This window comes from Lucilia sericata, unplaced genomic scaffold (assembly GCF_015586225.1).
Source record: "Lucilia sericata isolate MDLA Ls3-8-SP2 unplaced genomic scaffold, ASM1558622v1 Contig001727F_arrow, whole genome shotgun sequence".
NCBI classification, from domain to species: domain Eukaryota; kingdom Metazoa; phylum Arthropoda; class Insecta; order Diptera; family Calliphoridae; genus Lucilia; species Lucilia sericata.
Window position 1 is genome coordinate 2890 of NW_023995632.1, and position 72089 is coordinate 74978.

General features: G+C 31.4%; 1 protein-coding gene across 1 annotated transcript; it reads left to right on the top strand.

The window, feature by feature from the left end:
* Positions 1 to 1795: 1795 nt before the first annotated feature.
* On the top strand, positions 1796 to 54901 carry LOC119612529 (eye-specific diacylglycerol kinase-like; the record flags this gene model as incomplete). Its single annotated transcript, XM_037968337.1, has 3 exons — positions 1796 to 1830; positions 43753 to 44525; positions 53418 to 54901. Coding segments are annotated over exons 2-3 (1574 nt in total), but the record flags the coding sequence as incomplete, so codon positions are not given.
* Between the last annotated feature and the right edge of the window lie 17188 nt (positions 54902 to 72089).

Consider the following 72089-nt stretch of genomic DNA (forward strand, 5'->3'; position numbering starts at 1 on the left):
CTATAAAAACTATTTAAAAAGAAATAATTAAGAAGAAGAAATCCTATCGAAAACACCCAGAAAACTGTTTGGAAAAAACAATTTTCTTTAAAAAGTTCTTTCGTAGAAAACTGTATTGTTTTATGGAAAACTGTCTTAAGAACCCATTATTCTATAGGAAACTATATCAAAAAGATATTGTATTTTATAAAATTGTCTTGAGAAGCTACTGTTCTGTAAAAATGATCTTAAGAGAACACTATACTGAAATACTGTTCTATTATAAAACGTTGACCTATAGAAATTTGTCTTAACAAAGTTCTATAGAAAATTGTGTTAACAAAACACCGTTCTATAGAACAATGTCTTTAGAAGGTTCCAAAATATGCCATTTTCTAGAGATAAAGATTGTTCATGATAATACGACTCTATTCTTTAGAAAAGAATAGACTTTTCTACAGAAAGTCATTTAGGAAAGAACTCTTTCTATACAAAAATATTAGAATAAAACCCTCTCTTATAGAAAACTATCACGAGAATTCATTTGAATTTTATATTGACTTCAAAACTGAACACTTTATCCCAACTCTATGCTTTTTAGTTTAACTCTGCTGTTGTCATAATTATACACAAAAGTTACCCAAATCCTTTTTTTGGTAGCCTGTCTGCTGCCACTGTTATGACAACAATATGTTACAGAAGGATATTTTGTGGTTTTTCTATGATTATTTAAATTTTCTATGTGATTTACATATTCATTGAGTGAGTGTTGGTTTTGTTCTGTTGATTTAAATTCTCTTGAATTCAATTTTATTTCAACAAGTTCATTTTTTCCCAATGATGTTGGTGTTGTTGTTGTTGCTCATGTTTTAGTGTGTCAAAAATTTGTTTTTTGGTTGACCCAACAAATATTTACATTAACATTCAGGCAGAAAGACAGAAATAGAAGGATATAAATGTAGGAATAGAAAGGACATAGAGTAATATATTAGCTGGTATCTCTAAGGGTAGTTATCAGAGAGTATTTAAATATCAGAAATGAATAATTTTATAAGAGATTATGAATCACACATTACTAAACTACTTATAAGTAAGGAGGAATATAAGTAATAGTCGCTGCAAGGGATATTAAACGCTAATAAGAAGCCAATGGAAAGTTCGAAAGCTTTTTAGGCTTCATAAAGACAGAGTCTACCTAATGTTTATACCGGAGTAAACGATAACATGTGGTTACAAATGAATTCATTGTATAGTCATTTGGCATACACATATTTGCAAGTGTTCACTTTCACACACATACACACCAACATGCATATGTACATATGTAGTTAATAAACACATAAACATGTACAAATTTTACACATGGTCAAAAGTGGTTACAATTTACACATTTTCTTTTTACATATGGATATTTACACACATACCTACCCAGATTCTCGAAATGCAAATAAACTTGAACCCATTTTGTAAAATACATAAATATTTTTACAGATTTTTTTCTTTAGATTTATTTTTATTTTCTGTGGATTTTCTTCAGTTGTCTGTTATACATTTGATATGGGTTCTCGTTAACAGTAGTTTTAGTACAAGGAAAATTTTCTGTATTTTTAAGTGGAAAGTGGGTTTGGTTGTATGTTTTATTTACTTTATACAGATTAATTTTTACACTTGAAAAGTTTTTCTTTCTTTAGTTTTGTAACTTAAAAGTCTACTTGAAATGTTGTTTTATCAATCCTATCAATCAATCTAATTAAATATTATATAGAAAATACTTAAGAATTTTATTTTTTTTATCTCCTTTCAGGTAAAAATTTCTATGAATGATGATTAAACTTGGAAATACTATTAAAGGTATTTATATGAATACAGTGGAGCTTAAAATAGAGGTTAACGTTTTAAAGGATTTTTTCTGCCAAAGGATCTAAATAACACAATTATTTAATAAAGACAACTTTTAATCAAAACTTCTGAAATAAGATACAATGTTCAGATTAATCATTTCTACGGGAAACTGAGTTGAGAAAACTGTTAGAAAACTGCCTAGAACATAGAATCCAATAATTGTCGGAATTCGATTTGAAAGCTTTAAAAAACACGATCAGATTTAATAAAATCTAATATTATCAGTTTTGTGTTCGATCTAGAACACGATTCATAATCGAGCAAAAAAACGAAAATATAAGATTTCATGAAACTAACCAATGTATTTTTTTGGTCCTTTTTAAAACTAATTCCGACAATGATTGGATTCTATGACAACTCTGACCGTCTGGAACAAGTATTTCGAAGATCACGCTCTTGTTTAGAAAGTTTTCGGAGAAAGTTTCTGTTGTTCTAAACTGCGTATAATAGACAAACTTTTAAAGAAAGAAGTTCTTAAAAGGACCGCTCTTAAGATAATGTTTTATGGAAAACTATATTGAGAACCCACTGTTCTATAGAAAACTGTCTTAAGTTGTCTAAAAACTTTCTTTAGAGTTTTCTATAGATAATTGGCAGATAGTCACTATAGTAAAATGTCGTCTATAGACAGATTTCAATATAAAACATTTTTTTGGAAAGTTTTGAATAGAAAAAATTATTTTTTGGACAATTTTATACAGAAAAGTTTCTTGTATAGACAGTTTTCTATAAAGTAATTTCCTCTTTAGAAAGTTTTCTATATAAAATATTTTTTTCTTATTTAGACAATTCTATAAAATTGATTTAGACAATTTTCTATTGAAAAGTTTCTATGTTAGACAGTTTTCTATAGAAAATTCCATTTTCTATTTTATTTCTATGGAAATGTGCCTTTTGTAGACAATTCTCTATAAAAATGTTTATATTTTGAAGAATAACCTAGAGAAAAGTTACTTCTTTTGGGATAATAAAATGTTTGTCGTACAAAATCCATCAATAATAGACAAAGTTCTATAGAAAATTGAGCTTTTAAGATGATAATGTTTTATGAAAACATACACTGTTCTATAGAAAACTGTATTAAGAATGCATCTCTCCTTTAGAAAACTGCCTTAAGTACACAGAGGGAATTTCTTTTTCCCTCTGTGTACTTAACACGCCTGGTAGCAAATTGACACCAAAGATTTTATCATTTTTCAATAACATCCGTTGTCAAAGTATATACATACGTACAACAACACTATGTAATGTTGTCAACATTGCAACGATCCGTTGTCGAAATCTAAATTTTATACACATCCGTTGTCTAAATGTTAACAAACGTAGCAAGCTCACTATTGGCAACGGATTGTTTATCATGTTTGTCACATTACATAGTGTTGTCGTACGTATGTATATACTTTGACAACGGATGTTATTGAAAAATTATAAACAGTTTGGTGTGAATTTGGTACCAGGCGTGTATATTTCTTTTTCCCTCTCGTTTAATAACATAGGCTGACAAATTTTTAACCCAGAGACCCAGAAAGTAGACTTTTCTAAAGGATTGAGACCCTCTAAATTTTAGATATCGTATCTTTTTTGAGATGTTATAACTACCCGGAGTCAAATTTCTTTAAAAAATGTTGTATGCTATCTGAAAGTCTCTTCTGTCAACACAGGCCGACGAATTTTTAAAAAAAGTCAAAACTCTGAGACTTAGTCGTTTTTAAAGGATTGAGATTTTCTCCATCACATTTGGCATTAAAGATATCGTGCCCTGAAATTTGAAAAAACGGAATTTTTGGCCCTTATTGAGACGATGTATGATATCTGAAAGCCAGACTGACATATCTACAACTGACATATCTACATTCCTCTTCACCTAAAGCTAGATATGACAACAAAATTGACAAAAACTGTGTTTTTTCGTAAAATTTTATAATTTCGGTTTTATTTAACATAATTTTTTCTATGAAAATATTTTTTGAATTGTTTTAAATTCTGTTGTAGCTCCGTTGAAATTGACGGACGGACAGACATCGTTAAGTCGAATCAGAAGGTGATTTTAAGTCGACTGGAACATTGTCAGACAGGTTTGGATCCTATATTTTTGTTCGTTATAAACAATATTTTCAAAGCATAATACCATCCGCACTATAGTAGTTCAGGTTATAAAAACCATCAATATACCAAAAACCATAAATTTTTAAGCTTTTTGTGAAGATATCTCTAAGAAAACAGAAGATATGAAGATTTAAAACCTCTATTTTAAAATTAATAGAATGGACTTACAGATTTATAAATGAAGTTGTCTGGGCACTGTTATAATATCTTAAAAAGGGCCAACAGTGACGTTTTCTCAAATTTCAGGACACGATATCTCAAATCCCAGATGTGATGGAGAAAATCTCAATCCTTTAGAAACGACTAACTTGATCTCAGAGTTTTGACTTTTTTCAAATTTTGTCGCCACACTGTTCAATAGAAAACTGTCTAATTAAACTAATTATATAGTAAAATGTTTTGCGTAAGGAACTGTTCTATAGAAAATCATAATAAAAATTATTTATTCCATAAAGAACGGTCTAAAGAGGATCGATCCTATTATATAAAGCATTGTCTTGGAAAAATGGTTGTTCAGTAGCAATCTCTCCAAAGTTGTTCTATACAAATCTGCTTTAAGGAAACAGTGTTCAATAGAAAGAATACACTGTTCTATAGAAAACTGTATTGAGAAGACTAGTTTTTAAAGAAAATTATCTATGGGAAATATTGTTTTAAAGAAAACTGCTTTTTAAAAAGAGTATACAGAGAATTGTATTGAGAAGGCGATTGAAAATTGTTTCAAAGAAAAACTGCTTTAAAAAAGTGTCTCTCTCACTGCACTGAAGAAACTGTCTTTAAACGGACTTTGATATTAAGACATACATGCATATGTATGTTGAGGAGACAATTTGGGAAAAAAAAATAGTTGTTAATAAAACAGCTTCAAAGAAAACTGACTTCAAGGTACACTGCTTCAAAGAATATTGTTCATAAAAAACACTGTCTGATAGGTAAATGTCTTTAGAAAGCTATTCTATGAATATTTTTTAAAGAATACACTGTTCTGTAGAAAACTGCCTAACGAAAGCAACGTTCTAGAAAACTGCCTAAGGAAAGCATTGTTAGAAACGTCGTTAGGGAATACTTAATAAAGAAAAGCTTTTAAGATAACACTGTCTATAGAAATTTTCTTCTGATAGATAATTGAAAATAAATTGAATAAATCCCTTTTTTTGAAAAATTACTGTTTTTATTCAAAATTAGCACTTTTCTTTTAAACTTCACTGCTCCCTTCTTTATCTTATTTTCATTTGCCTAAAGATTCCCTGGTAATTGTTAAGATACATACATATAAAGTAATGAAATGAAAATAATACTACAGCAGCAACAAGTAAAAAGTCATTAGCTAATAAGCTATTAAAACTTCGCTTTTAACAACAAAAAAGTGAAAAAAAGAAAAACTTTTTTCAAATAATTTCTGATCAAAATAAAACTTTAACCCAAATTATCAATAAATGTTTGAGAAAAGCATCAAACCCTCGCAATTGTTTTGCACAACAATTCAAACTTTGCGCTTAAATACACCTTTGAGAGGAGGAGGATGGGGGTACTTTAAAAAATTTTTGACTTTTTGTTTAAATGAAGTCGTATTTAAAGTCATTTAAAGTTTTAGAATTTTTTTTTTTTTGAAAGAGAAAAGAAAGTATGAGAACTTTTAAATAAAAATGATTAAAAATGTATTTTTAACTTTGTTGTTGTATGTCAGCATGTAGCCTTTTAAAATTTCAAATTTCAAAGCCTGTATGAATAAAACATGTTTTAAAGTTAAAGGAAAAAAATACTAGTGACTGTATAAAAAGTAAAAAATTAAATTGAAATTTTAAAATGTAAGCACTTCCTTTTTAATGCTTCAATGCATTTATTTTTTAAGGGGTATACTTTGGTTGAAGTGAGTACAATATTAGTTAAGGGAAAAAGACATGTCCTATAGAAAACTGTAGTAAACATAATGGTTTATTTACACGAAAAGTATCATCATAAGACTGATTCCTTAGAATAACGCCTATCCAAAGATAGGCGTTACAATGCTTTTTGTTTAAAAAAGTTTTTTCTGTAGACAGTTTAAAAAAAAATTTAATTTTTAGAGAGTTCCAATAGAAAAGTAGATTCCTTTAGAGAATTTGTTTTCCTTTTTGAGCAGTTTTTTATATAGAAGTTTCTTTAGATGTTTTCTATAGAAAAGTGTCTTCTTTAGACAGTTTTCCAGAGAATAGTGTCTTATTTAAAGAGTTTTCAATAGAGAAATGTATTCTTTAAACAGGTTTCTATAGAAAGTGTCTTCTTAAGAAAGTTCTCTATAGAAAAGTGTCTTATTTAGAAAGTTTTCTATAGAGAAGTATATTCTTTAGACAGGATTATATAGAAAAGTGTCTTCTGTAAACAGTTTTCTATAGAAAAGTGTTTTCTTTAAACAGTTTTCTATAGAAAAACAGTTTTCTATAAGAAAAGTGTCTTTAAGCAGATTTCTATAGAAAAGTGACTTCTTTAAACAGTTTTCTATAAAAAAAAGAGTCTTCTTTATGCAGTTTTCTATAGAAAAGTGTTATCTTTATACAGTTTTCTATAGAAAAATGTTTTCCTTATACAGTTTTCTATAGAAAAGTGTCTTCTTTATACAGTTTACTATAGAAAGGCGTCTTCTTTATACAGTTTCAAATAAAAAAAGTGTCTTCTTTCAGTTTTCTATAGAAAAGAGACTTCTTTAAACAGTTTTCTATAGAAAAGTGTATTCTTTAGACAGTTTTATATACAAAAGTGCCTTTTTTAGACAGTTTTCTATAGAAAATCGTTTTTATACAGTTTTCTATACAAAAGTGTCTTAGGCAGTTTTCTATAGAAAAAATGTCTTCTTTAAACAGTTTTCTTTAGAAAATCGTTTTTTATACAGTTTCCTATAGAAAAGTGTCTTCTTTAGACAGTTTTCTATACAAATTGTCTTCTTTAGGCAGTTTTCTATAGAAAAATGTCTTCTTTAAACAGTATTCTATAGAAAAGTGTCTTCTTTAAACAGTTTTCTATAGAAAAGTGTCTTCTTTAGACAGTTTTCTATACAAAAGTGTCTTTTTAGGCAGTTCTCTATAGAAAATCGTTTGTATACCTTTTTTAAAGAAAAGTGTCTTCTTTAGACAGTTTTCTATAGAAAAGTGTCTTCTTTGGGCAGTTTTCTATAGAAAAATGTTTTCTTTACACGGTTTTCTATTGAAAAGTGTCTTCTTTACACAGATTTCTACAGAAAGTGTCTTCTTTACACAGTTTTCTATGGAAAATAGTTTTCTTTATACAGATTTCTACAGAAAAGTGTCTTTCAGACAGGTTTCTATAGAAAAGTGTCTTCTGTAGATAGTTTTCTACAGAAAAGTGTCTTCTTTATGCAGTTTTCTACAGAAAAGTGTCATCTTTATACATTTTTATATAGAAGAGTGTCTTATTTACACAGGTGTCTATAGAAAAGTATCTTCTTTACACAATTTTCTAAATAAACCCGTTTTCTTTATACAGAGTTCTATAGAAGAGTGCCTTTTTCAGATAGTTTTCTATAGAAAAGTATCTTTTTAAGACAGTTTTCTATAGTAAAGTGTCTTCTGTAGACAGTTCTCTACAGAAAAGTGTCTACTGTAGACATTTTTCTACAGAAAAGTGTCCTCTTTATGTAGTTTTCTACAGAAAAGTGTCTTCTTTACACAGTTTTCTATAGAAAATAGTTTTCTTTAAAAAGTTTTCTATAGAAAAGTGTTTTCTTTACAAAGTTTTCTATAGAAAAGTGTTTTCTGTACGCAGATTTCTATAAAATATTATACTAAGTAATAGAGAATGAAACTACCTTGTGCTCTCCACCAATATACGAATCATTCCCTTTGAAAATGCCTTTAAATCATATCTCTAGCAACAGTTGGTGTGTTGATTACTTTGATAAATTAAATACGCCAAATGTTTTTATACGCGTTTCCGGTGCTTAATCAAGTAAACACACACACACTCAAACAGCTGTAGCTACAAGACTCTTCTGGTAACCAATGGTGTTTCATCTTTGTTATATATTTTTATACATATATTTTTCTAAATAAATATTTATTATTTATAGGAATATTTATGTCGAGGTTAATGAGGATACAACAGCAGCCTCATACATACATTCATAAACAAAGTTAAGTCATTTTTATACAGTCATTGAACATTTGACTAAAAAAAAAAACTTTTATTTTCCTTCTTTTTCTACTTTTTGCTGTTCTACATTTCTTCAGTTTTCTTTAGAAAAAAGTTTAAACAAATATTTTGTTGTTGCTGCTGTTGCTGTTGTTTATGCTTGGCTAAATACAGGTGTGTTAGTTAAGGAAGTGCGACTGTTTGTGTGAACATTTTTTTCTAAACAATTTCGTATTTTATTTAAATGAATGGAGTCGTTACACAAAATGCAAAAAGTGTTCATATGTATTGAGGTGTATTTAAAATGGTTTTATAAAAAGAAATTTTCTTTAAAGAAATAAAATATTTAATTAAGAAATTTAAGAAAACATTTTTTTGCAAAAATGTATTTTAAAAGATATAAAAGTTTAAACTGTTTTTGTTAACAACTAAACAAAATTGCTTTTACTGGCACTATGTTGTTAACAAACAAATTTTTAAAAAACTGATGGCAGTAAATCTAGTTTATGTCAAAAATTTTAAACCACTTTCAAAACTAAAAGCTTTTATTTAACAAGATTGATCATATATAAAATACCACCATTTTGTTTTTGTCAACAAAATGAACAAACCCAACCAAAATGTCTGATTATCATAAATATTTTAACAAAACCATCATTTTAAATATTTAATTAACCGGTTATTTAAATTATGGTCAAAAGTCACACAAACCACCTCAAAAAAAAAGGTTCCAAAAACATATTTGTGCATGTGTAGGATCTAAGATAATGGGGTTTCGTAGGTGTGTGTTGTCAGTTTAGTGTTGCTTGCATGTTGAGCCCAAAAACAAGATGTTGTTTGTTACTTTTGATGATATATTTAGGAAGGATTTGTAATTAAAATAAAGACATATTCTTCAACATTTACGGCAATTAATTGCTTATATTATGAAGGTAAAACACACATGGTTAATTTTTGGGGTATGGAGGTAGAATGTTGATGTATGTATGAGTTTTATTAAATGGAGAGTAGTGCAAAGTGTTAAAAAAGGAAAAGGAAGTTCTTATTTATACATGTGCTCCGGATATGTATGAGAAAACAATTACAAGAATTTATAGTAGAATAGCCCACGTTTTGTTTAAACAGTTTTAATCGAAATTTTCTATACAAAATTGTCTTCTATAATAAAGTATACTTTTGGAATATTTTTTATAGAAAAGTATCTTCTCTAGACTATATTCTACAGAAGAGTATTTTATTTTGAAAGTTTTATATAGAACAGTATCAGACAGTTATTTATAGGTAAGTGTGTTCTTTAGACAGTTTCCTATAGAAAATTGACTCCTTTTTACTGTTATCTATAGAAAAGTATCTTCTTTAGACAGTTTTCGATACAAAAGTGTCTTCTTTAGAATGTTTTCAAAAGAGAAGTGTCTTCTTTATACGGTTTCTATAGAAAAGTGTCTCCTTTAAGCTGATTTCTATAGAAAATTGTCTTCTTTAGACAGTATTCTATATAAAAATGTCTGCTTTGTAAAGTTTTCTATATAAAATTGTCTCCTTTTTCTATAGACATCTGTATAAGACTATAGAAAAATGTCTTCTTTATACAGTTTTCTATAGAAAAGTGTTTTCTTTACACAGTTTTCTATATAAAAGTGTCTTCTTTGGATAGTTTTCTGTAGAAAAGTGTCATCTTTAGACAGTTTTATGTAGAAAAGTTTGTTGTTCAGACAGGTTTCTATAGAAAAGTTTCTTTTTTAGACAGTTTTTTATAGAAAAGTGTATTATTTGTAAAGTTTTCTATATAAAACTTATTCTTTATATAGTTTTCTTTAGTAAAATATCTTCTTTAGAGAGTTTTCTATAAAAAAAACCATAGAAATCAGTGTCTTTCCATAGTTTTCTTTAGAAAAATATCTTCTTTACGCAGTTTTCTCTAGAAAACTGTATTTTCTATAGAAAAGTGTCTTCTTTACAGTTTTCGATAGAAAAGTTGACTATAGCCTGGACTACAGAATAGACTACAGTTTGGATTATAGAATAGACTACTGTCTGGACTAGAGAATACACAATAGTCTGGACTGTGGAATAGACTATAGTCTGGACTATAGAATAAACTATAGTGTGGACTATAGAATAGACTATAATCTGGACTATAGAATAGACTATAATCTGGACTATAGAACAGACTATAGTATGGACTATAGAATAGACTATAGTCTGGACTATAGAATAGACTATAGTCTGGACTATAGAATAGACTATAGTCTGGACTATAGAATTGACTATAGTCTGGACTGTGGAATATACTATAGTTTGGACTGTGGAATAGACTATAGCCTGGCCTATAGAATAGACTATAATCTGGACTATAGAATAGAATATAGTCTGGACTGTGGAATATACTATAGTTTGGACTGTGGAATAGACTATAGTCTGGACTAAAGACTACACTATAGCCTGGCCTATAGAATAGACTATAGCATGGCCTATAAAATAGACTATAATCTGGACTATAGAATAGAATATAGTCTGGACTATAGAATAGCCTATAGACTGTACTATGGATTAGACTATAGTCTGGTCTATAGAATAGACTATAGTCTGGACTATGGATTAGACTATAGTCTTTCACAGTTTTCTATAGAAAAGTGTCTTCTTTACAGTTTTCTATAGAAAAATACCTTCTTTACAGCTTTCTGTAGAAAAGTGTATTCTTTACAGTTTTCTATAGAAAAGTTTGTTCTTTAAATTGTCTAAAGAATATGGAATAGACTATAGTCTGGACTATAGAATAGACTATAGTGTGGACTATAGAATAGACTATAGTCTGGACTATAGAATTGACTATAGTCTGGACTGTGGAATATACTATAGTTTGGACTGTGGAATAGACTATAGTCCGGAATAAAGACTAGACTATAGCCTAGTCTATAGAATAAACTATAGCCTGGCCTATAAAATAGACTATAATCTGGACTTTAGAATAGAATATAGTCTGGACTATAGAATAGCCTATAGACTGGACTATGGATTAGACTATAGTCTTGACTATAGAATAGTTAATAGTCTTTACAGTTTTCTATAGAAAAGTGTCTTCTTTACAGTTTTCTATAGAAAAGTGTCTTCTTTACAGTTTTCTATAGAAAAGTGTCTTCTTTACAGTTTTCTATAGAAAAGTGTCTTCTTTACAGTTTTCTATAGAAAAGTGTCTTCTTTACAGTTTTCTATAGAAAAGTGTCTTCTTTACAGTTTTCTATAGAAAAGTGTCTTCTTTACAGTTTTCTATAGAAAAGTGTCTTCTTTACAGTTTTCTATAGAAAAGTGTCTTCTTTACAGTTTTCTATAGAAAAGTGTCTTCTTTACAGTTTTCTTTAGAAAAGTGTCTTCTTTACAGTTTTCTATAGAAAAGTGTCTTCTTTACAGTTTTCTATAGAAAAGTGTCTTCTTTACAGTTTTCTATAGAAAAGTGTCTTCTTTAAATTGTCTAAAGAATATACTTGTCTATAGAAAATTGTTGTCTTTAAAAAGTTTTCTATAGAAAATTGTCTTCTTTAGATAATGTTCTAATGGAAGGTGTCCTCTTTATGCAGGTTTCTATTGAATAATATATTTTTTATAAGGGTTTCTATATAAAAGTGTCTACTATAGGTCGTTCTCTATAGAAAAGTTTCGGATATAGGTTTTCTGTAGGGAATTCTGATTTTTTTTTACAGTTTCAATAAAAGATTTTTGTTCTTTAAATAGTTTTCTATAAACAAGTTCACTTAATAGGGATAAAAGTCCTAAAATTCCCAAAGCCATCCTAATACGTAAGAAATGTGTGCGTATGTTTGTTATATGTTCCGTATCTGTGTAATTAAGAATAAATTTCTTGAAAACACGTAAATGTGCATTGAATAACAAACACATCATCTATTTTATTGTGTGGGGGGAGAAGAGGAGGAGGAGGTGGAGAAAGGCAAGGGACAGTTGGAGGCACATTTATAGTTATATAAATAAGTTTGTAATCACTCACACTTTAAATGAACAAATTGGAATGATGTATGAGAATTAGAAAATACAAAATGAAAATAAAAGAAAATGGAGAAAGGGACCAAAAAGATGTTTGCAGTTGATAATGTACGTGTTGGAATCACTCCTTAATTCCTGGTAAGTGTCTGTCTAGCTTAGTAAATGTTCGGTTTGTGAACATATTTCTAAGTACTATTTAGTATTTGACTCGTGTGACACCATGTGTTTATAATTTTTACTCTTACTTAGTTTGGTCTTTTTGGTAAAAGTGATGGACAAGTTTTGTTCATTTTCATGTTATTCACCATGTTTGTTTCTTTTCTTGCGAAAGCAGTTTTCCTGTTGAGATCTCTTCTAGTCACGTGATTAAATAAAATTTATTGCCATCAACTATTGTGGCCAGTTATTGTCAGTTATTTTCTCGTTTTTGGAAATAGAACGAACACATTAAATGTCCCTATCCGATGTACTTCTTTACCTAGTTATAAATGTCCTTTTACTTCCTTGTTGTACAAGAGTAAGAGATGAAAGTTCTTAATTTGATTTCATTTTCACATGGTTTGAAGTCATTTTTAAGGGTTCACACAAATTTTGTGTTCTATTTCTTGTGAAAATGTTATAAAAATTATAAAAAGGGAATAAATGTTTTTCTCCAGATGGGGGGGAGGGAAAGTAAAATTAATGAACTCAGAATTAAGTAGTAAGTGGCTACTTAATTTTCATTATTTATTAAAGAACATCTTTTATCATTTATTAGTCATTTTAGACCAAAGACAAAACAATAACTTCCAGTTTGCCAACAAAAGTAAAAATGGATATTAATCAGAAAATGGGGAAAATAACACAGACACAGAGGGAAAAAGAAATATACACGCCTGGTACCAAATTGACATCAAACTGTTAATAATTTTTCAATCCGTTGTCTAAGTATATACATACGTACAACAACACTATGTAATGTTGACCAACAATCCGTTGTCAATAGTGAGCTTACCACGTTTGTTAACATTTAGACAACGGATGTGTATAAAATTTAGATTTTGACAACGAATTGTTGCAATGTTAACAACGTTGCTTTGTCAACATTACATAGTGTTATCGCACGTATGTATATACTTTGACAACGGATGTTATTGAAAAATTATAAACTCTTTGGTGTCAATTTGGTACCAGGCGTGCATATTTCCTTTTCCCTCTGTGTACTTAACAAATGAATTAAAAACAAAATCATACTTTGTAAAGAAATTACCTTAAAAATCTATAAAATAAAATTTCCAAATTAAAAATTATTAATAAATCCTTCTATTTATAGCCATTTTGATTTAAATTTTATCACTTCATTTCCCTTTTATTTTATTTATTTTTCACCTTAAATTTTATGATCCATTTCGTTAACTGGCTGGACATGTGTTCAACACACAATTTGTGGTTAAGCCTCAAAAAAAAGAGCACCATGTACCCTCATTTATGAGGTGTAAAGGGCAAATGACCAGCCATCAATAAAAAGTCGCCACGTGTAACTTTAGCAGACGTTAGAGAAATTATGAATTTTATTACAATGTGTGAAATGGTAATAAATTTTATTTTTTGTTGTTATTGTAATCTTTATTAAAGTTTAGGTTTTGCTATGTAGATTTTCAAGCAGCAAGGGGCAGTAAACTATAACATTAATGCATAAGTGTGAAGCAATAGGAAACGAATAGTAATTCCATGAAATATATTTCAAATTAACCAAAACGTTAAAAGGGGAATATGCGAATATAAGTTTGCTGCCCATGTATGAAGTAAACATGCCCATGACTGCTGTAAAGGTGTGTTTGTGTCAGTAGAAAAATATAAATTCTTTAAATTGTTATTTTTAGTTTTAATGTGTCAATTTAACACTAACATAAAAGTTTTAATACATTAACAAAGGTTTAATTATGGTTTAAAAGTTACTAATTATCAAATTCTTAATTCAATATTTTTAAACAACAACAATCAATATTCAAAGGTCCTTTTAGGACCTTGAAATTCATATGGATTAATATCACTTTATATGGATCGAAAGTGGTCCAATTTTCCTTTCCTTATTTATTTCTTTTAAATTTTATTTGAATTGCTGCATATTTACGGCAGTTATGAGCATTTTATTCCAGAGAACCTTTATATAGGGTGTAAGTGAAATCATGCACCGAATATAACATTTTTGCCAAAATAAGAAAATGAGAAATTTCTTAGTTATAAATATTTATTTATAATTGTGAACTGTACTTTGAGCACAAAATTTACATGTAGACTCAGAAAGTCATTCTGAGCCGAATCGGACCCCATACTATATACAACGTTTGAAGTTTGAAAAGGGAGAGAAAACATTCTAACCCAATCAAAACAAATAGCAGTCGAACAGAGCAGCGAGACATAATCCCTGTTTATACCCTACACCACTATATTGGGGAGAGTATTATGCGTTTGTCCTGATGTTTGTAACACCTTAAAGTATACCAATCGGCTCCGAATCACTTTCTGAGTCGATTTACAACAAACAAGTAGCAACCGGACGGAGTAAGTTAATGCGTATTTTGATTCGAAAGAAAAAAGCTTTCGGAACAAAATGACCAAACTACATTTTTTTGCCTTTGCACCGATCGTTGTCATGTTAAAATACTAGGGCTTGGTCCGTGTTTCGGTCAATGCTTGCTTTAAACGGTGTGATTTCAACAACTTATAATGGTTGATACTAGGGTATTCAAACGATTAATCATCGATCGATTAATCGATCAATTTTTGACAATTAATCGTTCGAATAAATTAAAATTGCCAAATTTCAAATAACGAATAAACCGAACAATTTCTATCAATTAACCGATTAAGAAAATTTATAATTTAACAGTAAAATTGCAGTATATTTTATACAAAATTCAATACTTTTATAATAAATTTTTTTCCTTTATTAATTCTTTAATTAATTTCCATAATGAAGGAAATTTATTTGATGATGTCAATAACAATACTTCAGAAATATTGTGAGAATTTGTTCTGATTTACCTACTTCAGCTTTTCAAGAAACACTTCAGATTCTTGAAAAGCAACCAGTTTTGAGGAACGTTGTTCTGTTTTTTAAGAATGTCTAATAAGTTCTTCAGCAATTCAATGGAACGTATGAATTCTGGAACTCGTTGAAAATTCTCAAAAACATAAAATTAACTTAATTTCTTTATATACAAAGAAAAGGATTTCACATGAAAAGTTTCGAATATTTGAGAAAGAACATAATTAAAAACAAGTAAGAACTCATAGTCGGGCATGGCCGACCATATGATACCCTACACCAATGATTATGTTAAAAATGTTGATCATTTTTTTAATAATAAAGTATTTAATTTCATTTTTACCTTAATTAATAAGTATTTTAACGATTTGTTAAAAGAGATTTTCTAAATGAGGGGTTAAATGGGGGCAGGTGGTTAATATGGTCCTATCCTTATAAATTTCGGAAAAGGATTTACGTCTACATCAGTTATTTATGCAGAATATCATTATAATATTAGTGTTTATAAGTGAATTTTGACAATCATGTCATTTTCTGAAGGGGACTTTATATGGAGGATAGAGTCAAATAATGCCCGATCATTACTAAAACCAGCAGTATCATTAACACTTATATAAAACTAAGTTTTGCCGGGTTTTGAACGGATACAAGAACATTTAACATATTTAACCGATTTTAACCATTTTCAATTTTTCTTGGGTCATAAGAAGAGTTCATGCCAAATTTCATAAAATTATCTTGAAAATTACGAGGGCATAGCGGACGGACAGGCGGATTAACCGAATAATTTTGAATTATCCGATTATTAACCGGCTAACATAAAATCTCAAATAATTATTTGTCAAATAAACCGAATAAGTCAAAAACCTGAATAATTGAATACCCTAGTTGATACCCTATTCTATTAGGGTTCTATAGTTGAAACGAAAAGTCGACATTTTGACTTTTAGACTTTTTTCGAATTTTCGACTTTTTTTCGACTATTTTAGACTTTTTGACTTTTTTTGAATTTTCGACGATTTTTGACTTTATCTACTATTTTAGGGTTATCGACCTTTTCCGACTATTTTAGAGTTTTTTGACTTCTTTCCACTTTTTTCGAATTTTCGACGATTTTTGACCTTTGTCTACTATTTTAAGAGTTTTCGACTTTTTCCAACTATCTTCGACTTTTTCCGAATATCTTCCACTTTTTCCGACTTTTGTCGACTTTTTTTGACTTTTCGACTTTTTTCCGACTTTTCGAATTTTTCCTACTTTTTACGACTTTTCGACTACATATTTATTTACAAAGACGGCTTTTCGCCTTTTTTCATAGACGATAGTCAAGTTATTGACTTTTTAGGAACAAAATAGTCTACTTCGACATTTCGACTTTTTTCGACAAAAAGCCGATTGTTCGAAAGTCGATTTTTAAAACCCTTTATTCTATGTCCTATTCTCTATTCAAAATGTTTTGGCCATCGGAATATATAGAAAGTTGATTTGGCACAATTTAAGCATTTATTTCTGCGAAAGGTCGTAATAGAAATTGAGCTTCGAATTTCGGTCTGTGGGTGGACTGGCCAGTTTTCATATATTATGATTCCAAAGTGTTTATGTAGATATTTTGTAGCCACACTAGTAAATATTCCTACTAGAAAAACTAAACGAAGGTTTAGTTGCTACCACATTTCTGTTTTTTACGGCATATGGACAGATATTTGATTACAATTAATCATTAAACCTTTCCAATAAATGTGAACATTTTGTCTGAAATATTCACTTTAAACTTTTGTACTTAGACTACAGGAAAAACTGGTGAAAAAAAAAACAGTTTTTCACTATTTACTTATTGACATTTTAATTCATTATGTCTACAGGGTGATGTCTTTGGAGACAAGTACTTATCGTGCTTGATTACAAATAGGGAGTTAAATAAGTATTTACCGAGCTCGCTTACAAAGAAGTAGTGAAGGAAGTAGTATTGTTTTTTACTTATCAGACCCAGTGAGAATATGAACCAGGGACTTCGTATGTATTACTAACCTCCTTATAATTAATGCAGATGGTATGTAGTTGTCATTGAAAAGTGAGTAATTGATTAAGTACATGTCATTACCAGGGTTTATTTCGTGCCTATTTCTTAAATAATTTTTAACGGTTTTAATTAATTTTTATTTATAAATTTAATATTCATTATTTATTTATTGATTTCTCGTTCGAAAAGATTCCGTATGAAAGACGCAAGATAAAAAGTGTAACAGGAAATGACATTGTCAAATGTTGTGGCCGTATATTTTTGAAGAGTTTATTGATTTTGTTTAATAATTTGTTGTTGTTGTATTTTTAATATTTCAAATTAAAAATGCTTTTATATAAATTAAATTCTTAAGCTACACTGAAAGAATGCTAAGCAGATAGTTCAGGAAAATATATATAAAATCATTTAAAGGCTCATATACCGTTATTACACCGAAAATCCTGTTTTTCGCTGATTATCGTGTATACAAAAACGAGCCTTAATAGAGAATCTAAGAATGGATTCTAGAACCCAAAGGAATTTAGTTTTTTTTAGTAACAAATCTGTTTCTTAAAACTTCTTTATTCTAGTATAAGTTCTAAAATTGCTTTAATTAACACATTCTTTTCTCTCAGTATACTTTCTTGAACAAAAACAATATATTGACTTTTAAGACAGACATTCTAACAGACACTTTTTCTACATATTTCGACATGAGATTGTGTGTGATGTGAAAAACATTTAGTAACTTTTTCCTAAAAGGGACATGTATGGAACACAATACAATACAAACGAATAGAATATTGACAAGCTGGAAAAACAACAATAGATATTGACTGTAAAGGATGTGTGTAAGGATGTGCTCAAACATCCTAGTGTCCTTGTATACAGTAGCATTTCAAAATAGGCTCTTAGTTAAAATAATAAAAACTAAAAAAAAACTTACAACATTGTAGGAAATTGCTTAACAAAATTATATGTATTTTAACTAAAAGATTCATTTTTAGGCCAAAGTTTAAATAGATATTGAAATTTTATGCCAAAAAATATATATGGAAATCTAAAAGGTTATAGGAGTCATTGAATGCAATAATAAATTTTTAATAAAATTGGTTATTTTGGGAAAAATTTTGATAACATTTAAACTAATAAAATCATAAAAACAAATATCTACATTATGTCACACAACTCAGAACAAGAATAAAATCCTATAATCCTTTGCTGGTTCAAAGTTCAAGTATTTCTATTTATAATTATTTTTCATACTTTATAAGATTTAATGCATCTTTACTTAAACGCACACTTTATCTATAATTAAATTAAAGTGATTTTGTTTAATAAACTATCAAAAAAGATAATTGAAAGGATCAATATTTCAATTTAAATCAATTAGAGCAAGATGCTGCATTTTAATTAAATCGTGTGCCTCCTTGTCAGGTTGCCTTGGCAATTCGTAAGAAGTATTTAAATGAAATATAATTTGCAACCGTTGCCTGGTAAACGTATTATCATTTTACTTTTGCACTATCATTTTCATTCACATAATATTTAATTGAAATTAATGAAATATATCAAGACTTCTTAAGTACAGTAAGTGTGAAAAGTAAGGAAACGATATAAAAAGACTAGGAATAAAATTTCTCTGGTATAGTCTTCAGTATAGTCTTAATCAGCCTATAGTCCTTACTATAGATCAGTCTATGTTCTTGACTAAAGATCAGTCTATAGTCTTGACTATAGATCAGTTTATAGTCCTGACTGCAGATCAGTTTATCGTCTTGACTATAGATCCGTCTATCCGTCTATAAATCCGTATATAGTTTTAACTATAGATAGTCTTGACTGCAGATCAGTTTATCGTCTTGACTATAGATCCGTCTATGGTCCTGACTATAGGTGCTTCTATAATCTTGACTATAAATCCGTATATAGTTTTAACTATAGATCCATCTATAGTCTTGACTATAGATCCATCTATAGTCTTGACTATAGATCTGTCTATAGTCCTGACTATAGATCCGTCTATAGTATTGACTATAGATCCGTCTATAGTCTTGACTATAGATCCGTCTATAGTCTTGACTATAGATCCCTCTATAGTCTTGACTATAGATCCGTCTATAGTCTTGACTATAGATCCGTCTATAGTCTTGCCTGCAGATCCATCTATAGTCTTGACTATAGAACCATCTATAGTCTTGCCTACAGATCCATCTATAGTCTTGACTATAGATCCATCTATGGTCTTGATTATAGATCTATCTATAGTCTTAAGTATAGCACAGTTTATACTCTTGACTATAGATTCGTCTAGGGTCTTGACTAAAGATCCCTCCATGGTTTTGACTATAGATCCGTCTATAGTCTTCTCTATAGATCCGTCTATAGTCTTCACTATAGATCCGTCTATAGTCTTCACTATAGATCCGTCTACTGTCTTGATTATAGATCCGTCTATAATCTTGACTATAGATTCGTCTATATTCCTGACTATAGATCCGTCTATAGTTTTGACTATATATCGGTCTATAGTCTTAACTATAGATCCGTCTATAATCTTGACTATAGATCCGTCTATAGTCTTGATTATAGATCCGTCTATAGTCTTGAGTATAGCACAGTTTATACTCTTGACTATAGCACAGTTTATACTCTTGACTATAGATCCGTCTATAGTCTTGATTATAGATCTGTCTATAATCTTGACTATAGATCCGTCAATAGTCTTGACTATAGATCCGTCTATGGTCTTGACTACAGATCCGTCTATAGTCTTGACTATAGATCCGTCTATAGTCTGACTACAGATCCGTCTATAGTCTTGTCTATAGATCGGTCTATGGCCTTGACTAAAGATCAGTCTATAGTCTGGTCTATAGATCGGTCTATGGCCTTGACTAAAGATCAGTCTATAGTCTTGAGTATAACACAGTTTATAGTCTTGATTATAGATCAGTCTGTAGTCCTGACTATAGATCTGTCTATAGTCTTAACTATGTATCCGTCTATAGTCTTGACTATAAATCAGTCTATAGCCCTGGATCAGTCCATAGACTATAGAGCAGTCTATAATTTTGACTGTGAATCATTCTATAATCTTGACTATAGGTCAGTCTATAGTCTTCTTATAAAAATTTTTATATTTTTTTATAGAAAAAAATTGTAATCTTACGAAAACCGTCTTTTCTATAGACAAATTTCTAAAGACATTTTTGAATAGAAAGATTTTTATAAAAATATTTCTTTAAAATTTCCCTATTAAAAAATCCTAAAAATTTCCTCTTTATAAGAAATTTTTAACATTTCGTTGACATACTCTTGCTACATACTGTCTGTTCAATTGTAAAATACTTGTGATTTATTTAATATATTCATTCTCAGTAATTAATAGTTTTATCTTGATCCGATTATAAATATATTTTAAAGTTTTATTATATTCACTTATACATATGCATGTATGTAGCAGCAGAAGGATTAAAATGGGAGATATTTATAGACAAATTTTATAATACATTTTATTAGCAATTAATTGTAATTTTTAATTATCCAATTAAATAAAATTGTCAAGGCATTTAAAGGAAATTTATTTAAAATTTAAATACAAAATTAAATATTTAAATAAGAAAAACAATTTAATTAAAATTTAAGAAAGTTAAACATCAAAAATTTGCTTTGTCATTGTTATTGTTTTTGTAACATATTACTCTGAAAAGTAAACTATGAAAAAACTTGCAATTATTTTATTAGAAAAACTAAGTATTTGCTTTTAGACTAACTACTAATACTTTGTAAATTATTCCATAAAATATACATTAGTTTGCAGGAAAAACTTGCAAGATATTTAGAACAGTGAGGGGTATTTTTGAAATTTTATATATGAGTATAAGTACGTTAACTTTTGAACACAAGAACGTTACGTTTTGTCTGTTCGACATTTAAATCAGTTGCTCTTCAGCTCTTGCCAAATAAGGATTTAGATTTTTACCGTTTCACTTGCAAGCATTAAATGTTACTTGCCCCTTGCTGTTTTCCAAAGTTAATGCAGTAAGTTTTTAGTTACATATTTAATAATTCACGTTTATTAGTTTAGACAACCTTTGTATCATGTATGTTTTGGCATAAATAACAAAAACTTTTTAATACTAATATTTTAATCTATTCGTGTGTATTTGTTTATCCCCAATACATAAAACAATGTATTTAATATGCAAATATTGCATAGTTTAGGGAGTTTGTCATATAAGCACAAAACAGCTTTTTCCCTCTACATATTTTTAAAATATTTTCATAAATATTTATAACTATATTAACTTTTTTTCATCATATGCCAAATAGCTATAAAGTAAATTCTACTTGTTTAATTTTGATCATCAAGTTTTTTTTATACAATATATTATTTTTGTGTAAATATTTATTGAATTTAATGCATAAAGTAATAAATAACCTTATAAAATAAAATAATATTTTGATAAAACTCTATCGAAGTTTTTTTGTTCTTTAGATCAGGAATAATAAATAATTTATATATTTATATTATTTTTTAAGAAAAATTAAATAAATGTTTTTATTTTACTTTTTGCCAAATTTAAAATAAATACTATACTATTTTAATTAAATGATGGACTGGTAAAAAAACTGGTTGAGAAAAAATTATTTGTAAATTTTTTTATCATAAAGAATTCATTAAAAATTTTAATGCAGATTGATATTAAAAAGTTTAAAAAAAGTACACGATATTTGTAAAACAATTTAATCGATATAAAGTCATTACTATAGATCAATCTATGGCTTTAACCGTAAATTTGTCTTTCGTTTTGATTATAGTCAATACATAGTTTTGGCTATAGATTAATCTATGGTCTTGACTATAGATCAATATATAGCCATTTGCGTATAGATTAGTCTAGAGCAGTCACGAGCAAAACTGAAATTCTAATGCACGCGTGCATAGGCCAAGAAATTCTGCTGACGCTTTGTTGACACACCTACACTATAAGCTTGTGTGTATTAGTGTGTCTGTGTTTTACTAAAATGACCACTTGTTTGTTGCTTTGTTACGATCTCAGAGATCAAAATCAAATCAGTTGCTGTTCAGCTTTTGTAGAAGCAAGATCACGTTGCGGATTTTTTTATGCTTATGATTTTTTCTCTTTTATTACACCTAGCAAAATGTTTGATATTAATTGGGAAAATGATTTCTTTTTTATAGAAAACATGGACGGTGAGGCACAATGCGTCGTATGTTATAAAATTATATGTAGAAAAGCTTTATTTTTTTTGAAAAGGCATTATGAAACTTGCCATGGACCCTTAAATGACCTTAGGGGACATGACAGAAAAGTAAAGTTGTTGCAATTAAAAGCAGAGTTTTTCTTAAAATTTATAATTAATGAAACAACAGCAAATAATTGCAACAATCTTCCTTTAAATAGCCAAAAAAAATCATTGCCTCATAAAAAGGCATCTTATGTAGTTGCTTTATCGTTAGCAAAACAATGTCGCCCATTTGAGGATGGCATTTTTTTCTTAAATTTAACTACAGATATTTTGAGTTGTTTTGGAGAAAAATGCCATGAAATATATAAACATATAAGCTATATTCCATGTTTGGCACCACATATAACTGTGAGGTGGCATTCTCAAGTATGAAACTGATTTTAAGTAAATTGCGGAATAGGTTAACCGATCAACACATTGGTGACTTATTGCGTATTAAGGAATATAAAGGAAACATTGATTTGGATAGATTAGTTGAACTTTAAATTAAGTTCAGTTAATATCTCGGTAATATCCCTTAAAAGTTCGAAATCGAATAGAAAGTCGTGATTTTCTTAATGATATTTCAGTAGTTTTATTTAATACTACTTTTTAAAAATACTACTACTTTTCTTAAATGAAAAACTCTTTCCCTTTATTCCATTTTTGTTAAAAATGCCCAAAAATTCATGAGTTTTTCTCGTCGTAAAAAGTATTTGCAATAGAAAACAAATTTCAAAACTTTTCTCAGTGTACCACCATTTTGTTATAACGTGCAGTCATCTCTCTGCTGCTTAACGCACACAAATATACACTTGGTGGTATGTGTTTGCCCATGACTGGTCTAGAGTCATGACTATATTATTGGATATAGATCAGTCTATTGCCTATTGATCAATCTATGGTCTATAGTCTAGATTCTAGATCTGTTCATAGTCTCGATTATTGATTAGTCTATAGTCTTGACTATTGATCAGTCGATAGTCTTGGCTGTAGAATAGTCTATAATCTTGGCTATAGATTAGACTATAGTCTTGACTATGGACTAGTCTATAGTCTTAACTATAGATTAGTCTATAGTCTTGGCTATAGTTCAATGGATTGTCTTAAATATTGATCAGTCTATAGTGTTGACTAAAGATCAGTCAATAGTCTTGCTAATAGATTAGTCTATGGCCTTGACTATAGATCAGTCAATAGTCTTGACTATACATACAGTCTATAATCCTGTCTGCTGATCAGGCTATAATTTTGACTACAGATTAGTCTATAGTATTGACTACAGATCAGTCTATAGTCTTAACTATTGATCAGCCTATAGTCTTGACTATAGATAAGCATATAGTTTAGACTACAGATAAGTCTGTAGTCTTGACTATAGATCAGTCTTGACTATAGATCAGTCTTGACTATAGATCAGTCTTGACTATAGATCAGTCTTGACTACAGATTAGTCTATATTCTTGACTATCGATCAGTCTATAGTCTTGAATATCGATCAGTCTATAGTCTTGACTATAGATGAGTCTATAGTCTTGACTATAGATCAGTCTTTAGTCTTGACTATAGATCAGTCTAGAGTCTTGACTATAAACCAGTCTATAGTCTTGACTATAGATCAGTCTAAAGTCTTGACCATAGATTAGTCTTTAGTCTTGCATATAGGTTAGTCTATAGTCTTGACTATAGATTAGTCTATAGTCTTGACTTTAGATCAGACTATAGTCTTGACTATAGATCAGTCTATAGTCTTGACTATAGATCAGTCTATAGTCCTGACTACAGATCAGTCTATAGTCTTGACTATAGATCAGTCTATAGTCTTGACTATGGATCTGTAGTCTTGACCATAGATTAGCCTTTAGTCTATTGTCTTACCTATAGATAAGTCTATAGTCTCGCCAATAGATTAGTCTATAAGTCTTGACTATAGATTAGTCTATATTCTTGACTATAAATCATTCTATAGTTTTGACTATAGATCTCTCTATAGTCTTGATTATAGATCAGTCTATAGTCTTGACTATAGATTAGTATATTGTCTTGACTATAGATTAGTCAATAGTCTTCACTATATATCAGTCTATAGACTTGACTATAGATTAGTTTGTAGTCTATTGTCATGCCTATAGATTAGTCTATAGTCTTGACTATAGATTAGTCTATATTCTTGACTATCGATCATTCTATAGTCTTGAATATTAATCAGTCTATAGTCTTGACAATCGATCATTCTGTAGTCTTGACTATAGATCATTCTGTAGTCTTGACTATAGATTAGTCTATTGTCTTGACCATAGATTAGTCTTTAGTCTATTGTCTTGACTATAGATTAGTCTATAGTCTTGACTATATATTAGTCTATAGTCTTAACTATAGATTATCTTATTGTCTTGAGTATAAGGCAGTCTACAGTTTTAACTATCGATCAGTATATAGGGTTGACTATAGATCAGTTTATAGTACTGACCATATAACAGTCTATGGTCTTAACTGTAGATCAGTTTATAGTCTTGCCTATTGATCAGTTTATAGTCTTGTCTGTACGCCAGCCTAAAGACTTTTTTAAAGATCAATTATAGTCTTAGCTATTGATCAGTCATAATCTTGATTATAGATCAGTCTATATTCTTGACTATAGTATTGACTAAAAATCAGACGTGATCTTTCTATAGTCTATAGATTAGTCTATAGCATTGACTATAGATCAGTCTGTAGATTAGTCTATATTATTGACTATTGATAAGTCTGTAGTTCTGATTATAGATCACTCTAAAAGTATTGGCTAAAAATCGATTTATGGCCTTGATTATAGATCAATATTTACTATTGATCAGTCTATAGTTTTGACTAAAGATCAGTCTATAGTATTGACTTCAAACTAGGCAAGGTCTTTATTCTTGTTTGAAATTTACTTCTCTTTCGTACATATATTTGCTACAAGTACTTAAAGTTAAAAAAGTCTAAACTAAAAATGAAATGATGTCACTTTTTTTTTTTACTTGAACTTTCAACAACATAAAACAAATTTTTAAACTGCAGCTACAAACACATAATAATGTTTTTCAGTAAAAGTTTTCTAAACTGTTAAGAGAAAGAAGTTTGTTTTTATTACTGGAAAAAAAAACACGAGGATATCAATTTGTGTTTTTTTAATGAAGCTTAAAAGCTTTTTTTCTAATTTTATAGCGACGCTGTGTAATAAAACTGTTAATGTTTTTGATAAATAAATAGAATAATTGAAATAAAAAAAGAGTTGAAAATAAACTGTGTGGAGAAGAAGGAGAAGCTGTGATGAATTCAATAGGTGCCTACACAAATATTCTCGCGGAATATAATAGTTTTAGACCTAGTCATAAAGATGTTGATAATTTAACAATAAATATATGCAGAAGTCATACTATAAAGTAAGGCGAAAGCGATCCATAGCCGCTAAGTATCCCCTCCTGTCAGACCATATATTGTGGGTTCGATTACCACTAGAGGCATAGTAGAGGCACACAACAGTCCTATGAAGGCCTTACAAATCCTCCTTTGAAACTAATTAAATGAGGTGCAAGGATTCGTCTGAAATCCAGTTACTTTTTCTGGTATTCGATTCTTATTAGATAAAAAAGAAGTTTCTCAAGACATGTAGAAATTTCGATCACTTATCAAATCTTAATATTTTTAACAAATTTTCAAACAATTTTTTAAAAGATCACTTTGTCACTTAAAAGTCTCTTCCGGAGTTTTTTAAATTTATTTCAAATTTTAAATTGATTTGTAGTTACTCAATTAAAGCAATTGACTAGATGAGGCATAGCCGTGAAATTTGAAAACTGAACACACAATCAGCTATTCCGACATCTTGCCAAGTTCCTTAATTGTGTTTTTTGTTTTAGAATTATTTAAAACAGGATTTTGAAATAAATTTACTTCAAATCGGTCGAACACTAGAAATTTTGTAGAAGAAACACTTGAACAGTAGGAAAACTAGAAATCAACTGATTTGAATTCTAAATAATAAAATTCAACAAAAAACTAAAAATATGAATATAATTTTTTTTTGTTCCAATACACACTCATCTAGAGTATTGTGTGTTTAAATTTTTTCCCCCCATTTCGACCAATATTCGATTCATTAACGCTTTTTGGTTAACAAGATGTGAAGAAAAACATACAAAATTGCCACATACTTGTTGTTGAGTCAGTAATTTATACCTTCAATGGCTGTATTTTATCTTGATTTTTTTCGAGTGTATGTTCTAACAATTAGCACCTGATTTTTGGATTTGTATGTGAGATACTTTTGTTAAAACCCAAAAATATAAAAAATGCAAACTGTGAAGTTGTTAAAGAAGCTGCAAAAGGTATAATATTTAAAAAAAAAATATATAAAAACAAAACTGCTACTTGTTTCTATCCAATACACTTATCTTCTTCTTTGTCATTAACTTTTAACAACCCACATTTTGTGGATTTTATTACCCAAAGTGGCAAGAAAAAAATTGGTACCTTTTCGAAATTATTTTGAGTACTTTTTGGGGATTTGGTTTCTGCTCGTTTTAAAGCACATCTTGTTAATAATTTATTTTGTATTTTTATGTCTGTGTATGTGTATGAGTACTATTGGTTATTTAGTAAGTACTTAACAAGTTTTGTTAACTTTAACCAGTAAACCTGCTAAATGGCCTAAATTTTCATAAACCAAAACATACTTACTAACAGATTACAACAACAAGATGCTATGAGTAGTAGTATTGGAAAAAAAGTATTGAAACTAACACTAATGTGTGACTTTTGTTTGTTTTTAAAAAGACTGTTTCACCTTCTAGAAGGTGTTTTTTGGGGACTATTTGTGTGCATTTTGTATAAAATAAAGACCATTGTGGACAATTTTCTATGAAAAGAAATTGTGAATCAAAAATATTATCGAAAATTTTTTATAAAAAGAAAATTTTTTCCGAAAATTTTCTATAAAAAGAAAATTTTAACCGAAAATTTTCTATAAAGAGAAAAATTTTAACCGAAATTTTTCTATAAAAAGAAAATTTTATTCGAAATTTTTCTATAAAAAGAAAATTTTATTCGAAAATTTTCTATAAAAAAATATTTAAACCGAAAATTTTCTATCAAAAAAATTAACCGAAAATTTTATATAAAAAGAAAATTTTAACCAAAAAGTTTCTAAAAAAAAAAAAAAATTTATCGAAAATAATCAAAAATTGTCTATAAAAAGAAAATTTTAACCGAAAATTTTCTATAAAAAGAAAATTTTAAGCGAAAAATTTCTATAAAGAAAAAATTTTAACCGAAAATTTTCTATAAAGAAAAAATTTTAACCGAAAATTTTCTATAAAGAGAAAATTTAACCGAAAATTTTCTATAAAGAGAAAATTTAACCGAAAATTTTCTATAAAGAGAAAATTTAACCGAAAATTTTCTATAAAGAGAAAATTTAACCGAAAATTTTTTATAAAGAGAAAATTTAACCGAAAATTTTCTATAAAGAGAAAATTTTAACCGAAAATTTTCTATAAAGAGAAAATTTTAACTGAAAATGTTCTATAAAAAGAAAATTTTAACCGAAAATGTTCTATAAAAAGAAAATTAATCGAAAATTTTGTATAAGAAAATTTTATCGAAAATTTTCTATAAAAAGAAAATTTTATCGAAAATGTTTTATAACAAGAAAATTTTAAAAGAAAATTTTCTATAACAAGAAAAATTTATCAAAAATTTTCTATAAAAAGAAAATTTTATTCGAAAATTTTGTATAAAAAGAAAATTTTACCGAAAATTTTAATAAAAAGAAAATTTTACCGAAAATTTTAATAAAAAGAAAATTTTACCGAAAATTTTAATAAAAAGAAAATTTTAGCGAAAATTTTAATAAAAAGAAAATTTTACCGAAAATTTTATATAAAAGGAAAATTTTACCGAAAATTTTCTATAAAAAGAAAATTTTACCGAAAATGTTCTATAAAAAGAAAATTTTATCGAAAATTTTTTATAAAAAGAAAATTTTTAATCGAAAATTTTCTATAAAAATAACCAAAATAAGAAAATTTTAACCGAAAACTTTCTATAACAAGGAAATTTTAACCAAAAATTTTAACCGAAAATTTTTTATAGTAAAAAAATTTTAACCGAAAATTTTCTATAAAAAGAAAATTTTAACCGAAAATTTTCTATAAAAAGTAAATTTTAACCGAAAATTTTCTATAAAAAGAAAATTTTAACCGAAAATTTTCTATAAAAAGAAAATTTTAACCGAAAATTTTCTATAAAAAGAAAATTTTAAACGAAAATTTTCTATAAAAAGAAAATTTTAACCGAAAATTTTCTATAAAAAGAAAATTTTAACCGAAAATTTTCTATAATAAGAAAATTTTATCGAAAATAAAAATAAAATTTATCGAAAATTTTGAATAAAAATAAAATTTATCGAAAATTTTGTATAAGAAGAAAATTTTATCGAAAATTTTTTATAAAAAGAAAATTTTTAACCGAAAATTTTCTATAAAAATAACCAAAATAAGAAAATTTTAACCGAACACTTTCTATAACAAGGAAATTTTAACCAAAAATTTTCTATAGCAAAAAAATTTTAACCAAAAATTTTCTATAGCAAAAAAATTTTAACCGAAAATTTTCTATAAAAAGAAAATTTTAACCGAAAATTTTGTATAAAAAGAAAATTTTATCGAAAATTTTGTATAAAAATAAAATTTATCGAAAATTTTGAATAAAAATAAAATTTATCGAAAATTTTGTATAAGAAGAAAATTTTATAGAAAATTTTCTATAAAAAGAAAATTTTATCGACAATTTTCAATAAAATAAAAATTTTATCGACAATTTTCTATAAAAAGAAAATTTTATCGAAAATGTTTTATAACAAGAAAACTATAAACGAAAAATTTCTATAACAAGAAAATTTTCTATCTATCTATCTATCTATCTATCCAAAGCGAAAAAAATTGCTTTAAAATTATAAAGTTTTTCTCCTTCTTTTCCCTTCATAACAATAAAAGTAAATTTGTACGAAATTTCTTTATGGACATTTCTTCTTATTTCCAATACAATAATTTTAACAAAATAAAAACACATTGGGAATTGTAAAAAGTTAATATAATATTAAAAAAAACATCGTTAAAAAAATTAAAATTCTATAGATTTTTGTTGCAAAAATGTACGAAAAAAATATTTCGCCTTAAATATATTTAATATTCAAACGTGTTGTTTGGCGCTAACGTTTTTAAAAAATTTCATAAAAATTCAGGAAAACAACAACAATAGCAGTAGCATTCGAAAAAAAATGCTCTAGAAGCCTTGAACAGCGAAAGAGTCTATATACAAATTTTCTTCCATCATTTTATTTTATTTATATTTTCCTCCAGGTATTTCTCTTTTATACATTTCGTTTTCATATTTTATATTGTTAATATAAGAAAAAAAAGAAATGAAATAATATTTTTTTTATCCAAAATACACGTCGTTTTATTTGAAAACAACCATCATTTCATTTACCCTTAACGTTTGATACAGTAAAGTGTTTCCAGCCACCGTGCTGTTAGACAGACGGACACACACACACACATATTACAAAACAGCAGTTTACAGTAAGAAAAAATAAAAATGTAAATAAATAAAATTAAAAATTAAAAAAAATTTAACTGTGAAGAATTTTGTTTCCATTTTAAGTTGTTCGCAGTCATTCAAATGTCGACTTTAATGTTTAAAGGTGTGAAATGAAATAAACTCAAGTGAAACAGAGATGAAGTTAAAAAAATAAAAGCATATTTTAAGGGGCTTTAAGTTTTTTTGGAAAAAAAAGAAAAACACATTCAAGCTGCAACAGTAAATGTGTGTAAGAAAAGAGCATTTGTGTGAGCACGTGTGTGTGTGTGTTTTGTAACATTTTGTCATGACTTATAATGGTGATAATAACAATAATAATGATAACGTAGATGACAGTGATAATGTTTATTTAAATTATACAGTTACTCGCACAATTGAACAGACAGTAAGACAGACAGACTGGCAGAAAGTCAACCAGCCATCTCAACTTTAATTTCATTTTTTTAAAAACATCATTTATTTAGCCAAAAAGGAAATGAAAACAAAAACAACTTGAAAATTAAAAATTTGGCGATATTAGTAAGTTGAGTTTAATTTTAAATTTATTTTTGATTTTTAAGTAAAGATTTATTTAATAATCTTTAAATGTAATAAATGAGAGGTAGTTCATAGAAATTTTTGACATCCTCATTTGAATTGGATGGATGGATTCATATTTATATAAAACTAGCTATACCCAGTGTGCCTTGCCACCCTAAAAGCAATATAAATAAAAAATCTTCTTAATAATTTTGAAGATTCTAACTGTAATGTTTTCCAGAGATACATTTTTTCCGAACGTTAATTAAGATTTTAATGTAATCGATGACAAATTAAAAAAAAATCTAATATTTTTCCGGATATACGAAATTTTGTATTTAATTCATATAGGCCAAGACCCCATTGAAAGTCCGCCCGTTATTCTCTAAATGTTCACATTAATGTCAAAGATCTTTATGTAGAATTTGAAGATTCTAGCTCTAATAGTTTCTCAGATATACGAATTTTTCTATTTAATTCATATGGGAACTCACAGCCCCCAGATGAAAGTCCGCCTTTTTTTTTCCAAAATAAAGTTCTTCTTGTAATATTTGAAGAATCTTGTTCTATTAGTTTCCCAGATAAGCGAAATTTTGTATTTAATTCATATGTGAGGTGCCAAACCCCCCATTGAAAGTCCGTCCGTTATTCTCTGAATGTTCACATGAATGTCAAAGTTCTTCAATTAAAATTTGAAGATTCTAGCTCTAATAGTTTCTCAGATATAATAATTTTCCTATTTAATTTATATGGGGACTCCAAGCCCCCCATGACGAAAGTCCGCTCTTTTTTTCTCCAAAATGTTCAGATGAATATTTAAGTTCTTAGTGCAAAATTTGAAGAATTTAGTTCTATTAGTTTCCCAGATAAACCAATTTTTGTATTTTATTAATATGGGAGGTGCTGCTCCCCTCATGGGTAGTCCGCCAATTTATTTCCCAAAATGTTTACTTGGATATTAAAGTTACTCGTGCAAATTTTTAATATTCTAACTGTAATAGTTTCCAAGATAAGCGAATTTTTGTATTCAGTTTATATGGGAGGTGCCACGCCCCTAATGCTAATCCGCCTACTTTTTGTCTTAAATAATTATATTGATACTAAAGTTGCTCCGACAAAATTTGAAGACTCTAACTATTATATTATCTCAGATATACTAATTTAATATTTTCTTAATATGGGCGTGGCACGTCGCCCACATGAAATTTCAACATAAAAAGTAGCCTATAGTTCCTTCCAGACATACAGGAAGAAACTGTGAAAATTTCAGGAAAATCGGTCCAACCGTTTAGCAGTCTATAAAGCACAAACAAACAAACAAACATACATACATACATACAAACACACTTTCAATTTTATATATATAGATGTATTTAATAACATTCCGAAATTTAGCAGACCGGTCTTCAGAAAAGACTTAGACAATAATAAACATATTTCTAACTGGAAATAGTAAAGAATCTAGAATAAAAATTTCGACAGGACATTCCGGTCTACATATGAACCTAAGCAGATGACTTGGCTTGTTCTTTTGGATGACGAATTCTGAATCTAATTCTAATGTCCTTTATTCCATTTATCTACATTTCAGTGCTAAGGCTCCCTTTTGATCCCCCTTAATCGTGTTAGGCAGAACTTTATGGATCCGACATTAAAACGAAAACTGACTGAAGAATTTTGTCTGATAAGCTGGTTCTATCAGATTGACCATATTGGTACATGCATCGTTTTCAAGACGAATATAAATCTCAAGACAGTTCATAGGCCAAGGCATACATCTGTATTGATCTACAGTGAATTAATATCATAAGACTAAAATTACCCAGCAGTTCGGTGGGACAGTTCCAAACTACCTATTTAACCAAGCACTTAGGGTTTAACATGTTCTTGTCCTATGAAGAAGTCAATCGTCACCCCATAGATTACGAAGAGATTGTCAAAAATTTTACTTTTAAGTGCCCCTCTTTCGCTTACAAAGGGGACATTAAAGTGGCGATTATCTTCATCCTTGTTTACAAAGAGTACAACCGTGACGAAACGCGAATCAGAGCCAACTAGGTGGTTAGACGTTAGTGGAAATCAGTGTTTTTTTTCAAATGTATTGATTCTTTGTCGAACTGCTGGGTAAAATCACATTCTTTGTCAGCTCAGACAAGGACTGAAAGGCGTTTGGGGAAATAAAGGAGCAAATGTGTCGCATGTTTCGCTCATTTCCAATGTGATGCTTAGAAAAAAGAGAAAAAGGGATAACTTATTCGATTACTGAACATTGCCCAGCAGTTTTACAAGGAGTCAATGTATCCAATATTAACCGAAAGAGAAATGTATTACATCAGATCTAAAGAAATATACCTAGGTCACTAACAAGCCTATTGTTAGCTCCTTAACCAGAGTATCTGGGAATCGAACCTACAAACACCGTACAGACAGAATGCAGAAATACCAAATAACCTAAACTCTTGGTTAACAGAAAGGTAAACGTCACTTAAGTAATTTGGCACTGTTGTAATATGCTAATCATCACTTTATTGTCACCAAGTATACAAGAGAGTAAATACTTGAAACTTTTTACTTTAGAAAGTAGTTATTTTACTCATCAGAATTATCTATTGCGAAATCAATCAACGATTGATAATAATTTACATTTGATAATCAGGAAATTTTTAATTCAATAATATATAGCATTTAAATAATTTATAAAATATAATAATAAAACAAATTGTTACTTACTCATTCTTGCCAAAAAACACTCTATTATAAACACCTCTATGAGCTGAAAAAGGAAGAGAAATAGAAAATAAGATCATATCAATAAATTTTATATTTCCAATCATATTTCAAAAAACAAATATCTATCCACTACATCAACAATAAAATTTATGGTCTAACTAAAGTTACATGTCGAGTTAGTTCACAGTGTTAATAAATATTTTATTTACTTTTTTTTTTCAATGCAACATTTTTTGGACATTTTTATAAGGCATACGAATATTTTGTCACTATCATAAATATTTAATATTAAAACATTTCTTTTATTTAAATTTGTTTTCTTTCGTTCTTCATAAATAGTTCTCTTAAAAAGGGAAATTTACAACTTTATATCCATTTGCTTACATGTTTGGACGTATTAAGATTATATTTCGAAAGAATGAACGAAAAAAATAAAACGAAGTAAATATCATCTACAAGAATTTATGATGATTATTTTCATTTCCATTTACATTTGTAAATATAGAGTGTTAAATAAAAAATACGGATATGGATACAGATATATGTTAACAAGTGTGTGGTAGAGAAACAGAAAAGTAAAGGCCTTTTAAATTATTGATGAAGTTCTTAAATTTTAATACATTTTTTTAAGTTTTTTTTGTTGGTAGAGTTCTTTAATTTCATACGGAAATATTTACATACACATGTACACATATATATCCGAAACAACAGATTTATGTAAAGGGAAGTATGTCAATGAACATTAATGGACTTTTAAATTGATAGATATGTTTAGTAGCTGTAACTGAACTTCAGTTGAAAAAAGGAAATATTTGATGTCATATCTATCTATCTATCTATCTATCTATCTATCTATCTATCTATCTATCTATCTATCTATCTATCTATCTATCTATCTATCTATCTATCTATCTATCTATCTATCTATCTATCTATCTATCTATCTATCTATCTATCTATCTATCTATCTATCTATCTATCTATCTATCTATCTATCTATCTATCTATCTATCTATCTATCTACTATCTATCTATCTATCTATCTATCTATCTATCTATCTATCTATCTATCTATCTATCTATCTATCTATCTATCTATCTATCTATCTATCTATCTATCTATCTATCTATCTATCTATCTATCTATCTATCTATCTATCTATCTATCTATCTATCTATCTATCTATCTATCTATCTATCTATCTATCTATCTATCGATCTATCCATCTATATATGTATCGATCTATCCATCTATATATGTATCGATCTACATATCTATCGATCTACATATCTACCGATCTACATATCTATCGATCTACATATCTATCGATCTACGTATCTATCGATCTACGTATCAATCGATCCACATATCTATCGATCTACATATCTATTGATCTACATATCTATCGATCTACATATCTAACGATCTACATATCTATCGATCTACATATCTATCGATCTACATATCTATTGATCTTCATATCTATCGATCTACATTTCTATCGATCTACATATCTATCGATCTACATATCTATCGATATACATATCTATCGATCTACATATCTATTGATCTACATAACTGTCGATCTACATATCTATCGATCTACATATCTATCGATCTACATATCTATCGATCTACATATCTATCGATTTACATGTCTATCGATCTACATATCTAGCGATCTACATATCTAGCGATCTACATATCTAGCGATCTACATATCTAGCGATCTACATATCTATTGATCTACATATCAACTACCTATCTATCCCTTCTTGCACTTTTCGATCGATAGATACTACATATCGATCGATCTACATATCTATATATCGATCTACATATCTATATATCGATCTACATATCTATATATCGATCTACATATCTATATATCGATCTACATATCTATATATCGATCTACATATCTATAGTTCTACATATCTATCGATTTATATATCTATTGACCTTCATATCAACTACCTATCTACCTCTTTTTGCTCTTTTCGCCTGAATCGACCGCATTTATTAAGGCATTATTATTTAACTGTATGATAAGTCCGTGTTCAAATTGCTTGCCCTGGCAATATTTTGTTGTGATAACTAATAAATATTTATTTTAAAGAATTTCTTACTGTTTTTTAGCTTACCTTCCCTTCTCTTTGAACTTATATTAAGCCTACTCATCTATGAACACAAAAGTTCTATTTCCAATGTACATATCTTGGTTACCGACACACATATGGATGTTTTGTTGTACATGTATCTGTGGTATTAAATTACACGAGTGCTACTTTCAAATAATACATATCTACTTCTATTTTTATGTGAATTTTTTATATCTTGTATTACGCCTCAATACATAAAAATGTTTAAAATATTATAATGTTTATGCAAATGTCCTTTGAGTATAGAGCACTATTTTAGTCTAAATTTGCCTTTTTTTCTCAAATGGATTTCTACTTAAATAATTTTATATGATAAATGATTTATTTATTTAAATGTAAAAAAACAATAACGAACATTTTAAGCCTTTTTTATTAGTAGGCAACGAAGCAGTTTTACAAGGGGTTTGTAAAATAGTAATATTCACTAATGTCAAAAAACAACCTGGTTGACTTTAAGTTATAGGGTTTGAGTCATTAGTAATGAATGTAAACTTCGTAATGCTGAGTAAGTTAGCAGAGATAGAAGTTTTAATATTTTACAAGGATACTTGACTTATATACATATGTACATAATAATACAATATAAATTTTGCCAGAAAATATAAACGAATTTAATAATTCCACAAAAAGTTAATTTTTATCTATTTCACGAGTTTTTGAGAAAAAAAATAAATTTCCATAATCATGTAAGAAGAAAACCACAGAAAAAAAATTGAAAACATGTATTTCACTGACAACAATACAAAAAATTCCCAAAACTTTTTGCTAATATTCACATTGTAACAACTAAAGAAAAAAATAAAAACTTTTAATAAGTTTTCTTGTTCTGTTCCAGCAGAAAAAAGTTAAACTCTCATCCACAAAAAAAAATGCGGAAATCATCAAATTTTTAGTGAAAAAAATAGATATATTACATAAAGTAATAAAATAAATTAGAACTTTTTTTCTTTTGCGAAGAATAAAGAAAAAATGTGTTGATTTTAGTACAGAATACAAAAATTTGAAAGGTCATGGAGGTTAAAATTCAAATATGAACATATATTCAAATTTAAATGTAGAAAATATTTCTAATTTTTAAAAATCTTGTCTACAATTGTATTATTTAATCAGCACCTTAAAGTATGCTTCCATAAAAAGGGTTGTTGTTAGTGGTGTCATATTACATCGTAAGATAATTGGAATATTCGCGATTTTTACTACTTTAAAAGCTAAACATGATAAAAATGAAAGAAAATTATAAATACTGATATCTATAACAGTTTAGGAATAAATTGTAGTTCTTATCAAGTATGTTATAGGAAATAGTTCAAAATTTGATCTCAGTAAAATTCCTAGAGAATTATTTTTCATTTTTGGTCAATTACAAAGGGTATTTTTCCTTTTTTGCTGTGTATATCTTCCTGTTTTAATTAAATCTTTCTTTTTGTGGAATTTTTCTCTGTTTCATTTAGAATTATGTGTGTTTTTTTCAACTTCTATTAAACAATATATAAAATAATGCAAAACAGAAAAAACTTTTATGATTTTTTATAGCAAATATTTGTATGTGTCAGTTGTGGTTGAAAGTTTATTTGGAATATTTTTTACTATAATTCTTTAAATTAAAAAATAATATAAAAACTATTTAAATTACAACAAATAGCACTTAAAATGTTTATGTTTTATTTGATTTTGTTTTTTTTTAAACAAAAATAAAATACATACATTTTTGTGTAGTTTGTCAGAAATGCTTTTTATAACCTCAAAAACCACTACTTGAAATTGAGTAAAATACTTGTTATAGTTATAGCTTTTTTTTCAAATGATAATACAGTGAAATCCGTATAAGAAGAATTCAATAAAACACATGTAAAAAATAAAAAATGTAGACCAATCATGTAATAATTGTATAGGCAAATTTAGTCCGAAATATTTTACTCATGAATAAATATATAGTTTCATTGTTCAGCCTCATCCCAGGTATCACCTTTTTTTGGCCTCCTCTTATAGCCCTTTAAGAATGTAGCCAGCAACACTTGACCCTTTATTCCACATTTGGTTTATTTTCTTTCGTTTCTTTTTAGATGCCTTCCTTCTTCTCTATTGTTATTCTTTAATAAAATTCAATTTTGTTATTTAGAGTGGCTTGATTTATCAAAATCATGTCATCACTTTTCAAAATACTCTCACATTGGTATTTGAAAGTTAACAACAACAACAAAAAAACTAATATCAATCAAAAACCTAGAATTTGTTAACAAAAGGAACTATAACAATAAGAACAAATAACCAGAAATGTTTTTTTTATTTGATTTTTATTACGGACCTAATAAATTCAAATTGTTTTTACTACTTTTTAAACATTTTTACAACTTTTTTTGTTGGACATTTTCTAAGAAATTGTTTTTAGGAAAAACAATATTTAAAAACACTTCAGATCTATTATTAAATTGGGGAAAGTTTAAAACTATTGGGCTTTAGATAAACAGTCATATAGGTAGATAGATAGATATAGATAGATAGATCGATAGGATAGATAGATAGATAGATCTATAGATAGATAGATAGATAGATCGCTAGCTAGATAGATAGATCAGCTCGCTGCTCTCTAGCTCGCTCGATCGCTCGCTCGCTCGCTCGCTCGCTTCGATCCGCTGCTCGCTCCCTCGCTCCCTGCTCGCTCGCTCGCTCGTCGCTCGCTCGCTCGCTCGCTCGCTCGCTCGCTCGCTCGCTCGCCTCTCTCGCTCGCTCGCTCGCTCGCTCGCTCGCTCTCTCCTCGCTCGCTAGCCCTCGCTCGCTCGCTCTCTCGCTCGCTCGCTCGCTCGCTCGCTCGCTCTCTGCTCGCTAGCTGCTCGCTGCTCGCTCGCTCGCTCGCTCGCTCGCTCGGTCGGTCGCTCGCTCTCGCTCGCTCGCTCGCTCGCTCGCTCGCTCGCTCGCTCGCTCGCTCGCTCGCTCGCTCGCTCGCTCGCTCTCTCGCTCGCTCGCTCGCTCGCTCGCTCGCTCGCTCGCTCGCTCGGTCGCTCGCTCGCTCGCTCGCTCTCGCTCGCTCGCTCGTCGCTCGCTCGCCGCTCGCTCGCTCGCTCGCTCTCTCCTCGCTCGCTCGCTCGCTCGCTCGCTCGCTGCTCGCTCGCTCGCGCGCTCGCTCGCTCGCTCGCTCGCTCGCTCGCTCTCGCTGCTCGCTCGCTCTCGCTCGCTCGCTCGCTCGCTCGCTCGCTCGCTCGCTCCTCGCTCTGCTCGCTCGCTCGCTCGCTCGCTCGCTCGCCCTCGCTCGCTCGCTCGCTCGCTCGCTCTCTAGCTCGCTCCTCGCTCGCTCGTCGCTCGCTCGCTCGCTCGCTCGCTCGCTCGCTCGGTCGCTCGCTCGCTCGCTCGCTCGCTCGCTCGCTCGCTCTCTCGCTCGCTCGCTCGCTCGCTCTCTCGCTCGCTCGCTCGCTCGCGCGTCGCTCCGCGCTCGCTCGCTCGCTCGCTCGCTCGCTCGCTCGCTCGCTCGCTCGCTCCTCGCTCGATCGCTCGCTCGCTCGCTCGCTCGCTCGCTCGCTCGCTCGCTCGCTCGCTCGCTCCTCCTCATCCCCTTTGGTGGCGGCTTTCTTTAGTGCCTTTGATGTATTAAGATAATTATATTAACGTCGTTTGCTTCGGGGATTTGCATGGGGACTATGTTCAAATAAGGTCCGATCGATACAAAATCGGTATAAATGAGTTTACTGCAGATTCTTTAGACAATACGGTCTTATTTGACTCTAGTCCCCATACAACCCTGCATCAGAAAATGACTTGAATTCCATAATTCTCCTCTTAATATTAATATCACGATGAAATTCAGAATAAATAACTTTTATATAAACATAAATCCTTCCACCAAATTTTTCGAGGATCGACCCATATTTAACCCTATCCCCCATATAAAGCATCCTTCAGAAATCAGTTTTTGAACAATTTTGTATTAAGAAAAAGACCAATAACGTCGTCAATTGCTTACGGATTTTTAAAAACAAAGTTTGGGTTTCATGGGTTTCTAATCAGTTAATAAATGATACGGTTTCCATAGAAAATACTTTCATAAAACATCTCCAAACTTGGACAACGGTGCAAAACTAAAATAAGAAATATGTTTGCTGGTGAAACTCAGACATATCTCTTCAAGTTACCTAAACGTTATATAGTATGTCATTATAAAGGCCTCAACTTCTGCTTTCTAAATCCGTGGAGAAACTTAAAATCGGTTCAGATTCAACTAAGTTACTGACTCATAAGTGCTTAGAAGTACGAAAAACCGGTTTTTATCCATAACTCAAGATTTTGGAGGCAAATTTCAAAAACATATTCTTATTCTACTCGGATCCACCATTCAGAAAAATAGTATCACTTCCCAGGTATTTATTTTTGTCGCATAGTGTTAATGGACGAATGGATGGATGTCATACACAGATGAGTTATATAACCAGTTATAACTTGCTGACGATAGTAGCATCATACAAATATGTGATAGCAAGATATTTTGCAGCTTTTGCTATTTATAGTAATACAACGTTGACCACACTTTTTTTAATAAAAATACCCAATTTGAATTTAACAAAAAACCATTTGAAAACAATTTTTAATCTAAAACTTTTCATTTCATTTTGTAAACAACTAAATAAAAAAGTACAACTTTTGTTCATTTGTAAATTTACACGTTTCAAAGGCTATACATGTAATTTACACTTTTAGTTTGAGTTTTTATCAAAATTGAAATTTTAAAAAGCAACTAAAATGGGAAAATACAGAAATATAAATGTAACAAAACTGTAACCCGCATTCTAACAAAAACATTGAAGAATATTTTTTCACTACAAACGAAACCGAAATTAAAATTTCAACTAAATAAATATGAAAAAAAAATATATATTGCTAAATGGTCTCTACTCGAGGTAATAACTGGGAGATATTAACAGCCAAAGGTGAACTGAAAGATAAACAATATGCCAACTCTATGAATTTGCAAGGAAACAAAAACTATGTGGAATTGTTTGTTAAAAATAGAGAAAAGTAATTTAAAGCAGTGGTTGTTGGTGTCCAAGGACAAAAGTTTGGTCACTAAATAAATACCGAACACATTTGTAAATGACATTTTGAAACAAAAAACAATAAAGATCAAAATTTTCATACAAAACATTTAGCATTCACTTAAGAAGGCTTTGTTACCTTTTTGGCAAAAATGTACGACAAGTTCTCTTTTTGCAGATCTCTGCTTTGGAGAGATACATGTAATAAATGAACTTCTAAGGTTTGTCCTGGAAGTCGTTGAACAAAGAAAAATATCGTCAAAACAAATTTTTATTCATTTTTTAATATTAAACCAAATTTTCTTAAAACTTTACATTTATTTGATCAAATATTTGACCGATGTGTTATAAACGTGTTATTTAATTACACGCTCTTTTAACATTAACATTTAACATATTTAAAAGGATTATCAGTGTGAGCAAGAAAAAACTGAGTTGTTTTTTGTGGTTTTAGCTTTTTATCTATATTTTAGTTTTACTCATAAAATAGAAAAAAATATTTAATAGTTTTTTGCTTGCAAGGTTTTTATAAAACTATTTTTTTCACTCATTTTCACATTTACCTTTTTATGACTGTTTTAAAAAAAATAATTTTTTGTCACCCATAGCATAATATGTAAAGGATATAAAGAAAATTAGGGTGTTACTTTTAATTTCACAAACAAATATTTAAAGATATTTATGTAAAAATTCAAAAATGTCTATTCCAGTTTCAATCCTTAATTCGAACGAAGCCCTCTTACTAAAATTATATAGGTGGTTGAGTTTGACTTTTAAAAATCCTTTTATTTTACAATGTATGCTCTATGTATATATATGCAAGTGTTGGTGTGTGTATATGTATGTATTTGCATAGAAATTACATCTGCCAGTAATATGTTTTCATATCTCTTTTTTTCCATTTGTTTCATAAACTTGACTAACGAAATATTTTCAAGTTAATTAAAAATCAGTTTTTGTTCTATATCAAGCAAATAAATGAAATTTATGAAAAAAAAATAGAATTGTTTTCTTTTATGTGCAGATTTAACTTCTTGAAGGGTTTAACAAAAAAATGGAAAATAATATTTGTTTTTAATTTATGATTTTCTGGACGAAAACAATTTATAAAGAAAAAACACAAATGAAATTTTGAAAGTTATTAACATTAGTAATAACTGTTTTATTAAAGAGTTTTTAGTAGAAACTATTAAATTTTCATTTCTAAACGAATGCTTAAGGAAATTAAGAAATATAGCTTTTATTTCCTTCATACCATTTGCTTTGACCATGACCCAGTTCCATTACTAGTCCTATGTCAACTCTATTGAGTATTGCGCCTAATTGAGCAAATCTTTGTTAATACTAAAACTTGAGTGTAGTTCTTCAATATTTTATTAAAATTTTAAAAACTTTTTTTTAATAAGCAAACGCTCAAAAAACCTAAGAATAAATTACGATTAATCACAACTTATCTTTTAATAAACCGCCATGCTTCAATAAATTGCTAATGATTTATTACTTAAGAACGGATTGAAAGAAAAACTTTTCCGCAACTTATTTCACTTAAAAACTATTAATATTTCTTTTCCAGCAGCCAGCCGCGTCAGCATAAGTTGTAAACACTTAGAGAAAAAGTTTTATAGATAGATAGATAGATAGATAGATAGATAGATAGATAGATAGATAGATAGATAGATAGATAGATAGATAGATAGATAGATAGATAGATAGATAGATCGATAGATAGATAGATCGATAGATAGCTAGATCGATAGATAGATAGCTACTAGCGATAGCATCGATACGATCGCTACTAGATCGCTCTATCGCTCGCTCGCTCGCTAGACTAGCTCGCTCGCTCGCTCGATCAGATCGCTCTCTCGCTCGCTCGCTCGCTCGCTCGCTCGCTCGCTCGCTCTTCGCTCGCTCTCTCGCTCGCTCGTCTCGCTCGCTGCTCGCTCGCTCGCTCGCTCGCTCGCTCGCTCGCGCGCTCTCGCTCGCTCGATCGCTCGCTCGCTCGCTCGCTAGCTCGCTCGCTCGCTGCTCGCTCGCTCGCTCGCTCGCTCGCTCGCTCGCTCGCTCGCTCCTCGCGCGCTCGCGCGCTCGCTCGCTCGCTCGCTCGCTCCTCGCTCGCTCTCGCTCGCTCGCTCGCTCGCCGCTCGCTCGCTCGCTCGCTCGCTCGCTCGCTCGCTCGCTCGCTCGCTCGCTCGCTCGCTCGCTCGCTCTCGCTCGCTCGCTCGCTCGCTCCTCGCCTCTCGCTCGATCGCTGCTCGCTCGCTCGCTCGCTCGCTCGCTCGCTCGCTCGCTCCTCGCTCGCTCGCTCCTCGCGCTCGCTCGCTCGCTCGCTCGCTCGCTCCCGCGCCGCCCCCGCCCCCCTCCCCTGCCGTCCTTCTCCCCGCCTCCCCTTTCTCCCCCTTCAAAGTCGCACTAATTGAATTTTTATCTTCTGGGGAAGTGATGTTTAAAGACTCCGAGACGAAAATAATTCTTTTGTAATGTTGAAGATATATTTTTTGTTATTACATTTTTATGAGATAAAAAATATATTTTAGGCTTTTGCGTTAAATGTATGTGTCTAATTAATGTTAATATTATTTAAGTCAAATTAGTTGTATTCTAAATACTACAATTTCACTTCCGAATAACTTCCAAAAAAGACCATTAAAATTACATCTTGAGAACGACTTCAGAAGTGGTGAATTTGGAATCGAATAAAAGGTCATCCTTCCATGACAAGCCTGTGTTAAAATCATCACTTCTTCAGGTCTCTTTCAGTACTCCAAGAGGTAAATTCTACTTCTATTTCGCTTCTTTGGAAGTTCTTTGTTTGCTGGGATATTATAACAGAACCTCCAATCATGAAAATGATTATTAATGATTATTAAACCCTTGACCAATCATAATTTTTTTCTTAGTGTAAGAACTGAGGAATAAAACTAAACTTTTAGCCACTAAATATTTGACATTAAAGTACTTGGAAAACTTTTAGAGAAATAGATTATTATACTTTGAAATGAAGCATATTTAATGATTTATGGAGCTTACAAATAACCAGCACAAGTGTTTTGTCATTTAAAATAAAAAAGAACAAATTGATTCAAAAGAAAAGGACTGGAAAAAGCGATAAAATTGTAACAGAAAGTTTTTGTTGAAAAAAAAGGGTTTCAATTTATAATAACTTTCTATGAATGAAAAATTAAACAAAAATAAAATTATGCAAATTTTTTGCTTTTTAATTTCTAGGGATATTAATAAAATGTTTTTCGAAATTAATATTAAATTTAATTTTCTATTTCTTTTCTTTCTAATTGCAGTTACAAATTGTTGTTAAAACCCCTCAAGAAAAGGTGTTGAGTCAAAAGCAAAAAAACACTTAAGGAATTTCCATAAAATTGAGAGAAAAATTAGCAACCTTAAAAAAAAGAAATACAAAGTAATAAAAAACTAAAATCGAAATCCTTGAACCACAAAACAACAATTGGTATAGAAAATAAAAATGGGATTTGATGAGTTTATAGCCTCAAGGGTTTTACAAACAGCAGCATCAGGAAAAGTAACCACAGAAGTACCATCAACAGCAACAAATTGTATAAAAATTGTAAACAACAACAGCAATAAAAACATCGATAAAATAGACAAATCAAAAGATAACTTTGTAAAAAGGTTGCTGGCAACTTCTGCCACAGCAGACAAAGAAGTCTTATTAAATTTTATAGGTGACCAGAAACAGTTAACAACAACACTTTCATACCACCACCAGCAAAAACCGCAATTGCAACAGCCAATAGAATTTTGCAATAGTATTAGAATTTATTCTAAAAATTATGGAGATTTTTGTGTGATACCAATTCTAACTTCAACATCATAAAACTTAAAATATCCTTGAAGTATTAAAAATAGAAATTGAAGAATAACATATTTGTTGTAAAAAGAATTGTTAAAAATTAAAATAAAATCCTTAAATTAGTTATAATTTGTAAGAGAAAGTGAAAAAAACATGCAACGTTTACGTACAACATTTACGCGTTCGCGTACCCCAACTGGTGCTGAAATGAAAACTCAAAATAGTCTTGAAGTACCAAAACAGGTGTGAATTTAAAATATTGATATTGTTTTCAGTTTTGCTCTAATTGTTGTTGTAATAGTTAATTTCTAATTTTTAATTTTTATTTAAATATATGCATGATTATTATTGTTTCTTATAAACTGAATACTCCCGACGAATTCCCACATTTTTTGACTTTTGAAGAGAATACTCATCGTAATATTAAAGTTACAGATTTAATCTATATAAATTGTGAAACTTGAAAAGGTTCTGGGTCCTGTGTCGTGACTTGGTTCTGTGTTAGTTATCTTCTGTCAATGGTCTCCTATGCTTTGGAATCAGTCCTAATCCCAGGAGTTTCCCACATGGAGGTCAATACAAGAAATAAAGTGAGATTGAAGTGAATATTTTTCTGCCCCAGTAGATAGATAGATAGATAAGATAGATAGATAGATAGATAGATAGATAGATAGATAAATAGATAAATAGATAGATAGATAAATAGATAGAATAGATAGCTAGCAGAGATAGATAGATAGATAGCATAGATCGATAGATCGATTCGATAGATCGCTGAGATAGCATATAGCTAGGATAGATAGACTAGATAGATCGATAGATAGATAGATCCGATAGCTAGATAGACTAGATAGCTAGCTAGATCGATAGATAGCTAGATAGCTAGATAAGCTCGCTAGCTACGACTAGATCGTAGCTAAGCTAGCTCGATAGCTCGATCGCTAGCATCGACTAGCTAGACTAGCTACGCTCGGGTCGCTCGCTCGATGCTCGATCGCTCGCTCGCTCGCTCTGCTCTAGCTCGCTCGCTCGCTCCTCGCTCGCTCGCTCGCTCGCTCGCTCGCATCGCCTCTGCTCGCTATCGCTCGCTCGCTCGCTCGCTCTCGCTCGCTCGCTCGCTGCTCGCTCGCTCGCTCGCTCGCTCGCTCGCTCGCTCGCTGCTCGCTCGCTCGCTCGCTCTGCTCGCTCGCTCCTCGCTCCCTCGCTCCTCGCTCCTCGCTCGCTCGCTCGCTCGCTCGCTCGCTGCTCGCTCGCTCGCTCGCTCGCGCTCGCTCGCTCGCTCGCTCGCTCGCTCGCTCCGCTCGCTCGCTTCGCTCGCTCGCTAGATCGCTCGCATATCGCTCGCTCGCTCGCTCGCTCGCTCGCTCGCCGCGCTCGCTCGCTCGCTCGCTCGCTCGCTCCCTCGCTCGGCTCGCTCGCTCGCTCGCTCGCTCTCTAGCTCGCTCGCTCGCTCGCTCCTCGCTCCTCTCGCTCGCTCGCTCGCTCGCTCGCTCGCTACGCTCGCTCGCTCGCCTCGCTCGCGCTCGCTCGCTCGCTCAGCTCGCTCGCTCCCTCGCTCCCTCGCTCCCTCGCTCCTCGCTCCTCGCTCGCCTCGCTGCTCGCTCGCTCGCTCGCTCGCTCGCCTCGCTCGCTAGCTCGCTCGCTCGCTCCGCTCCTCGCTCCTCGCTCGCCTCGCTCGCTCGCTCGCTCGCTCCGCTCGCTCGCTCGCTCCTCGCTCGCTCGCTCGCTCGCTCGCTCGCTCGCTCGCTCGCTCGCTCGCTCGCTCGCTCGCTCGCCTCGCTCGCTCGCTCGCTCGCTCGCTCGCTCCTCGCTCGCTCGCTCGCTCGCTCGCTCGCTCGCTCGCTCGCTCGCTCGCTCGCTCGCTCGCTCGCTCGCTCGCTCGCTCGCTCGATCGCTCGCTCGCTCGCTCGCTCGCTCGCTCGCTCGCTCGCTCGCTCGCTCGCTGCTCGCTCGCTCGCTCGCTCGCTCGCTCGCTCGCTCGCTCGCTCGCTCGCTCGCTCTCGCTCGCTCGCTCGCTCGCTCGCTCGCTCGCTCGATCGCTCGCTCGCTCGCTCGCTCGCTCGCTCGCTCGCTCGCTCGCTCGCTCGCTCGCTCGCTCGCTCGCTCGCTCGCTCGCTCGCTCGCTCGCTCGCTCGCTCGCTCGCTCGCTCGCTCGCTCGCTCGCTCGCTCGCTCGCTCGCTCGCTCGCTCGCTCGCTCGCTCGCTCTCGCTCGCTCGCTCGCTCGCTCGCTCGCTCGCTCGCTCGCTCGCTCGCTCTCGCTCCTCGCTCGCTCGCTCGCTCGCTCGCTCGCTCGCTCGCTCGCTCGCTCGCTCGCTCGCTCGCTCGCTCGCTCGCTCTCGCTCGCTCGCTCGCTCGCTCGCTCGCTCGCTCGCTCGCTCGCTCGCTCGCTCGCTCTCTCGCTCGCTCGCTCGCTCGCTCGCTCGCTCGCTCGCTCGCTCGCTCGCCGCTCGCTCGCTCGCTTCGCTCGCTCCTCGCTCATACTCGCTCGCTCGCTCGCTCTGATAGATAGATCTCGCTGCTAGTCTCTTGCGTGCCGTCGCAGAACCTTAGACGGTTAAACCACAACATCGGACCTATCCGATCGCATATCAGAGACAAAAATCGTCGCGACTGTGAGGCAATGATCTCATATGGAATTTATGAATCTACAAACTAGATAGATGGCTTTATACTAGGAGACAAAGCGGGCCTAGGGAATCTTCTCCAGGGCACTGGTGTCTCATGAGCAATTAAGAAGATTATTATACTGACTATAAAGGGAAGAAAATTTGAAGAAGTTAACCGGATAAATTCCAAAAAAATTTGGAGATAATCCCATAGGAGAATAATAGAACGATGAGAAGGAACGAAGAGCGGACGGATTTCGCGAAATGTAGAGCATTTAAATGTTAAAGAGAAATGCTGAAACACTTTCTCTGCCATTGACAGGTTTTTGTCGATATTAGATCCAAATAATCAAGATCAATTATGGACCGAGAGGAAGAGGGTCATTGGTTCCTATAAAACATGTTGTTGTCAAATGTACTGGTAATTTTAAGACATTTATAAAACTTTTCATCTAATTGTCTGTATCACTGCATATTACTCAATTTTATTCGACTATAAATACCCCAAAGATTGGTATTTGTATTATGGATTAAACCTGATCTAGCTTACTCAATAACAAGTCTGTCATCATAGTCTGTAAACTAAAATTCCTCGATTTCCTTCACTTTTGACAATAATCTGTGAAAAGGAATGTTTCGTGAGAGAAACAGAATCATTTTGAAAACTGAATCATTCAACAAGAAATAGTTCAAAATTTTAGATATTTTATGATCTTGAACTCTTTCGTAATCGATCACATAAAGACTTTCGCAAATCACTTTCATTTTTCGAAATCGTTAATGTATGAATTTCTACTCTCCCTGTAGCATCTGAAATTTCAAACAGACTTTTGGGGAAAAACGCCTTAGACGACCATGACGTAAACTAGTTCAACGAAATGATGCCTTGGAACAGATCTCTGTTTATTTATCTTATTTGATGGAAAAAGTTTTTAATATAGAACTAAAGTCCAATTTCTGTCATATCTATTTTATTCCCCTATCATTCAAAAACTTTTGCAAATGCACTTTAAATAATAAATATTTTGAGTTTTTACTAAGTAATTAAATGTAAAACGAAAAAGTAAAATATGCTTTATTTAATATTCTTTATTTGATACTTCCCCCAATTCTAGATATTTTTATGCATAATAAATAATTTTATATGACCAACTGAAATATGACCAGTCATTTTTTTTATCTTTTTTCTGTCATGTAATCACTCCCCCATTGTCCTTTTTTTTTGTTTTACTCAACAACTTGTATCTTTGAGTGCCATACATTTTGAAAAAAAAGGGAAAAATGTAACAACATGATGATGAATGGTAATTAAAATGAAGTAAAAAAAGGATGGAAAAAAACTGACATAGTTTTAAATGACAATATTTTTTTTTTTAGTATTTTGCAGAATTAAAATCCATAAAAAGTGATGAAATAAAAACGAGATTTATAGAACAGAAGAATTGTATGAAAATTATTACTTTGAATTATTATGTTTCACATGTACATTGAGCTAATAAATGTTGTATTGTAGGAATATAAATTACGTTTACAAAGGGAATTACAATGAAATCGTAAATACCCTGCAGAGAGCTATACTATTGTAATAATTCCAAAATGTCTATTATTGCAACTCTGTTTCAAAGTGTTACCACACTTTTGTTACGCTAAACAGTTGAATTTGCAATTCTATTATCAGTTAGCTCACAAACCTATCGTTGCATTTAGTTTACTCAACTTTTGTTATAAAGGACTTGTGCTCTATGTCATTAAAAGTCATCATAAAATATTATGACAATTTGACCACAATGTTAAGTCTGTGTAAATTCATCATTTGAATGTTGAATGTATGAGAGGAATCCTTTTGTTTTTTTTAGCCTTACAAACTAATGGCATTAGCTGTAGAGCAAAGTGAAAAATGTGGTAGAGATTTATTTTAATGAAAAAGTATGTTAATCTTGTAAAAATATTCGTATCAACTCACACTCATAATTTATAGCACAATTGAGTTACCCAGCAAACATTTTGTATTAAAAACTATAATGAACTGATTTTGCAGTGGATATATAAAGTTACAAAGGTTTTTGTATAGGTTCTGTGGAAAGTTCTTTAATCACTACTTTTAATTTGATGTAAAAACATTCTAAGTTTTCATTAGGAACAATTCCGTAAAGACGGATAGGCTTACTCTCAAGCAACTTAGTCAAAACTGCTCAAGAGCAATATTTTATTTGGACCACCATATCTCATAATATCGGCTGATTGACAAAGAATATTATACACTTTTCTTTTTCCTTATTCTACTATTGTTTACAAAAGCTTATTAGCAAATGTGTTGGCCCAAAAATAGAAATTGAAGTTCGATTGAACACCCAGCAGTTTGGTCGCACAGTCCCGAACTACCTATTTAACCTACCACTTAGGGTTAACCCTAGACACCGACTGTCCAGGTGACTAGCTATTTTAATATGTGCTTGTCCTATGAGAAAGTCACTCGTCACCCCATAGATTACGAAGAGACAAACAAAAAGCTTAACTTTGTTTTTTATATAGTCCCTCTCTGGCTTACAAAGGGGGCATTAAAGTGACGATTATTTTCACCTTCGTTTACAAAGAGTACATCCGTACGAAAGACGAGTTAGATCCAACCAGATGATTAGACGTTAGTGGAAATCACTGTCTTTTTCGGATGCATTGACTCTTTGTCGAACTGCAGGGCAGATAATCCCATTGAATTTTGGTACAAGTTCAGTTTCTCAACTAAGACGAGCGTTTTGATAACGAGTAATGTCCATATCAATGAAAATTTGCCTCATCCAAAGACGAAGTCTTTCTGTAGTAGTATGTGATGAATCTGCGAACTAGGAACTTGAAGGGTTTTGTCTTCATCTTCACTTCAATCTACTTTAGTTTTTTTTAATCACCATTAATGACAGAAAGTCTCTCTGCATTAGATGATGCATCTTGTTCTTGGGAAAATTGAAAGCACATTCATGAGTTTGGAAATTTTAAAGGCATCCTTATCCTAAATGATGAGAGCAAGACGAGAAATCTTCTCAAAATTAGCAAGTCTGAAGTAGTATGATGGTACGTATTCTGAGTGGACGGACACACAGGATTACGAGCACATCTATGCAATATTGGACGTGCGGATTCAGACGAATGTAGAGCAGGTGGAGAGGACAGTGAAACTCTAGAGCACTTTCTTTGCCACTGTCAGGCATTCTTCGAAGTTAGATCCAAGTATCTTGGAAGTGATGTTATTCCGGAAACAACATTCTTGACTAACTTGGATTGAAAGTTTTTTAGGAGTTACGTACAGGAAACTAAGTTTCTGAACATTGAAGAATAATTCATTCAGTGAAATTTTTTTAATGAAAAGGAGCGCACAACAAGCCCGATAGTGGCCTAGGTGTATTTCTTGGGATTTGATGTAGTATACATCTTCCTATCAACCTATCCTAAATTTATACGATGCGGAAGTTTTTCAAAGATCCTCGAAATTTCTAATATACATACCCTGTAGGAAATGCCAATATTAAAAATGTGCTGAATCACTATTGACTTTGTCAGTAGTACTAGTGTCGAATTATACCCTATACAAGGCTTAGTGCTATTGACATTTAACATGTGCGTGTCATTGAAAATCCTCTAGTAACATTATGACTATTGACTTGGTATTGACTAGGTACTTCTCATGGATACATATGGTGACATTAGAACCAGGAATTTACTAGTAAATTTCTATATCGCGAGTCAATTCAGTTTTAATACAGACATTTTCTTAAGGAATAGTGACATGTTTGTTGACAATGCCACTAGATATACACCACATCTTTGGTCTCTGTATTTTTTATATTGACACAGAAATGAAAGATTGGAGGACATTTGAACTAGTACTGTTGACAAAAAGATATATGGACCCAGTTTGACTGCAGGGTAATTAAATATTATTACTAATTATAATTTAGGTATTTAAAAGATCCTTTCAAGACTTCTTCTTTTATCCCCATATCAATAGCAGAATTTTTTTTTAATTTACATATTTACATATTTTAGAATGATAATCTAGCTTAGATCCGAATTGATCTTTTGTGAAACTCTCTTTTGCGCAGTCCAATTAGATAAGAGTTTTTAAATGTTCTCTGGAAGCCGAAAAACCTCATTAAATCGGACCCCACGAGGTAAATGTTATTCCGGAAGTTTCGTTTTGTTTCTAGATTACATTATCTAGCCGAGAGAATTCAGCATCGTCTAGGTATTAAGTATAGTGTACTGCTGGTAAGACGCTAGAGTTCATTACATAGTTTCATTAAATTCTTAACTTTGTTCTTCCAAAGTTATAGGGCTTTTCACTTAGCCAGTGTGTATGGCAACGAACCTGAAGACGAAAATACCAAACTTTATCCAGTATATCCATAATTTTAGTTGAGAATGGTCTATTTCTGACAGTTCCTTCTAGAACATTTCTAGGTTCCTCAAATATACAATCTAATCTTAGCTTTGTGAGATTTTATATTAGATTAAGGAGACAGGAGTGGTTCTTTCATGCTACTATTTAGTTGGAAGAATTCCTTGCTATTCAAAACGAAAATCGGAATAGAATTTCCCGCTGAGATACCAAATTCTATTAGATCGCATTTCTGGGTTTCTCAAAGATACAAACTAGTCTAAGGTTGGGAGTTTTTATTAGATAAGGGCGACAGGAAGATGGGAAGTTTCGTGCAACTATTTAGTTCACCATAATAGGAATTCCTTTCTATTCAGCGAGAAAATAGGAATTGGTACTCCTGCTGGTAATGTCTAAAAGTATATCCCACACATCCTACCAACCAAATGCCCGGTATATGGTCCCGTTAGTTTCCTTATGTCAACTGTATTGATTCATAATAACCCTTATTTGTCGATAAGACCTGTTAGTTTCCTTGTTTCGTCCTTATCAAGCGATATTAGGATCATCATTATAATAGCATCATAAAACCACTGAAGTTATCAAAGATTCCAGCCCATCAAAGACATTTGTAGACGATGGCGACTTATATAGCAATGAAAACAGTACTTGGGTACATTCCAAACAGAAATGTGTTTGTTTCTAAACTTCTTTTTGTAATGATTTGAATGTTCGAAGGATTCTATTTGGGACATCCTAAAGGGCTCGTATTATTAAATACAATGACCTTTGTGGTATTGGAAAGTTTTTTTGATGACATGATGAGATTAGTGTGAAACTTATAGTTCTTCTAGTCTGGGGTCTTTTATGAAGAAGTTTTATCAAAGAGGATACTTAAGTCGAGAAATCTGCGAAGTACTAGGAGAAAGTCTAACCTGATCTTCACCTACGCTGCTATAACTCAATAATTAAATCCTTTTTCCTAAACTCCTCTTGATGTCTCGAAAACTTTCCTAATAAGCCTCGTATGTGTATGTTTAACTTATTAAATTATACATATTTATGTACATGATGACAATAAATTACACACTCTTACATTTTAAATCCCTTTTGTGACATTGTTTGTACGTATGTTGGTAATGTCGAGAATATCAGTGACACAATTTACTTTAACAACCAAAACAACATCATTATCAATATCATACATATCGTCATTCAAACTGTTTGACTAACCATCCGTCCGTCCGACTGTCAGTCAGTCAGTCACTCAACCATCCATTAAGTTGTGCTTTTGTGACAATATACAGAAGAAAAAAAAAAGAAAATAATAATAATAAAAAATAAACAATAAAAATAGTGTCACTATGATTGTGGAAAAATATTTTATGGTAATAATAACGATGACACTACTGTTGACAGCGTTGGCGGTAATGATTCTGTGGTTTTTAACTTTATGCGAGCACATTTTCACTGTCTTTTGCATACTTTAAGGGATTAATATGCACAACAATTTGTAGGAGTAAAAAACAAATATTCCCGATTGCATGAATTTGTATTTTTTTTTAATTTTGCATCAGGGAAGGAGAAATGCAAATGCATGTTTCTGAAAGATTTTATTTTTTTTTTTTTTTTCAATTTAATGCATGCGCTGGCATGTTTTAATAGAAATATTAAAATGAGATATTTTTTTGGAATTATTTCGAAATTGCATGATGAGTGTGATGACATGTTTTGAGGAATTTTAGTTTTAAAGAGAAATATTGCTCTAAGATTTGGGAAACCCAGGACACTTGACAAATATGCAACAAAAAACTGACTTTAATCTTTAAAAATTCACGGAAGTGGCGATCAGAACCTTAGACCTTATCTCGCTTTAATTTTTAATTATTTAAAAACTTTCATTTTTAATTTTTTACAAAATTGTCGCAGATCCTGCTAAAGATTAAAAACAATCTTTGTCAGGATTTCCAATTTTGATTACTTTTAAATTTAAACTTTGGCTTTCATATTTTGCAGCATGTTATTGTTTTCATTTCAGCCTCCTTAATAAAATATTTCAGAACTTTTCCTAAAACAGCACGTTTTGCTCTAAAAACTTGTGAAACGAGATATCCCGACTAATTCTCAAAATTTCCTTATTATTCCCTTTTAATCTTCAGGTACGTTCGGCTTCATTTGATGAAATGCAACTGGAGGCTCAACGCATGTCTTCGCACTTTCTCAAACAACAATCGTCCTCCGATGAACGTTCATCCGAGGGAGGATTTCTGCAAGTTCCTCAAGCTTCACATACACAGCGATCACATTCCTTCGATTCGGCAGCTGCTTCAGCGGGTAGTGATGATTCGGGTACTTTTTTGGAGGTACCAAGGAGAGGTAAAACCCGCCGTAGTTCCTCTACCAAAACACCGCCTCCCTGTATACATTGTTTATATCTGGAAGAGTATGAGAAACAAATGTCGGTGGAACAGCGTTATTTTATCGATCATCGGGAAATTAAAAGTCTGAGTTATAGTTATAGCAGTTCCGAGGGTAGTGGTGATGAAGATGATGATGGTGACGAGGAAGAGGGTGAGGAAGGTGAAGATGGTGAGGCCACGGATGAGGATGTTAATCCTTGTACCGAAGATGAACAATTGGGTGGTGAGTCTATAGATGTTTATGATGATGCGGCCTTGGAAATGGATATACGTTTGGGTGGCATGTCTAGCGGTATAGATGAGACCAGAGCTCGTTTGCCTCGACAAATGCGTCGCCATACTATAGGCAGTTCAGTTACCACCTCAGAAGATGAGGGTCTCGAGGAGTCAGAACATGATTCTCCGCATTTTGGCAATACTCTTATGCCCCCGCCTCCTACTACGCCCTGTGGCATAACATTTACTTTATCGCCTACAAATGGTGATTATCCGCCTTTTCCTGCCTACTCATTTCCCATCGATCCCGGTTCACCTCCTGTTTCGCCTTTATTCTCATTATCGGTGTGTGAGAGTCCGGTTATGGAACTGCCACCGCCACCACCCATTTCACCTTTAGAATTACTGCCACAACCACCATCATTCGATTTAACTTTACCACCACCACCAGCCTTTAGTACTGATCTTCCTCCTGCCTCTGATACAGCCACAGCAATAACAACGACTACAGATGACAATGAAAACAACAGTTCCAATACTAATTCTATGCCACCACCACTCTCGCCCTCTACACAACGACCACGAAGACGTTCTATTTCCCGCCAAGAAGCTATTTTCGTTGAGCCCACTGGCAATTCTCTGGAAAATGTCTCACAAGAAGAACAACATAAATCTTCGGTGGATGCTATCGATTCGGTCGATGAAGTTTCCACCATGGCCACATGTGGCTCACCGACCGCCGCTAAGCACGCACTTGTTGTACGTGATATTTATCTAACTGTACCTGATTTGAGACGTGATCGTGCTGCGTCTGTTGACTCCTGCTTTTCGAAAGTTTCCTCGGGTGGCAAAACGGAAGAACTCCAACCCAGTGATGGTTGTTTTCTAACAGTGCCCAATATCAATGCAACACGTTCACGTTCCGTTGATATTGTGCTGCCAACGGATGAGCAGGCACGTTATAAAGCTTTAGCTATGGCTGGCACGTCTGCCATGTATGCTGATGGGTATGTTTAACTTCTTGTTGTTGTTATTTGTGTTTTGTATCGTGAAAATGTTATTTTTCCCTCTTATCCAAATGTTATTGTGAGTTTTTCCTGTTTTGTTATTGTTGTTCTTATTTCAGTTTCAATTTCTAGATTTTCCTTTTATTTTTATGCCTGTCATTGTTATTTTTGTTCTTGTTTTTTGGGTGTCATTTACAGATGATATTCAATTTCATTTGGTGGAAACCGAATCATTGTTTTCTGCTTTCTAATTTATCTTTAAATTGTTACAGCTTTAAGGAGGTTTGTGTTGCAATAATTTAAATATTAAAACAAGGATATATTGACTTAAATTTGGTGTTTAATTTGAGCGAAATTAAAAAAAAAATGTAATTGATCATTCAGAGATTTTATAGTGTGTTCTAATTGGTCTACAGTTCTTCCAGTCGGCACTATAGACAGTCTGGTCTATAGTCTTGCCAATAGCTTTATAGCCAGGACTGTAGTCTTGCCTTTAGTCTGTATTATAGTTTCGTGCACAGACTAGTCTATTGTCTCAATTATAGTCTATTTTAGTCTAGCATATCCGGTTTATAGTACGGTCTATATTCCAGTTAATAATCTGGTCTATATTCTAGCCTATTTTATGAACTATAGTATGGTCTATAGTCTGGATAATAGATAGACCAATCTATTATCCAAATCTGGACCATAGATTAGTCTATAGTTTGGACTATAGATTAGTCTATAGCCTGGACTAAAGATTAGTCTACAGTCTGGACTATATATTAGTCTATAATCTGGACCATAGTCTGGGCTATAGATTAGCCTACAGTCTGCGCTATAGATAAGTCTATAGTTTGAAATATAGATTAGCCTATATTCTAAACTATAGGATGGTATAGAGTGTGGACTAGTCTATAGTCTAGTCTAAAGTCTAGTCTATAGTCTAGTCTAAAGTCTAGTCTATAGTCTAGTCTATAGTCTAGTCTATAGTCTAGTCTATAGTCTAGTCTATAGTCTAGTCTATAGTCTAGTCTATAGTCTAGTCTATAGTCTAGTCTAGTCTATTGTCTAGTCTATAGTCTAGTCTATAGTCTAGTCTATAGTCTAGTCTATAGTCTAGTCTATAGTCTAGTCTATAGTCTAGTCTATAGTCTAGTCTATAGTCTAGTCTATAGTCTAGTCTATAGTCTAGTCTATAGTCTAGTCTATAGTCTAGTCTATAGTCTAGTCTATAGTCTAGTCTATAGTCTAGTCTATAGTCTAGTCTATAGTCTAGTCTATAGTCTAGTCTATTGTCTAGTCTATAGTCTAGTCTATTGTCTAGTCTATAGTCTAGTCTATAGTCTAGTCTATAGTCTAGTCTATAGTCTAGTCTATAGTCTAGTCTATAGTCTAGTCTATAGTCTAGTCTATAGTCTAGTCTATAGTCTAGTCTATAGTCTAGTCTATAGTCTAGTCTATAGTCTAGTCTATAGTCTAGTCTATAGTCTAGTCTATAGTCTAGTCTATAGTCTAGTCTATAGTCTAGTCTATAGTCTAGTCTATAGTCTAGTCTATAGTCTAGTCTATAGTCTAGTCTATAGTCTAGTCTATAGTCTAGTCTTTAGTATAGTCTAGTATAGTCTAAAGTCTAGCCTATATGCTAGTCTATATTCTAGTCTATATTTTAGGCTATAGTCTAGACCAAAGTATATTAATAAAGTAGCGACATCTCTTGTTGTACAACAACATCTACAACAACCACATGTATTTTGTTTTTGGAATAATTTAAGATTGTGTCAAAATAAAATTTCCTTGAACAACAATGTGAACAAAACATAAATAAAAAATATTACTTTTAAGTTAAAAATATTAACGATTTAATTATATTATTATATATTATACAATTTATTACACTTTTAAACTACTTTAAAACCACTTTTAATTCACTTTTTCAACTTTTCACAAATTTTAACAAATAGCAAAACACAATTTAAAAATGGCGACGTAAACAATGTTAACAATTTTCAAAACAAACTTTGACAATTTGCTTCATTTATCTAGTTTAAAAAAAATAGTCAGCTGTTCAAGTGATGCTACTTTATTAATTTACTTTGGTCTAGACTATAGTCTAGCCTATAGTCTAGTCTATAGTCTGGTCTATAGTCTAGTCTATAGTCTAGTCTATAGTCTAGTCTATAGTCTAGTCTATAGTCTAGTCTATAGTCTAGTCTATAGTCTAGTCTATAGTCTAGTCTATAGTCTAGTCTATAGTCTAGTCTATAGTCTAGTCTATAGTCTAGTCTATAGTCTAGTCTATAGTCTAGTCTATAGTCTAGTCTATAGTCTAGTCTATAGTCTAGTCTATAGTCTAGTCTATAGTCTAGTCTATAGTCTAGTCTATAGTCTAGTCTATAGTCTAGTCTATAGTCTAGTCTATAGTCTAATCCAAAGTCTAGTCTAGTCTATAGTCTATTATATAGTCTAGCCTTTAGTCTAGACTATAGTCTATTCCAGTCTATATTCTAGTCTTTAGTCTAGTCTATAGTCTAGTATATAGTCTTGTCTAGCCTTTAGTCTAGTCTATAGTCTAGCCTATAGTCTAGTCTATATTCTAGTCTGTAGTTTAGTCTATAGGTCTATAATCTCCAATCTATAGTCTGGACTGTAGTTTTAACTATAGTCCTGTCTACAATCTGGGCTATAGCCTGATTTTTAGTCTGGACAATGGACTATTGAATAGTCTAGTTTTTAGTCCATTAATCTAATCTAATACATAATGTGGTATTAAACTGTAGATATTATGGACAATAAAAAAACCTTTGGTCTTCCTGTCCCTTTCTTACAGTTTAATATCCCTGTAAAGATCCATTTACTTTTATTGACGAATTTTCCAAGTATTTTCATCTTCATTATGTTAAACTTATTATAATTTATAAACATTGTACACCCAACTAAAGGTAATTGGGCAAATCCAATTAGAAGCATATACTACTAGTTCAATGATACATTCCAAAATTGGAAAACTGCAAACAACAAATAGCAAACAGCAAGAGACCAAACTAATATTATAATAATGAATTGTACAACTGTTATACAATTACTAAACAATAATCCCAATAATCATATTTACCTAAAGTGAATTGTTTTGATGATTTTACTTAACATTTACAATTCGGGGAATAGTGTAGAGTATTGAAGACAATGTATTATTAGTTTAATATTGGAAATGGAAATGATGGGTTTCTTAAAGAAAATATTGTTGGTTGGGAAAGTTTTTAAACAATAAGTAATAGAAGTCTTGCTTTGCGAATGGGCAAGCTAATACTGTGTTGTCACCAGAATGAAATGAAAGTTTACCGCAAGCTTAGGCTAGGAGATATTACCAGAAGAACACTAATAAAGAATATAGCAGAAAAGTTCTTTGATGTTTACCCAGTTTGTATGCTCAGTGTGTCTTTAGTCCTTACGCTATAATTGGATACATAATAGCTTACTAAGAAGCAGTAAAGTAAGCCCTTTAATACAAAATAATCTTATGAAATTTACTTTAACTACCCACTTCTGTACTTTAAATCAAACATATAAGAGTATGTGTACACTTACAACCCCCATACAAGTGATGTTTGTCTTTATATGTACTTTTTGGTTAAAGTCTATTTATGTACATTACATTTGGATCATATCGTTGTCTTAAATGTCGCTAAAGCTTAAATATTTAATAATAATCTACATTTTGAATGAAATAAACAAACATTCCTTCTTCTCCAAAACCAACAATTCATTTAGCAAACTATATCCCACAAACCCTCCTTAAATAGAATTTCTCTAGGTTGAAGAAGAAGAAGGAAATCGAAAAGATTGAGTTAAAGAATCTATTACACGCACTAAAGCAAACATATATTCAGATAGATTTAGTAATACCCGGTATATAATAAAGAAAGAAAATGATGAAGATGGAAATGGATGAATAAATTCCATTACATTTAAATGGGTTTTTTCATTCGTATTTTCTGTTTGTTACGAAGGGGACATAATTTTTTCCTTGAGTGAGTGAGTAAATTTATTGTGATAAAGACAATGTATATACCACAGGGTCAATGAACTTATTAACTATTGATGTGTGTTTTCTATATGTAAACGTGCGGGAGGACATGAATATGTGTTTATATACAGCAGGATATTGCTGAAAATTGTCTGAAAAAAAAAAAAAACAACGAAGAACCTGAATGTTACATACACATGTCACAAAGAACGAAAGTTTATTTTTATATTCAGCTCCTCTATATTTATGTGAGTTCAACATGGGGAGGTTCTTTATTTATAACCAGAGTATTACAATATTTTATGATATAAACTGCTTTCCCTCTCTATTTTTACCATCCAACAGCAAACATGATAAAATTATTGTAAATGACAGACAACATTTGCTAATGGAAGGCTCACAATCTCACAATTCATTCCTACAAAAAAAGTCGTTTACATCATTTACAATTGAAAATGTGTTGGCAAAAGTGTTTGTGAATTGTGGTATTTCAAGTACAAAAATTTTGATTTGCTACAATGGACAAATTGAAAGGCAAAATTATTGTCATCAATATCGTTATTCACATTATTAATGTTATTACTATTTTGTGCGTAAATTTCTAAATAAATCAATAAACTTTCAGCTTTTTTGTGGTTAACAAAAAGTGACGCCAACTATACATAATGAAACAGGATTTACTTTTTTTAATATTACGAATTTCAGTCTATAGTCCAAACTACAGTCAATCTACAGTCCAGATTATAGTCAACATATTGTGCAAACTATAGTCAATATGTAGTGCAGACTATAGTCAGTATATAGTCCAGACTACAGTCAGTTCATAGTCCAGTCTATGATTAGTGTATAGTGAAAACTATAGGCTTATTATATATTATATATAGCCAAACTATAGTCAGTCTAGAGTCCAGGCTGTAGTCAGTCTATCGTCCTGACTATATTCAGTCAACAGTTCAGATTATAGTCAGTCTGTCTGTCCATAGTCGAGACAATTGACAATTGACTATAGCCTAACTGTAGTCCAGACTATAGTGATTCTATAGTCCAGACAATAGTCAGTCTATAGTCCGGATAATAGTCAGTCTATAGTCCAGACAATAGTCAGTCTATAGTCCAGACAATAGTCAGTCTATAGTCGAGACTGTAAGCAGTCCAGTCTATAGTGTAGACTATAGTGAGTATATAATCCAGGCAATAGTCGTCTATAGTCTAGACTATAGTCGATATACAGCCCAAACTATAGTCAATATATAGTACAAACTATAGTCAGTTTATAGTCTAGACTTAGTCAGTCTATAGTCCATACTATAGTCTGTCTATAGTTCAGACTATAGTCAGTCTATAGTCCAAACTGTAGTCCGTCTATAGTCCAAACTGTAGTCAGTGTATAGTCCAAACTGAGTGTATAGTCCAGAGAATAGTCAGTCTATTGTTTAGTCTATATACAGAATAATATATTGAATATATTCTAAACTATAGACTGACTATAGTCTGGACTATATATTAACTATAGTCTGGATTATAAACGACTGTTGTCTGGACTTTAGAGTCACTATAGTCTGGACTATCGATTGTCTACAGCCTGGACTATAGACTGACTATAGGCTGGACTATAGACTGACAATTGTATCGACTATGGACAGACAGACTGACCATAATCTGAAATGTTGACTGACTACAGCCAGGAGTATAGACTAAATGTAGTCCAGACTATAGTGATTCTATAGTCCAGGCTATACTCAGTCTATATTTCAGACAATAGTCAGTCTATAGTCGAGACTGTAAGCAGGTCATAGTGCAGACTATAGTGAGTGTATAGTCCAGGCAATAGTCGTCTATAGTCTAGACTATAGTCGATATATAGCCCAGACTATAGTCAATATTGAGTCATTCTATAGACCATAGTCGGTCTACAGACTATAGTCAATCTAAAGTCAGGCTATAGTCCAGACTTTGGTCAATTTTTATTTTGTACTATATAACTATAAACAATCAATAGTTTGGACTATAGACTAACTATAGTCCCCTATATAGAATTTAAAAAAGGACACCCATGACTGCCTTAAATAAATAAAAAAATGTCCTCTTTGACATTAAATAATTTTAGAAATTAGTTATAGAATACTTAATATTATAAAACAATTTTCTACGCGTACTAGAAACTTTAGTTAAGTGGTTAAATGTTGTGGAAATGTTATTGAACTCAATAATTGGTTTGAAAAATGAACGAACAAAATTTTTGACTGACTGAATAAATGATTGAGTGAATAAAACACGTGTTTCCTTTTAATGAGCAGGATTATAAATGAAACAATTATTACACAACTTAAGGCGGAAGTAAATCAAGGAAGAATAAATTCTTAAAAGGGGCTTAGAAATATTTGAAAATGATTTAAACTTAGTTCCTATTTAACAAATAATAAATATGTAAATTGAAACATTTATTTTTATGTTTATACCTAAGGGAGTCTTCAATTTTGCTTAAATTAAAACTTGCTTTGAAATATCTTAAATTATTTAAGAAGTTTTTATAAGAGTGTAAATAAAAAACCTTAATAATATTTACGATCTAATAATTTTAATACGAAATTTTGTTTATTCCTTTTTTGCATATAAATTTCGAACCAACACCAAAATTTATGACTTCATCATACGGTTTTAATGACCATCATACATCATCATACAATTGTAATACACAACAATATTTGTTGCTGTTGCTGCAAGAAGGACTTTTTTTACACAGTTTGCAACAAGTTGTATGGCATATAAAATTTCTATACAAAATAAATATAAGGGTCATAAAAAATTTGTTTTTATTTTCTCTTTGACTTAATTTGTAGCAATAACTTGTGTTTTGGTACGTGTTAACAGTGTGTCGTAAGATAAATGATACAAATGTGATTATCCATTATTTTTTTTTTAAATTCAGACTCCTGATTCCAGGCTTTTAATATTCGAAAATCATTTCAGTCTATATCCAGACTACAGTCAGTTGTAGTTCTGACAGTACTCAGTCTATAGTCCAAACTGTAGTCAGTCTATAGTCCTGTCTATAGTCGGTCTATATTCCAGACTAGAGTCTTCTATAGTCCAGACTATATTCATGTAGTCAAGACTTAGTCAATCTATAGTCCAGACTATAGCTAGTTCATAGTTCAGACTATAGTCAATTTTAACTTTAGACTATAGTTACTGCAAAGCCCAGTCTATAGTCCAGACTATGGCCAGTCTATAGTCCAGACTGTAACCAGTTTATAGTCCAGACTATAATCAGTATATAGCCTGGACTATACTCAGTCTATAGTCTGACCTATAGTCAGTCTTTAGTCTGGACTATAGTCAGTCTATAGTCTGGACTATAGTCAGTCTATAGTCTGGACTATAGTCAGTCTATAGTCTAGACTATAGTCAGTCTATAGCCATAATCAATCTATAATCTGGATTATAATCAGTCTATAGTCCAGACTACAGTCACTCTATACTATAGTCCAGACTATAGTCAGTCTTTAGTCCAGTTTATACTCCGTCTATAGTACAGACTATAGTCAGTCTATAGTCCAGACTATAGTCAGTCTTTAGTCCAGTTTATAGTCAGTCTATAATCCAGACTATAGTCAGTCTATAGTCTAGACTTAGTCAGTCTATAGCCCGGACTGTAGTCCGTGTATAGTCCAGACTGTAGTCAGTGTATAGTCCGAACTGTAGTCAGTCTATAGTCCGGACTATAGTCAGTCTATAGTCAGGACTATAGTCAGTCTAGTCCGGACTATAGTCAGTCTATAGTCCATACTATAGTCAGTCTAAAGTCCAAACTATAGTCAGCCTATAGTCCAGACTGTAGTCAGTCTATAGTCTAGACTTAGTCAGTGTATAGTCCGGACTGTAGTCCGTGTATAGTCCAGACTGTAGTCAGTGTATAGTCCGAACTGTAGTCAGTCTATATTCCAGACTATAGTCAGTCTATAGTTCAAACTATAGTCAGTCTATAGTCCAAACTGCAGACAGTCTATAGTCCAGACGATGGTCAGTCTATAGTTCAGACTATAATCAGTTTTTAATCCAGACTATAGACTGCAGCCAGTTTATAGTCCAGACTATAGTCAATTTAAACTCTAGACTATAGACATTGTAAAGTCCAGACTATGGTCAATCTATAGTCCAGACTTTTGTCATTCTATAGTCAATTTATAATCGACAATATGCCAGTAAAACAGTATATAGTACAGAATACAGACACTCTATAGTCCCGACTATAATCAATCACTAGTCCAGACTAAATAGTCAGTCTATTGTCTAGACTACAGACAAATTATAATACAGACTATAGTCTATTTATAGTCCAGACAATAGTCCAGATTATAGTGAATCTATAGGTAAGACTATAGTCAATCTATAGTCCTTGTAGTACAGACTAAAGCCAGCTTATAGTTCAGACAATAGTCAGTCTATGGGTCACACTATAGTCAGTCTGTAGTCTAGGCTATAGTTATATATTGTTAAATATTCTGGACTTGTTATAAAATTTGTCTGTTACACTGTACTTTTGGACATGACAATTTAAGATGCCGAGTATTTATGTTAGGATATTTGCGCCCAAGTTTTATGAACTATAAACACAATAAGAAAAATTAGGTGGATAAATAATAAGAAGTTTATGTTAAATAATAAATCTATTGTTACCATTTTATGATCCTGTCATTACTATTTAAAGAAATGTCAATGGTTTAATGCGTCTTTTTGTTAAAATATTTAATTTATGGCAGCAATTGAACACAGTTCTCTAAAAAAAAGCTCTTAGCAGAGAAAAATCTTCTAAAGAAGGAATGCAGAAATTTAAATAATGAAGTTATTAGGGACCAGTTTTTTCAAGAACAATTTTCGTTTGTGCGATGACTTATACTTTAAATATTTTAAACTAAATGAGAATTGCAAAGATGCTTCATATTGTATGTTAAGCCTGTTTGGTTTGATGATTCGACAATTATATTATTTTATTTCAAAATTTTATTTCAAAACTAATTTTTAATAAATTTTTCTTTGTTTTTCAGCTTTTAATCTGATTTTGTTATAAACTTATTCTATTTTCTAATATTATTTATTTTTTCTATTTTCTAAATTTTTTTATTTAAAAACGTTTACAACTTTTTTCTAATGTGGTTCATTTTGTGGTTTTATGTGGTTTGTTCTTAATTTTTAAGAAAATTTTCCCCCAATTTTTAAATTTTTTATTTTATAATTTTATTTTAGCGAAAAAAATATTAAATTCTTTTTTTTTATTATCACTGTGACAAATTCATTTTATAAATCTCCCTCTTTCCTAAGAGGAATGATATTAAAAAATATATTAATAAAATTTTTATATATATTTTTTTTTTTTCTTTCTTACAGGTATGTACACAAATGTTTAAATATTTTATATATTTTGTTAAATCTCTAGAAGATTTTATTATATGGAAAAGAAAAACATGGAAAATTTCGTCAACATTAGCAGCAGCAAAGTGATTGTGATGGATTTTTTTTTTTTTTGCACGGGGATGCTTTTTTTCCCTTACTGGTTGTTAAGTGTTAAACTTTCTTTTTTATGGATTATTTTATTAAAAGTTTTATGTAAAAATGTATTTTTTTTCTTGAGGGGGAATTTATAAGTAAAAGGAAGATGTATTTTTTAGGAATTATAATAAATATTTAGTCTTGTTAAATTTTTCGTGTAAATGGAGGGATTTAGGTTGTTTGTTTTTTTCGGAGTTTTTATTATTGAAAGTTTTAGAAAAACTTGTAAAATAAACTTGTGCATAAATTCCAGTGAAAATCTATTTAAATTTGAATTTTAATCCTAATGTTATTATGTTGAAAATATATGTTTATTTTTATTAGCGTCAAAATTGCTTTGGAAAGGTATATGAAGCACTTTTGATTTGATATACATATATATGGGGAATTTCGTGTCAAGTGACCCAACATTAAAAATAAAAAAAAATTTTAAAAATTAAAAGTTTTTTTTGGAAAGAATGAAGAAATAGCTATCTGAACTCCTTTGGACAATGTTTGCCGGGACCAATGGGTGAAAAGTTACACTCATTTGAATAAAACCCTGTATGACCAAAATTACCAACTTTGACCCCCTCTAAGTCCGGCAATTCTTAACCGATAGAGCTGAAAATTTGTGTCTGACCTACTATCTAATAGTACTAACCTTACTGTAAATCGATTTTTTTAGTTGGGTCACTTGATATGAAATCCCCAATATATACATATATTCTATACATAATAGCGAATATGCATCACAATGTCCAAAATCGGGGTATTCTGTAGTTATTGATAACATTAAAACCATTTAGTTAGTTTGAAAACGAGAATGCTATGACTAAATATCATAAGATATACTCCTAGGCCCCCAGCGTACTTCTTAACCCGTCCTTTAAATGGAAACTGTTTTGACAAGTGATTTATCGTCTGATGATTCAGGAAATCTGTCTCCTCGATGTTAGAAATATGACAAGAACGTCCCTTTTCATGGAAAATGTCGGTGGAAAAACTGTTCAATGTCCAGTAACTCAGTTTCCTGGATGAAATTGATTAGAATTTCCCAATCAGTGTTCCTGAGGAATGCAATATTTGGTATAACATCACGGATCAGAGAACTGGATATCAATTCGTCGAAAGACTGGCGTTGATAGAGAACGTTCTACATTCGACTGAATTCGTGTGTCCACTAAGAATACGTACCATCATTCTCACCTCGAACTTATTCATTCTGAGGAGGCTTCTGGCTCCTCTGTCGTTGGGAGATTCTCTCGCCCATGTTTTTCATTCAGCTCTCATAGCCGGAACTCTCTAAAAGTCCCTTCCCAGGTGGCCTGGTAGCCATATGTGGCTTGCCACTGTAAGTGTATTCGTTTAGTATCTCGAGTCTAGTTGACCTCGCCCTAATTGCCTTGAGGTGATCGGAAAATATATAAATCTCTATTGGCTTCATATTAAATACCATCCAAAGGACACACAGACTTCCGTGTAAAAGACGTTGTTGTGCTTAGAAAGTCGGTAGTATGTTTCGGTTTCCAGGGTTTTAGAGTCATTAGTTTATATTCCCACAAGGTTTCTTCGCTTGACCACGATCCCCTATTTTTACCAATGTCTCACATTTTCCAATCGGGCATGTCAATTATTTGAGTCCAATATGCCTAGTATTCAATGACGAAGTGTCCTTTCAACGGCTTTGGTCAATTCCCCGAAAAATAACTGCCGCCAAGTATTACATCCGTTTCGATATCTAATATATCCATTAATATCTCTAGAGCTTTCATAGACGTAGAAATAAGTTAGAATTACGTAGTGTTACAGTTGGACTAAGTCCCTATATTAAGTCTATGGTTCTCCTACATAGCTTCCACCGAACAAGAAATATCAATATCTCTAGGGTTTTAGTCTACGTAGTGCTCATGGCCCTACTTATACCCAATCATGATGTATGCATAACTCCCTTGTTACTCTTTCTATCCAAAGAAACTTAGAATTTCTGAGTGGTACAGTTTGACTCAATTCCTATCTGAGGCCTATGGTTCTCCTACAAAGCTACCAATGATCAAGGAATACTCCTGGGTATTTAACCCTCTCAGTCAGTGGTATAGTCCTGTCAAAACCTGGGAGTCAGTATATACAGGAATGTCAGTTTTTTGGTATGAAAAATATATTTTCTTATGGGTTGACTTGCAGCCTTCTTAGCTGAGACTTAGTTAAGCTGTATTCGGGACCATAATTTAGATCCTCTTGCCCTTTAGAAATAAACACAAAGATGCCATCGGCGTAACATACTTATCTCGCGATTAAATCCTAAATTTTGGTGTGGGGCGAAATACCTTTTCCTTCATATTCACCTATTCTGTAGTATATTAGTATTATATTCTTCGAAAATTTGGTCAATGTGGAACTGGTCTAAGGATTGAATAAAAGTGTCTGTTTTTACGTTGAAATCTTAACCATGTTTTGAAAAGTATCTTAACCAAGTTTTGAAAGATAGATTCATCGAAGATTTTTATATCTCTGACCTCTAGAGTCTTTAGATAAATGCCCTGAACATTTATACCTACATCGATTAAACGACTACTAAAACCATAACATTTCTTTTATTCTTCCTGCTCTAAAAAAAATCTTCCTGCTGCTTAACAGATTTTATTTAAATCAAAATTTACATTATCATGTATTTTGACTTGTAATGTTATAACTTTTATGATAAATAACGACCTTTACGGTTTTATTCGCCAAAAATTTTATTACTCATCTCATTAAAAACGCTTAAAAGAAAGAAAAATTATTCATATCAAATTTATTAGATATAAAAGATGTATTGTTTGTAAAAACATAAAGCCAAACTAAAGCAATGTAATTCGTATTTTTATGCCCCCATAGAAAAAAATCGGAGGTAAAAATGCCATCAGGTGTACGCTGGTTATTCATTTTGGTTACGAATACGTGTCGTATTTCGTTACTCACAGCTCAAATTTTTTTAAATGGCAAACAAATATATCTGTTTGTTTAGAGAGGCGAGGAAGACGAGTCATGTATTTAAGCGGAAAGTAATAATGTTAACAAAAACAATAAAGACTCCAAAAATCGTTAGAAATTATTCAAGGGAAATTATTCAGTATTGAACAGGTATTTTTTAGGTACTTTTTGTTTAAAATGGTACCAATAGATCAAAAGTACTTTGTAGGAATTATTAAGCAGAATAGAAGTTTTCGAAAAAAGTATAAATTACATTGAAATTACTTTATGCATTACTTTTTACTCGAAGGTGGAAATAAAAGGTTTTGTATGCTTGATTGGATGCCACGCCTTCTATTACGAAAACTTTTTCTAAAACAACTTTGTAAAACTATATTTGAACTTAACACTAACAAAGAATTTAGATGAAATTTAACACATACATATATAAGTCAATAATCTGAGTATTAGATTAACCATTGGATGTTGGGACTCTTTTTACGCCCACTTTTTGTTAAACAGTTAAAACTTCTAATTTCCAATCAATACAGACCAGAGACTACCAAAGTTTACTTTACATTTACTTGAAATTTCCTGTATCTATAGACCAATCCTAAGAAGTACTTCAGGCTATTATAGATTTTGATTTTATGTCAAGCCTCTTTTTACGCCCACTTTTTATAAAACTGTAATGATATTCGATTTCAACTTAACACCGACAAAAAATGACTAAACTAATTCTCATGAAGTTTGCCAAATGTATAAGTCGTTCTTCAGAGGTAACTATAAGCCTTGTTACATTATGATTGAATTCCACACGTCTCCATTTACGACCACTTCTCGTAAAACAGTTATAATCCGATATTTCTACTCAACTCCGACAAAAATCTACTAAACTGATGAAAACATATATAGATTTAGGTCAATCCTCGAAAGGAAATGTATTAGATCTTGATTACGCCCACTTTTTGAAAAACAGGTTAATGCCAATGTTATAGTCGCTCTCTTAATTATTGTGAACAATCTTGAGGCAAAAAGGACGATATTACGACAAATAAAAGACTACTTGTAATCGAAACAATTTTGTTAGTTTTTGATTTGGTTATACGCCTACTTTTACGCCCACTTTTCGCAAAACAGTTATAATGCCAAATTTCTGCTCAACTAATCCGATTTACATAAAAAATTACATGTTTATAGATCAATCCTCGGAAGAAATTATAGATAATATAAAATTTTAGTTGGTTGTCACACCTTTGTTCACGCCTACTTTTTGTTAAACAGTTATAACCGCTCTCTTCATTATTGAGGCACTAATAACGAGGTTACAACGAAGATAAACCTATTTATAATTGAAAGTCCAATTCGATTAGATTTTGATTATATCCTGCTCCTCCTTGTACGCCCATTTTTCGTAAAACAGTTATAATAGTAAATTTCTACTCAATTCCGATAAAAAAACTGCCAAATTGATTTATATTTAAAGTATTCTATTTATAGTTCAATAATCGGAAAGAATTATAGGTAATATTTTATTTTAATTGCCTGTCACACCTCTTTTCACGCCCACTTTTTGTAAAACGATTAAAATGCCAAAGTTAGCTCTCTTCATTGATATACAAACTTTAGGCACTTAAGCATAATGACGTTAAACCAGTGATAAACCTACTACTAATAGATCCGATTAGATTAGATATTGATTGTCTCATAAGCCTCCTTTTATGCCCACTTTTCGTAAAACAATTTTAATGGCAAATGTTTACTCAACTTCGATAAAAAAAACTACCGAACTGTTTTATATTAAAATTATCATATTTATACCTCAATAATCGGAATGAATTGTATGTAATATTTTATTTTAATTTGTAGCCAAGCCTCTTGCCACGCCCACTTTTTGTTAAAGAGTTATAATGCTAGAGTTACTCGCAGTCTTCATTATTGTAAAAATTCCTGGGACACTATTAAATATGTTAAGACGGAGATGTTAAGACCTAGTAGTCCACTTATTCAGATCATTTATCATAGAGTCCTGATATCTTAAATATTATTTTTTGTGGGATGTTTCTCGCTTCCGTTTCAACTCTAACATTGCCACCAGGAATGTTTATCTCTTCATACCACTCACTTTTTCTCCCTTTAAAGATCATTCTTCGTGGGTCTTTGAGGTTTTCTTATCGCTTTCATTTCAACTGTTAAATCGTTTAAGACGATTTTCTGTTGACAGAATACAGAAGAACTACTTTTTTATACAGAATTGTTCCTGCAGAATTGTTATCTGCAAAATGTCTTCGACGTTCTTTTACTTCGATATCGTAGTTGGAAAAAGTAAGGAATCCCCACCCAACTTCATTTCAATCTCTGAACCTAATTAAACACTGTGAAAACAACATGGCTACCATGAAGTTACAATACTGAACCACACATATTGGCAAACCCTTTACTTATAAAAAACTCTTAATTATCGAAATGTTTAGACAAAATATCAATTACATCAAACGAAAATTTAAAGTACTAACAGCTTACAATTGGTCCCAAAAAGAAAGAAAGCAAAATTGTCCCAAAATTTTGTATCTCTCTCCCCCTAAAATAACAATAGATAAAGTACCAAAATAACAAACTTCAAATAAAATATAGAAAAAAATCTTGTCATGAGTCAAAATGAATACAACATCATAAAGAAGACCTTCAGAAGAGCAAAATAAAATTAAGCCAAAAAAAAACAGCAAATAAAGTAGAGTCGTAAATCATACAGGCGCTTGGTCGGTTGGTCGGTCGGTTACCAACAAAATGCTTCTTTCATTTAGTAGCTTTGGTCTTTTGTTGTTCTAATATTTTGCTATTATATAGTTGTTGCTATTTTAAAGGTATTTTATGGGTGTTAGAAAAAAATATACATATATCTTAAACACACACCTCTCTAACCGCACACGCTTTTCGTAACACTTCTGCACACAATCAAACAACCAACCCAACACTCATAGATCTTGTCACGTACATGTCATCTGAAAATTTATTGTATTTATTAAAACATGAATTTTTTAGACAGGGAACGAGAGTAGAAAAGAGAAGAAGAAATATTTAGTGAAATGTTTGCAAGTCTTATGATTGAGTGTCATTACCAAAATTTTCAAAAAAAAAACAGTAAAGAGCAATACATAGGGTTACAATAATTCCAAATAGACAAAGTCATCTTTTTTTAACTCTAAAAAATAAATATAATTTCCTGTAATATTATTAAAAAATCTTTAAATTTTATTAAAATTTTGTGTAAAATGTTGTTAACTTTTTGTTATCCACTGTAATAACTATGATGATGACTATCTCTATCGAATGTATTTAACTGTTTTTGCCTGTAAGTGTCTATCTATCTGTCATTTAGTTATATTGTTAAGGTGTTTGTAACAATATACAAACACTCTCACATTTCAGGTTATAAAGGTTTGAAAGGAAAGCGTACGGAAAAAAAATCCCATATAAAAGTGAAAAAAGCAAAGATAAAGGTTAAGTTAGGATAATGCTATTTATATAAAATAGAAAAAGCCCAAAATTTATCAAAATATTTGTCTGGGTTTTTATAGAATTTGGGGATGTGAGTGAGGTTTGTTTTGTTAAGAAAAAAACTAGATAAAAAGCAGAATGAAAGATAAAAAAAAATAAAAATATTGCTGTTAAATAAAATTTAAGAAAATTTATTAAAAAATGTTAATACAAAAGTATCTAAAGATAAAAAGAAAATTTTAGAGAAAAGTTATTTTAAAAGGAAAATTTTATCAAGCATTTTCTATTAAAAAGTTAATTTTAACAAAAAAAATTATAAAGAGAAATTTTAAATAAAAAATTTCTATAAAAACAAAATTTTTTCAAAGATTTTCTAAAAAAAAAATATCGAAAATTTTCTAAAAAACAAAATTCTATCGAAAATTCACAAAAAAAATCTATAATTTCCTAAAAATCGAAAATTTTATTGAAAATTTCTTAAAAAAAGGAAATTTTATTGAAAATTTACAGAGAAAAAGTAAATTTCCTGAAAAGAAAAAAAGATTTTTTTTCGAAAATTTACTAAAAAAGGATTTTTTCGAATATTTACTAAAAAGGATTTTTTTCGAAAATTTACTAAAAAAGGAATTTTTTTTTCGAAAATTTACTAAAAAAAGGAATTTTTTTGAAACTTTACTAGAAAAGGAATTTTTTTCGAAAATTTACTAGAAAAGGAAATTTTTTTTCGAAAATTTACTAGAAAAGGAAATTTTTTTTTCGAAAATTTACTAGAAAAGGAAATTTTTTTCCAAAATTTACTAGAAAAGGAATTTTTATCAAAAATTTACTAGAAAAGGAAATTTTATCAAAAAATTTACTAGAAAAGGAGATTTTATCGAAAATTAACTAAAAAAAAGGAAATTTTATCGAACATTTACTAAAAAAGGAAATTTTATCAAAAATTTACTAAAAAAGGAAATTTTTTCCAAAATTAACTAAAAAAAGACATTTTCGAAAATTAACTAAAAAAGAATCGAAATTTACAAAAAAAAAAAAAAAAAAAAAAAAATTCAATTAAAAAAGGAATTTTTATCGAAAATTTACTAAAAAAAAGATAATTTTATCGAAAATTTACTAAAAAAGAGAAATTTTATCGAAGATTTACTAAAAAAGATTTTATCGAAGATTTATTAAAAAAGTTTTCATCGAAAATTTACTTAA